Source organism: Schistocerca americana, chromosome 1, assembly GCF_021461395.2.
Source record: "Schistocerca americana isolate TAMUIC-IGC-003095 chromosome 1, iqSchAmer2.1, whole genome shotgun sequence".
Lineage (NCBI taxonomy): Eukaryota > Metazoa > Arthropoda > Insecta > Orthoptera > Acrididae > Schistocerca > Schistocerca americana.
Genome location: NC_060119.1, coordinates 100,324,546 through 100,396,634, shown reverse-complemented (window position 1 = coordinate 100,396,634; position 72,089 = coordinate 100,324,546). Strand labels below are relative to the sequence as shown.

At 42.6% G+C, this 72,089-nt stretch overlaps 1 non-coding gene across 1 annotated transcript; it reads left to right on the top strand.

Moving 5' to 3' along the window:
* Positions 1–35,305: 35,305 nt before the first annotated feature.
* On the top strand, positions 35,306–35,379 carry Trnat-cgu. Its single transcript has one exon. It is a non-coding gene; the product is annotated as a tRNA-Thr (tRNA).
* Positions 35,380–72,089: the final 36,710 nt, after the last annotated feature.

Sequence of the window (72,089 nt, the reverse complement as noted above, 5' to 3'; positions counted from 1 at the left end):
AGTGAAGGTGCTAAATTGTGCTACTGCTAAAGACTCATTTTTTGAATGCTGAAATTTATGACTGCAATTATCTGTCACCTTATTTATGTCACTTCATTGTAGCCATTTTTGTTACTGTTTTTGGTGAATTACAAAAAAAAAAAGCGGTTAGAGCACTGGTCTTGTAAACCAGGGGTCGGGAGTTCGATTCTCCCTGGGGGCTAACAATTTTAATTTAATGTTACGAAAAGTAATCGTAAGCCATTCACGCTGTGATTTGTAAATTGAGTGTATCATAAGAGATTTGACATATAATGTAGAAAGAATGCAAAAACAAAAAACAAAAAATCTGGTCTAGATGTTTACGCCTTGGGGTCGTACGCCAGAGGTCTCGGGTTCGGTTCCTCCTCCGGCACTTTTTTTTCCATCTGTTTCATTTTCTTTTGTTATTGCACCAATTATTTAGAAAGTTTCCCAAACCTACATTATCTTTAACAAATTAGTTACATTATTGAATAAAAATTATTTCCGTTTTGTCCAACAACACAATTCATGGCGGTGGGTTTTCCATTTTTAATTGCAAATTATATGAGGGGAAACATTGGGCTTTTAATCAGAATAACAGAGTCGATTGGGAAACATTTAGTTTTTATACATATAATAATTATAAACAAGAACCGCAGTGGTAATTATCTTAAAAGCAAACAAAGCAATAATTTTTGCGACATCTTGCGCAACATATAAAGGCGGATTTTTTTCAATCACAGGGCGTTTGCAATAAATCTGTACAAAAATATGCCCCATTAAGATTAAAGAAAATGTTTTGTGTTTCTGATAATTTTGAGGCAAACCAGGCATATTGATTCATGTCCTGGAATATTGGTGACGATAATTGACGGTGAATTATAGAATGGATTTTTATAGTCTTCCCGGGAATTAATTTCACGATTCTCCTGTAACAATGCGCTGCGATTTTGCAAGCAACAGAAGGAATAAAACAAGTGCCGGATGAGGAATCGAACCCGAGACCTCTGGCGTAAGGGTCCGAGTGCTAACCGTGTAGGCCAGACGGCGGCACAGCAATGTACTAACATTATACTCATAAGGCACCTAAGATACTCTGGATCGATTTTATCCGGGATTTTCCGAGTAGTGCGTCCTAATATTTTAACCACTTGATGTGTTAGGGGTACTCTTTCACCACACAAAATTTCGGACAAATCCCCGACCCCACGGTCGTGCCGTATTCGTGTAAGTCTTGGGGACGGATGACCTCAGATGTTAAATCCAATAGTCCTTAAAGCCATTTGAACCATTTTTGAACACAAAAATGAAATTTATTTACCGAATATTTTCCATAAAATGTTTGGAAAAGATTGCAGGGCGTGCCCCTCTATTCTGTCATCGCTGACCGGCCGACAGGTGGCAACCACTTGTCGACCTCCACTTCTGAACAAACGAATGAACTCGCCCAAAGCTTTGGACGAAAATTATAGTCACTGCACATCGGCCACTGTAACCCGCACGGATTCTACCATGTACCAATTCGAGGAGCCCAGTTAGCTCGCCTCGCCTAAATATGTATAACAATATGCAGTCTGCTGGGAACACTTAGATCACTTTCCACTGTCCTCGAAGATTCCTAGCGGTCACTTCCTCTGTAATCCCGTTTACCGTCCGCTCTTCTTGCCTTCCTTTTTCCTTTAAACGACACAGAACGGGCGGTGAGCTTCGTGCTGACGCACCGGTCAGAGTGGGATACACGAAGATTACCGGTCACCCTTGAAGCGCTGCAGCTGCGACGGGATACTAAAAAAAAAGGCGTCGCTCGTTGTAGGAGGATAAAAAGGGCACAAAAAAGAAGGAGAACTCGGCTGTCAAGCGGCTTGCGGTGCTGTGCGGTGCCGCGCCGTTAATGAACGCCTGGCGAGTGACGAAGATGGCCGGTGCGGGTGACGGTGGCGGCGGGGGCGGAGGGGCGACGCAACGTGACGAGAGATGAGCACCCAGATAGGCCTCCCGACACGTATACACTACACCGTATGTAACGGCGACGCCTGCGCAAGCCTGGCAGATGCCACCGCTACGTCTGGAGCTGAGGCTGTGACGTTCTCCAATATGCTCCCTACACCCGTCCACAACTGCATCTACATCCACATGCGTACTCCGCAAACCACTTCGAAAAAGTGCCTCCAAAACTCAGGTACGTCTTATTCTCGAAATTAGTATGAAGATCCAGATTGAGATTTTCACTCTGCAGCGGAGTGTGCGCTGATATGAAACTTCCTGGCAGATTAAAACTGTGTGCCGGACCGAGATTCGAGCTTGTGGTGTCACCGCCAGACACCACACTTGCTAGGTGGTAGCCTTTAAATCGGCCGCGGTCCGTTAGTATACGTCGGACCCGCGTGTCGCCACTATCAGTGATTGCAGACCGAGCGCCGCCACACAGCAATTCTAGTCTAGAGAGACTCCCTAGCACTCGCCCCAGTTGTACAGCCGACTTTGGTAGCGATGGTTCACTGTCTACATACGCTCTCATTTGCAGAGACGACAGTTTAGCATAGCCTTCAGCTACGTCATTTGCTAGGACCTAGCAAGGCGCCATATTCAGATACTATAATCTGAACAGATAATATTGTGAATCATGTACCGTCAAGAGCGACGTTCATAATTAATGGATTAAAGTTAAGTATCAAACTAATTACGTCCGCTTTCTGAATTCTACTTCCTTGCCATGTTCCAGACCTCACGTCAGTATAGTTCTTCCCTCCTCACGCCAGCCTGCGTGAGCTAAGACGCTTGCATTTCGGGCTCTACTAGCAACACGGTGCTGGCTCTTCTGCCAACACAACAGAGCTCGGGACCTTTGCCTTTCTCGGGAAAGTGCTCTACCATCTGAGCTACCCGAGCACGACTCACGATCCGTCCTCACAGCTTCAATTCTGCCAGTACCTCTGTTCGAGTTCGAGTCTCGGTCAGGCACACAGTTTTAATCTGCCAGGAAGCTTTAGTGTGAAGATGTCCAGTTTTTTATTTAAAATTACAGCCAGTCCTAAAAATGGTCATGTATTCGATGCGCCCGCAGCTCGTGGTCGTGCGGTAGCGTTCTCGCTTCCCACGCCCGGGTTCCCGGGTTCGATTCCCGTCGGGGTCAGGGGTTTTCTCTGCCTCGTGATGGCTGGGTGTTGTGTGATGTCCTTAGGTTAGTTACGTTTCAGTAGTTCTAAGTTCTAGGGGACTGATGACCATAGATGTTAAGTCCCATAGTGCTCAGAGCCATTTGAACCATTTTTTTGTATTCGATGCCGCGGGTAACCTATCTCACCCTGGCAACGTTCGATTCAAATGGTTGCAGCAGTGCACTGTTGCGACGAACATGAGTTGCGGGGATCCGCAAGCTTGCTATCACTGCCTCCCTCCAACCCCGCCGTCATTTGAATTGAAAGTGTTTCGTGTTATCGACAATATGTTTGTTAGTAGTTTTAATTATGCAGAATAACACGGAAACAGAGCAGCTGAGTGGCATTTCGGTCCTCCACCAACAGAAAAAGCCATTCGCGATTGGCGGGCTAGTAAAGAAGAACTGAGAAAGTGAGGAAGACTAAATGTGCAAATAGAAGACTGAATGCAAAATGGCCAGAACTAGAAGATGACTTTTGAAATGGATTTAAGTACACAGTAAAAATGCCATAGGACTTAATACAAAAATGATTCAAATCACGCTCGTAAGCTAGCGCTACAGGGGAACTTAACAGACTTTAAGGGTGAAGTTGGTTGGCGCTACATCTTTACGAAGCGTCATGGATTTAGCATGCGAACCAAAATCAAAATATCACAGAAAAACGCACAAGAGAATGAAGAAGAAACATTATCTTTCCATCGATTTATTACTCAACATCGAAAGGAAAATAGTGCGGAACTAAGCCAAATTGCGAATGTGGACGAAACTCTGACATCTGACGTGCCGAGTAACAGAATTGTTGCCATGAAAGGTGCTAAAGCTGTAACTATAAAAAGAAGTGGACACGAAAAAATGCGATCACTGTTGTCCTTTCATGTTTTGCTGACAGTACTAAACTCAGTCCAACGATCATTTTCAAGCGCAAAACAGTTCCAAAACTTTCTCAAATACCGCCTGGTGTTGTTATTCACGTACATGACAAGTTGGATGGACGAGGCTGCTACGAAATTATGGATTAACAGAGTGTGGGAGAGAAGGAATGGTTCTTCTGCTAGATCAGTTTAGTAGTCATGGGAATAGTTATTACGGAAAGACTCACTTCACAATTGCAACCGCTAGATATCTCTAAATAATTCATTTAAAGTCTGTATGATAGAAAAATGGAAAAAATGGATGATGGATGAATTTCGACATGAATTCACGCCGAAGGGAGCTTTAAAACGACCTAAAGTCAAACAAGTGTGTCAACGAATAAAACAGTCGTTGTCTAGAATGAGATAAGACATCATAATCAGATCTTTCAATAACTGCGTCATAAGTAACGCTCTTGACACCAACGAGGACCATGATATATATGAAGAGGACAACGATGAAAATAAAGAGGAGGAGGAAGAAGAAGAAGAAGAAGGAAGTTCAGATGACGATTTTCAGGTATTTTGAACGTGAGTTCGGTTTTATAAACTGGGAATCTTCTTTTTTAGTCTGACTTCGCAATCTAATACTAAAAATTGTAAAAATATTGTTTTTTTTTTTAAAAAAAAAAAGGCGCGTCTTATAGACGACACCGTCTTATAGTTCATAAAATACGGTACTCATTCCGTTGCCTGCTCTTTTACCCTCCTTATACAGGGTGTTCCTGTAGAAGCGTACAAAAATTTACCAGGATATACAGGATGCTCCACTGAATAATTTCAAGTAGAAAACCTGGGGTCGGAGAAGCCAGATTACGGAGATAATAGGAACAAAATCACATTACTGTGTGCTTTTCTTATTTACATCAGTTTGTAGCAAATACCATTACTGATACAATGAATGTACATTTGTACTTTATCTTACAAAATTTGCTGAAACTGACGGCCATCCACCTCAATACAAGCATGACATCGGCGAAAAAGATTCTGACGCACCCTGACAATCTCTAGTGTGCTTCGAATCACATCAGAGGCAGCTACAATTCTGGCAACTAATTCCGTCTCCGTATTCAAAAATGGTTCAAATGGCTCTGAGCACTATGGGACTTAACATCTTAAGTCATCAGTCCCCTAGAACTTAGAACTACTTAAACCTAACTAACCTAAGGACATCACACACATCCACGCTCGAGGCAGGATTCGAACCTGCGACCGTAGCAGTCTCGCGGTTCCGGACTGCAGCGCCTAGAACCGCACGGCCACCACGGCCGGCATCTCCGTATTCATCGGGGTCTAATACGCAAGTGAGTTTAGATATCCGCATAGGAAATAATCTTAGGAAATAATGACCTTGCAGGCCATGGAACAGGACCTTCCCTTCCAATCCAGCGAACAGGAAATACTATACCGGTATTGCCCTTCGAATTGTACTGTACGTCTCTGAATAGCGCTGAGGAATGAATGCGCCTGTAGCTGATTTTATTCAATATTCTCCAATGGGACAATATAAATACGATACAACAGAGCCACCTTGTAAACAATTAACGTAAACAGAACCTGGATGATGACTTCCTGGTAATCACACTCGTCCAGGAAATACGGAATGGACAAGTAAATAAACAGCACAGTACATGTAAACTTGTACGCATGTTAATTGTAAATAAGCTGGAAAACAGTAATGCTAGACAAAGCGGTACACAAGTTCACTACCATATCTCCTCAAGCTGGCTTCTCCGACCCCAGGTTCCCTGCCTCAAAATGTTCAGTGGGGCGTTCTCTATGTCCCGTTACATTTTTGCACGCTCTTACGGAAACACCCCTTATAGAGGAGTCACCTGCGCTTTTCCGACTCCCTTTGGACTTTCTACTGAGCGAGAGATTCGCCACGCTTAGCGTGGAGCCAATGCCGGAAAGTACTCTCTGTAAAACCGAACTCTCTATAAAGCAGTATTTGTTTCGTGATCGGGCTTATCAAGCCGATATTTAGTTCACCGAATGGTTTTCCTATCTTATATTTCTCAAATCTACGTTTGGAAGGAGTTCTTTGCATGAATGTGCCGAAGGCATCACATGGTTCATGTAATAGATACCTTGTTGTTCTCTGTAAAACTTTCGTATTCTTGGGATCCAATAATAACTGCAAGTTCTTTATTGACTTTTCATTCGCTCATCAGTTTAGTTAAAAGAAATATATTTTGTTGTGATGGTGACACAGACAAACCTGAGGCCCAACAGAAATGCCTCGAGCATAATTAAGGGAAGAATCTCATGACGTCATCTCGATGTCGTTCAATCAAAACCGCTCCAGCTCCGACTCTGACATGAGTCATTCAGACAGCAAAAAAAAAAAAAAAAAAAAAAAAAAAAAAAAAAAAAAAAAAAAAAAAAGAAAGAACTTCAAGGCAGCAGCTTCTTGAACACATGACAATGCTTTCTGACAACGTTAAGTTAACAGCTCACAACACCGAAGGGCTATAAATGGCAGCACACTTCTCAGAGTAGTTCGTGGTCCCTGGATAACCATAAATTCTAACGCAAATTTGTGACTCAATGTGAACAAAGCGAAACAAAAGAAAACTACACACCCATATTGTTACGCACTGATGCAAACCAGCCAAGCAGCCATATTGCGTTCACGATCAACCGCTGCGATTTGCCCACACACGTTGCAAGGTTACAATCCGTCTGGCTTGCCTCCTTCAATTTGTACTAAATTTATCTTTCCCTTGTCATAAGCGGGGGCAGGCATGACACTTTCGTAGCATCCACTTCTTACGTCGATTTTTTACGAGGAAATGTATTTTATAAAATTTCAGTGTGGCCCAGTAAAGAGGCTAATAGTTCCAGTCTCTGAGTACGTGAGCAATGTACAGCCCTTGCACTGTTCTGAATGCAGCAGGTGTGTCGTGCACTCTCGAAGTTTTGGCTGGCTTGCGCGTGTCAGGTGGCCACCGACAGAAGCTCACGGAACCTAGACGTCCTTTTCACTAAGTTGGGGTTAGCGACCTGTGGCATGACTCGCCCCTTGAGATAGGAGAGGGCATCAGTTTCAAGAGAAGCCTGGGACACCAGAACTTATCGAAGTGCAAGTTTGGGAACGTGGGTTGGCCTCCGGAAATTCAGAATTACTAATCTAAGTTCTGATTCACCCATCGCCGGCTGATGTCATATGGGAGTTTCTAGGACAAACTAGCGAGGAAGATGTGCTCAGATTGGCCCGTGACTGACGAAATTTTGGGATGCGTATATTTTAAACTGGTGCTAGCACGCTGTTGGCGGAAAATAGAAAGATATTTTCTGATTGGCGTTAGCGGCCAGATTAGTTCCAGCTGCCGAGTCGGACCTGGTGGAAGAGGAAGGCTCACTCTTGGTTTGTTGGTGGATGGTGACGGATGACTGGTTCGGGATGTCATGGCGCTTCATGGTGTCCGAGTCCAAGCGAGACAGATTCTGATTCTCCACTACGACTACGGTCGTCCGATTTAACGCCACAGCACACTGGTGGGAGTACACACCAGCATGGCTCACTAGATTTGAAATTTTGTTCAGATGGAAAGCGTACCGTTACCACGCCTACACTAAATCCGACTCAGGTCTTAGTATCGACACTGAATATTCTAAATGAATCGTTGTGTTGCAGTGCGTTAATGATGTAATGTGCAGCTAGAATATGGTAGCCATCCTCTTGCTTGCCTATCTTGTTAGTTGTTGTCAGCAATTTGTTTTTCGTGCAATGTCGATTCCAATATTTTGTAATTATTCAATATAATAAATAATAGTTTTATGATCCATATGCATTTTATATGAAGGAGGACAGATTTCCCTTCAGTTCACTAATTTACTCTATTGGGCCGGCCGCTGTGGCCGAGCGGCTTTAGACGCGTAAGTCCCGAACCGTGCGGCTGCTACGGCCGCAGGTTTGAATCCTACCTCGAACATGGATGTGTGTGATGTCCTTAGGTTTAAGTATGTCCTTAGGTTTAAGTAGTTCTAAAAATAGGGGACTGATGACCACAGATGTTAAGTCCGATAGTGCTTAGAGCCATTTGAACCGTTTTTGAACTCTATTGGTTGCACAACAGGTAAAGCCAGTTCCACAAGAAAGTATATGTCGTTCGTTATCTGTATGAAATAAAAGACACTATCATAAATACAGGTTTACATGAAAATACGTGTTATTGTTAATTGCACAATTATAGATTACAGCTTGGCACCTTTCTGGCAAGCTTTTCACGAGATGTTCTGAATATTCCCTCCGTAACGATCTCCACATCGTCCTGAAGTTATATGACAGGTGCTTCAACGTATACACCGACTTTTCCTTAAGCTTCATCTTAATATAGGACCAAACCTTTCCGATCGGATTTGCATCCGGAGACATTGCAGGCCAATCCATCGTGGACACCCCATTGTCTTGTTATCACGCTGCACAGAGACGGTTACGATGGATCGGATGAATATCGTCTTGAAGCATCCAATTGCATCCGGACACATTGCAGGCCAATCCATCGTGGACACCCCATAGTCTTGTTACCACGCTGCACAGAGACGGCTGCGATGGTTCGGATCAATATCCTCTCGAAGCATCCAATTGCATCCGGACACATTGCAGGCCAATCCATCGTGGACACCCCATAGTCTTGTTACCACGCTGCACGGAGACGGCTGCGATGGTTCGGATCAATATCCTCTTGAGGCATCCAGTTTGCCTCGTTCGAAGCAAATAGCTTCTTAACGGACCTCACAATTCATTATTGATATATATTGAACCTTTTTCCAACTTTTAAATTGGCTGTAAATAAGCGCAGCCGACAAAACAAAACATTCAGCTCTCACGCTGTTCATCCATAGACCGTGCAAAAGCTCGTGGAGTACGGATTCGAGACCACTACCAGAGATGTCACTGAGGACGTTACATTTAACAATGTGGTGTACACTTTCTTGTGGAACTGACGGTGTACGTATATTGCAGTTTCCCACCTTATGATTATGCGAGGGTTGGAATTTAAATAGTAACAACTATTTATTCACAACCCACACAAACGAGTTACATGTTTTGCACCTGTTACTGTCGTTCAAAGTAGTCACGAGCGTTGTGCAGAACTCGTTGTCAGCGATGTGGAAGGCGTAGTATACCGTTAGCAGAGCCTGTTCTGTTGATGGTGCGAATGAAGCTGTCTAAGGTTACGGAGACTCGTGTACGACTGTGACGGTGTTAACCTAACGCATTACGTTCCTCCACGACAGACCGTCAATGCAAAGTATTACTGTTGGTTTTTGGAGCATCACCTGCGACCAGTTTTGCGAAAGCAGCGGCGACACCTTCTGAGCAACCCGTCCTTTTTTTTTGCACGACAATGAGCGGACGCATACAGCGCAAGGTATGGCTGCTCTGTTCGGTCGATAGGACTGGGAAGTACTGTACCATCCACGATACTCCCGGGACTTAAGTCCTTGTGACATTTAATTGATTGTGAAGATGAAGGAACCACTTCATGGCATTCGCTTCAGAACTGTTCCAGAGATTCGACAGGCAGTAGAGCGCTCCATTCGCTCTACGCATTCCACATGGCTGGAAACGGGTTCTACACAACGCTGGTGACTACTTTGAAGGACAGTAACAGGTGCAAACATGTAACTCTTTTGTGTCGGTTGTGAATAAATAGTTGCCACTATTTAAGGTTGCAACCCTCGTATGTTAGGACAGTTCAAGATACCGATTCCGTTGCGTAATCTACAGCTAACACGGAGTCGTAAGCGCAGTGCGACGGAGTCTGGTTAGGCCTATTACTCTGATAGTTTTCAGAGTCTCACTCACCGCGGCACATTGCAACTCTCGATCTAGGAAGCAATCGATCGCCACTGCGACGGATCATTGTGATCCGTCGCTCTTGTGTGGGACCCTCCGAGCCAGCGGGGCGTAGGAATATACGTTTGTGCTCACCGAGGAACCGTGTACGGCTTTTGTTCATGCCATTTATTTTTTTTCATCTTCTATTACGGTACTGCTGCCTCGGTTTCTTATTCCATTTACTGGCGTCACTAACTTCCTGCCTTACTTGTCCGTGAGCGGCAGCAGCAGCGCGAATCGATAAGTGCACTGTCGTACCATCTCTGGAGCGACCGATAGTATTTCTGGGTCATCGTGTGTCAGTTGGAGACGGACCAGCAGTGCAGTCGGGATGGTGCAGCAGTGAAGTCGGGGGGCGGAGCCCCGGTGAGGCGCCGACAGCCAGTGCTCGCCGACCGCTGGCGACACACATGAACTGTCCTGTAGAGGGAGATTGGAGCGGGACGACCGTTCGTTGGTCGCTCGGTTGGTCGTCTCATCAGCCGACTTATACTTGGTCATTTCACCATTTTCGGACCTAGGAGTTAGTCGGTTGGCGTGGAGCAGGGAGGAAGTCTCCGGTGGTGTGTGGTTTGGCCAGGCCCGCTGCCAGCTTCTATGCAGTGTCAGAGTGTGTGGTGCTGTTCCCGTTGCTACGAGGTTCGTGGCTCACCGATCCTGGACATAAAATCTACCAGCAAGTCACGACTGTTCACATTGTGTCGTTTGGAGTTCGTTGTCGGCTGTTGGGATATTCCCGCGATCAACAACGAGTGTTTTCAAGTTGGTACATTTTAGCCACCATCCGGTGGAATTTAACTGTACTTGGTTATTTGAAATGAAGTGCACCAGCGGAATCTTGTGCCTTGTGGCCGTTAACGTTCCGCTTACCTGCCCAGGCCGTTGACGTAAATTCAGGCAGTGTATTTTACTCATCATGTTGTCGCTGTCCAGCATGGTGTATAGTTTGACAGCTCAATGTATAATTGTCTGTGGGCGCCAATAGCTTCTAAGTTGTTCCATTGAACTCCTTGTGGTGTGCTGGTCGGGTGAAGCGGAGGCTGTCTTGTAGGTGGGTCCGTTGACAGTCTGTTGGTTAGTTTGTCGTCGGATCAACAATGGTTGGACCGACTGCCTCTCTCACCTTAGGGAGCGTTAGTGTTTGAACTCTAGGTCGACCCTCGGAACTTCTGAGCGCCCTTGGGTGTACTGCCTTTCTTGTTTGTTCTTTTTGATTGTACTTGTGTGGCTTCTGGCCGATTTATAGGTTAAGGTTGTTTTGCCCTCAAGGCGTCAGATGGTTTGGGACTTCCACCTAATTTAAGAACTGTTTTACGTAAAGCCTTTGGCATTTTTAAAATTAATGTTATTGAGTCTTAAGTGTTGGCTCTTCAGCCGATTTTGAATTTAAGTTGTTTTGCTCTTAAATTGTCAGATTCTTTGGGCCTTCAGCCTAATTAAGGAACTGTTTTAAGGTAAGGCTTTGCCTTTTAAATAAAAGTGGTCATGCCCTTAAGGCATGCGACTGTACGGCGCATTCAGCTGCTAATTAAGTTCCAACTGTTGTGACTTGGCAAGACAGCCAAGCCACTAGGAGATAGCCAAAAGGCACGCGTTTAAGCTCACGCCGGCTGGCGTGAGGTCTGGAACAGTTAAAGGAATTGAGTCTAGTAAAAAAAAGTACGGAGCATCTGGAATACTTAACTTTAATTCATAATTGGTGAACATCGGTCTGACGGTACAGGCATCACAAAATAAATAGCAAATGATAATGGCGCCTTGCTAGGTCGTAGCGAATGACGTAGCTGAAGGCTATGCTAACTATCGTCTCGGCTAATGAGAGCGTAATTTGTCAGTGAACCATCGCTAGCAAAGTCGGCTGTACAACTGGGGCGAGTGCTAGGACGTCTCTCTAGACCTGCCGTGTGGCGGCGCTCGGTCTGCAGTCACTGACAGTGGCGACACGCGGGTCCGACGTATACTACCGGACCGCGGCCGATTTAAAGGCTACCACCTAGCAAGTGTGGTGTCTGGCGGTGACACCACACCAACTAAAGCTTGTAATGGTACTTGAATTACGTAACCATTGCGGCATCTCGCCGCAACCTCTCGATACCAGCGATATTCTACTGTGTTTCTGCAAATTAGTCAACATATTTCTGTGACAACAATCAGATTTGATTTCATTAATGTAGAGGTACTTTGATACATCGATATGTTTATATTGCAATGATATTATTCTTATGTGTATTCTTTCTTTGATCTTTGACGTACTTGTAACTCTGATTTTTGGGCACGTAAGCGGTTACTGGAGAGTTAAGTCTTGGTCGTCGTGTTGAAAAGACGCAAATTGTAGTCAGTTTATGAAATGTGAACTTTAACAGTAAGGAAGATATTTTCAAGTACGTTTTATATTGTGAAGTGATGGTGCAACAAAAGTAATAAAAAAGAAGTGTAACTTAAATTTGGAGTGCTGATTACTTTTTTACATCACCATTGTCTTGCAAAAGTTTAATCTTCAAGAATGGTTTATGAAACACATCCATAAAACTTTTGCATATCGCAGAATAACACCTAGGCCTCTTTGCATCCGAGCTTGGAATCATCACTACCTAGATTTTCGACGATTGAGCCATGAGTTCACAACGAGACCAGCATGAAATGACTTTATTAACTGTGCTCTAATGACACCTGCCACATAATATAACTTTGTTTTTGCCCGAGAACGCAATATTTTGCAGCGTGAGCAACACTACAATCATAATTAATTTTTGACCGTTGTTGTGGTAGGGTTGTTAGAAGCTGTGTTTTCCTTTTTTAAATTTTTCTTGTAATGTTTGATCAAATAAATGGTTGTATGATCGAGTGTAACTGACAGCCGCTTATTTTGGCCCCTTTCCACAACTTAAACTACCTGTTCTGTCCTGCGGGTTCAGTAGGGCGTCTCAGAGCCTGTGCTGTAGTTTCGGCTCTACGAGCCTATACGAAATGTTACATTTTCGTCGTTCCCAACGCTAAGCATCAACAGAACGAAGGACGGGGTGTGTAGTCGGAATTCATTACCTCAATCGACAGCCGGGTAGCGCGCTCTCACCGGCGGAACGCGTTACTCCAAAACAAACGCACGGCTCGGCAGATGAGCTCCCGCGTCGTGCCTTTGCCGGCGCGGTCAGTGTGTCGGACAAAGGGCGTGGCGCGCGCAGTATGCGCGCAGCGGGCGCCGTCGACGCGTGCGCCGCCACGCCAGAGCCGGGACGCGGCCGCGGCGCGCCGGGCCGGGCCGGGCCGGGTCGGGTTGCCGGCCGCTGAGTGGCGCTCGCGCCCGCCGTGTCGTATCGCTTCGTGTTGTGTCGTCCGCTGTCACAAACAGTTAGGCCGCGCGGCTCGCTGACCCCCCACGCAGCACCACTCGGCGCCGCGCGCGCCTGTTGCCGCCGATCCAAGCTGCAGCCGTCCTCTCTCGGGACCTGAAAACGTTCGTGGACGAAGAACTGGTGGCGTCATAGCGTGGAATCCACGTTCCACTATATTGCCAAGCGCTAAAGCAAGAATCTGCCGTGACAGATTTTTCCCTCGTAGAGAGTAACATGACTAGTAAGGTGTAGAATCGTTTTTATGTCACAAGCAGAACATCGGGGACATCATACTGTATTACATTGTGCTCCATATTTGGTATTTCTTGTATTATGGGGGGATATGTGAATAGAAGCTTTTTTCAATCAACACAGTGAGGATCCCCAGAAAACGCGTCGTTTTAGTTATAATTTATCGCAATACACTGGAGAGCCAAAGAAACTGGCACACTGGCCCCTGCGAGCACGCAGAAGTGCCGCAACACGGCGTGACATGACTAGACTATTGTATGAAGTAGTACTGGGGGGACTGAGACCATGAATCCTGCAGGGCTGTCCATAAATCTGTAAGAGGGGATGAAGGTCTCTTCTGAATAGCACGCTGCAAGGTGTTCCAGATATGCTCAATAATGTACATGACTGGGGACTATGGTGGCCAGCGCAAGTGTTTAAACTCGGAAGAGTCTTCCTGGAGCCACACTGTAGCAATTCTGGTCGTCTGGGATGTCGCATTGTCGTGCTGGAATTGCCCAAGCCCGTTGGAATGCAGAATCGACATGAATGGATGCATGTGATAGACAGCATGTTTACGTACGTGTCACCTGTCAGAATCGTACCTACACGTATCAGGGGGCCATATCACTCCAACTGCACACGCCCCACGCCATGGTAGAGCCTCCACCATCTTGAACAGTCCCCTGCTGACATGCAGGGTTCATGAATTCATGAGATTGTCTCCATGCCCGTACACATCCATCCGCTCGATACAATTTGAAACGAGACTCGTCCGACAAGGCAACACGTTTCTAGTCGTCAACAGTCCAGTGTCGGTGTTGATGGGCCCAGGCGAGTAGTAAAGCTTGAAACATCCCCTTAGAAAAATTAAGAATGACTGTGCTGGTAAACTTCTTGCGTTAACTGAACGTACTCAGACATTTCTCTCTTTACTTATTCTGATCAACACTAAACTGACACACAATATTTTTAACGCAACGCAATCTGACTTTCAATAATCCCTACAAAAGAATGGCCCTGACTAACAATGACCTATACCTTTCATGAATCACTTATCTCACAAAAATCTTCGTTACTCAAACTGCTGCAATACAGCGTGCGCCAATACTGTCAGCTAAATAAAAGATTCTAACTACTGAAGGCACTAACTACTGATAGCCATAGTTAGCAAATGAAAGATTTTGATGGAGAACAAACAATGTATTTATCTTAATAGTGTTCAAAAGTCAAATATATATATTCCAGTCTTACAAATTTCCTGTTTCTGACGGACACACGTCCAGATAGTCCGCTCTCAAAACTCTGACATCTCTTTCCCTACATCTACCACTGCTGGCGGCTCAGCTCTATCTGCGCAACGCTACGCACTGTTCACATCCAGCTGCCCAACACTACACAAGTGAATATTCCAACAATGCAAACGAGCCACAGACTGCACAAAGCACAGTCAGTGATTTTCATACAGGGCGCTACGTGGCGTACCCACATAAAAACCTAAACAGCCTACATATAAGCGTTGTGCCGTGCAGTCATCAAGGGTGCACGAGTGGTTCTTTAGCTCCGAAAGCCCACAACGATGATGTTTCGTTGAATGTTTCGCACGCTGTCACTTGTTGGTGATCCAACACTGAAATCTGCAGCAATTTGCGGCAGCGTTGCACTTCTAACACGTTGAACGATTCTCTTCGGTCTTCGTTGGTCCCGTTCTTGCAGGATCCTTTTCTGCATGCAGCGATGTCGGACATTTGATGTTTTACAGGATACCTGATATTCACTCGTGAAATGGTCGTACGGGAAAATGCCCAATTCATCGCTGCCTCGGAGATGCTGTGTCCCATCGCTCGTGCGCCGACTATGACACCACTTTCAAACTTACTTAAATCTTCATAACCTGCCATTGTAGCAGCAGTAACCGATCTAACAACTGTCTTATATAGGCGTTGCCGACCGCAGCGCCATATTCTGCCTGTTTACGTATATCTGTATTTGAATATGCGTGCCTACATCAGTATCTTTGGCGCTTCAGTGTAAAATGAAAGGCAACTGCATATCGGTAGTAAAAGGCTTCTTTATGTGACACTTTTCTCTGTTATAACTTTTGTGCTATGAAGGAAGTCCAATTCGGTACTATGACACAATGATGATTTATCAAAAGAGTGTCGTTTTTGGTACAATTTGTCGTAATTAAATAGCAGATAATGATATTTTTAGTGATCGCCCATGTATATTTGTAGAAACCATAAGTCATTTGCAAATTGTGAAATATTATCATATTTAATTGTGTTGTAAAACGTGGAGAGAAAAGCATCACGGTTGTTTCTACCTACTTGCAGTTTTTTCCACATTCTGTTTTCTGAAATATTCTGGGACTTTCTTATTTATGAACAAGAAATATTATCTGCAGTAGTCGATATTATTGATAATAGATAATACATAGGTTTGAACTTAAATAGTGGCAACACTACTGTGGAGACACTATGCAATGGAATCTACTATTTTCGCTGATAGCACACGTTGTTGACACACCTACCTTACCTCCGAGCAAATGGACTAGCCCGTCCCATGTCACCGGCGTGCGCACAGTCGAGTGAAACACTGTCACTTGTGAGCGAGCGGCCTAACGTAACGGTGTTACTATGTTTTCGAAACAGGATCAACGGAGTTTGATCAAGATTGAATGTGCCAGAGGTCGTATAGCACGACAGTGTCATCACGGTACTCAAGAGGCGTGCGGGGAATCGGCATTGCCGTACAGAACAGGGGCACGCTGGAGAAAAGCCTTCAACGAAGATCGGCAAACTGTGGCAGACATGCATCGGGCAGGTCGTCCTAGCGTCTCTGAAGAAGAAGTGCATGCTGTTACCGCGTTAGTGGACAGTGACTGACGTCATACGATTCGTGAGCTCGCCCACAACCGGATTAGCTCATACGACTGTGCTTCGCATCCTGACGGAACGCCTGGACATGCGAAAAATTGCATCACAATGGGTTCCGCATGACTTGACGGAAATGCAGAAAGCATGCGTTACGACCCTGCTCAGACGCACTTCGAGCGCTATGAGCGCGAAGGAGAGACTTCCTTACACCGTATCGTAACACTGGATGAAACATGGGCGACATACCACGAGCCAAAACTGAAACGTCAGTCCAACTAATGGCGTCATTATGGGTTGCCGTGAAAGTCGAAATTGCGTCAGAGCCCCAGTATGGTGACAGCTATGGTCATGCTCGTGCACGACTGTGATGGTGTTATCCTAACGCATTACGTTCCTCCACGTTAGACCGTCAATGCACAGTATTACTGTTCGTTTTTGGAGCATCACCTGCAACCAACTTGGCGAAAGAAGCGGCGACACTTTCTGCGCAATCCACCCATCATTTTGCACGACAATGCGGGGGCGCATACAGCGATAGATGGGACTGGAAGTACTGTACCATCCACCATACTCGCCGGACTTAATTCCTTATGACTTTGATTTGATTCCGAAGATGAAGGAACCACTTCGTGGCACTCGCTTCAGAGCTGTTCCAGAGATTTGGCAGGCAGTAGACCGCTCCATTCGCACAATCAACGGAACAGGCTCTGCTAACGGTATACTATGCCTTCCACATCGCTGGCAACGGGTTCTACACAACGCTGGTGACCACTTTGAAGGACAGTAACAAGTGCAAACATGTAACTGTTTTGTATCGGTTGTGAACAAATAGTTAGTACTATTTAAATTCCAACCCTCGTATTTTTACCGTAATTATTGTTGCATAGGCCAATCACTGGAGTGTTTCTCCTGTGGCCAGATATTTTATGTCAGACAGTGAACCCGAATCAACCACTAAAACCTTTTGCTACTTCCTGTGAAAGATATCTCATGTTTTTATGGACTGCCTCATGTTTGTATCTTGCCAATAAAAATCATTTCTAGTGATGGTGAGCGGCTTCAAAGAAATCTCCTCTTCCAGCGAATCTTGATACCTATATGATGAAGTGCATTATTTCAGAGTGATGATAGTCAATACAACATAAGAATAAGGATACCGTACATGAAGATATTTGTTACAGCATTGACATCATGTGACTGAAATACTGGAATCCTTTGTCTGATACAGGGTGCTCCAACACTCTTAATTCTATATTGAATTTCTGAATCTACGTGTATTTGCAGTTGATGAGAGGATGCAGCCAAGATAAGGATGGGTGAAAACTATCTGAAGACTGTCGATAGTGACAACGATATTTCTTTGTGCTTCCTAAGATGTTGATTTGTGAAGGAAATGTTATGGTGTGCTGTGGAGAAGGCAGTCAGCATTAACAGTAATTCCTTTTTGGACTCGGTTACAACTACTTTATCATTAGGGTGCTGTAACAAAACCAGTGCTGCAGAAAATGTTAGAGTTCTTGCTTTTTAGACTACTCAGATTAAACACTGTGTAAGTTAAGTATATTCCTGGAGGAAGACTGTCACTGGCTAACAGCACAATGGTGACAACATTCAGGGAAAATTACGTGGGGGCAACCACACATCCTTGCTTGACACCGTTACTGATACAAAGCAGCATATCAACATGGTCGTTACCTGTGACAACAGCTGTTATAATTGCGGAGGCATCCGCGGTCAGGGTCAGACGACATAAAAGTTCTCTGGAAATGGTACCTACATCTACATCTACATAGTTACTCTGCAATTCACACTTAAGTGCCTGGCAGAGGGTTCATTGAACCATTTTCATACTACTTCTCTACCATTTCACTCTCGAATGGCGCGTGGGAAAAAGGAACACCTAAATCTTTCCGTTCGACCTCTGATTTCTCTTATTTCATTATAATGATCATTTCTCCCTATGTAGGTGGGTGTGAACAAAATATTTTCGCATTCGGAAGAGAAAGTTGGTGATTGAAGTTTCGTAACTAGATCCTGTCGCATAGAAAAGGGCCTTTGTTTCAGTGACTGCCACCCCAACTTGCGTATCATATCAGTGACACTCTCACCCCTATTGCGCCATAACACGAAACGAGCTGCCTTTCTTTGCACTTTTTCGGTGTCCTCCGGCAATCCTACCTGGTGAGAATCCCACACCGAGCAGCAATATTCCAGCAGAGGAAGGACAAGCGTAATATAGGCTGACTCTTTAGTGGGTTTGTCGCATCTTCTAAGTGTTCTGCCAAAAAAGCGCAGTCTGCGTTTCCCCTTCCCCACAATATTATCTATGTGGTCTTTCCAATTTAAGTCGCTCGTAATTGTAATTCCTAGGTATTTAGGCGAACTGACAGCCCTTAGATTTGTGCGATTTATCGTATACCCAACATTTATCGGATTTCTTTGTTTGCTGCTAATTGCCACTTTTCGCACCATACAGAAATTCTCTCTAGTTTATTTTGTAATTGGAATTGATCGTCTGATGATTTTACTAGACGGAAAATTACAGCGTCATCTGCAAACAATCTAACTGGGCTGCTCAGATTATCACCTACATCATTTATACAAATCAGGAACAACAGAGGGCCCATGACACTACATTGCGGAACGTCAGATATCACTTCTACATCTACATCTACATCCATACTCCGCAAGCCACCTGACGGTGTGTGGCGGAGGGTACCTTGAGTACCTCTATCGGCTATCCCTTCTATTCGAGTCTCGTTTTATTCGTGGAAAGAAGGATTGTCGGTATGCTTCTGTGTGGGCTCTAATCGCTCTGATTTTATCCTCATGGTCTCTTCGCGAGATATACGTAGGAGGGAGCAATATACTGCTTGACTCCTCGGTGGAGGTATGTTCTCGAAACTTCAACAAAAGCCCGTACCGAGCTACTGAGCGTCTCCCCTGCAGAGTCTTCCACTGGAGTTTATCTATCATCTCCGTAACGCTTTCCGGATTACTAAATGATCCTGTAACGAAACGCGCTGCTCTCCGTTGGATCTTCTCTATCTCTTCTACCAACCCTATCGGGTACGGATCCCACACTGCTCAGCAGTATTCAAGCAGGTACGGATCCCACACTGCTCAGCAGTATTCAAGCAGTGGGCGTACAAGCGTACTGTAACCTACTTCCTTTGTTTTCTGATTGCATTTCCTTAGGATTCTTCCAATGAATCTCATTCTGGCATCTGCTTTACCAACGATTAACTTTTTATGATCATTCCATTTTAAATCACTCCTAATGCGTACTCCCAGATAATTTATGGAATTAACTGCTTCCAGTTGCTGACCTGCTATTTTGTATCTAAATGATAAGGGATCTATCTTTCTATGTATTCGCAGCACATTACACTTGTCTACGTTGAGATTCAATTGCCATTCCCTGCACAATGCGTCAATTCGCTGCAGATCCTCCTGCATTTTAGTACAATTTTCCATTGTTACAACCTCTCGATATACCACAGCATCATCCGCAACAAGCCTCAGTGAACTTCCGATGTCATCCACAAGGTCATTTATGTATATTGTGAACAGCAACGGTCCTACGACACTCCCCTGCAGCACACCTGAAATCACTCTTACTTCGGGAGACTTCTCTCCATTGACAACGACATGCTGCGTTCTGTTATCTAGGAACTCTTCAATCCAATCACACAATTGGTCTGATAGTCCATATGCTCTTACTTTGTTCATTAAACGACTGTGGGGAACTGTATCGAACGCCTTGCGGAAGTCAAGAAACACGGCATCTACCTGGGAACCCGTGTCTATGGCCCTCTGAGTCTCGTGGACGAATAGCGCGAGCTGGGTTTCACACGACCGTCTTTTTCGAAACCCATGCTGATTCCTACAGAGTCGATTTCTAGTCTCCAGAAAAATCATTATACTCGAACATAATACGTGTTCCAAAATTCTACAACTGATCGACGTTAGAGATATAGATCTATAGTTCTGCACACCTGTTAGACATCCCTTCTTGAAAACGGGGATGACCTGTGCCCTTTTCCAATCCTTTACAACACTACGCTCTTCTAGAGACCTACGGTACACCGCTGTAAGAAGGGGGGCAAGTTCCTTAGCGTACCCTGTGTAAAATCGAACTGGTATCCCATCAGGTCCAGCGGCCTCTCCTCTTTTGAGCGATTTTAATTGTTTCTCTATCCCTCTGTCGTGTATTTCGATATCTACCATTTTGTCATCTGTGCGACAATCTAGAGAAGGAACTTAAGTGCAGTCTTCCTCTGTGAAACAGCTCTGAAAAAAGACATTGAGTATTTCGTCCTTTAGTCTGTCACCCTCTGTTTCAGTACTATTTTGGTCACAGAGTGTCTGGACATTTTGATTTGATCCACCTACCGCTTTGACATAAGACCAAAATTTCTTAAGATTTTCTGCCAAGTCAGTACATAGAACTTTACTTTCGAATTCATTGAACGCCTCTCGCATAGCCCTCCTCACACAAAATTTCGCATCGCTTAACTTTTGTTTGTCTGCGAGGCTTTGGCTATGTTTATGTTTGCTGTGAAGTTCCCTTTGCTTCCGCAGCAGTTTTCTAACTCGGTTGTGGTACCACGGTGGCTCTTTTCCATCTCTTACGATCATGCTTGTCACATACTCATCTAACGCATATTGTACGATGGTTTTGAACTTTGTCCACTGATCCTCAACACTATCTGTACTTGAGACAAAACTTTTGTCTTGAGCCATCAGGTACTCAGTAATCTGCTTTTTCTCACTTTTGCTAAACACAAAAATCTTCCTACCTTTCTTAATATCTCCATTTACGACTAAAATCATCGATGCAGTAACCGCTTTATGATCGCTGATTGCCTGTTCTGCGTTAACTGTTTCAAATAGTTCGGATCTGTTTGTCACCAGGAGGTCTAATATGTTATCGCCACGAGTCGGTTCTCAGTTTAACTGCTCAAGATAGTTTTCAGATAAAGCACTTTAAAAAATTATACTGGATTCTTTGTCCCTGCCACCCGTTATGAACGTTTGAGTCTCCCAGTCTATATCCGGCAAATTAAAATCTCCACCCAGAACTATAACATGAAGGGGAAATCTACTCGAAATATTTTCCAAATTATCCTTCAGGTGCTCAGCCACAACAGCTGCTGAGCCAGGGTGCCTATAGAGACATCCAATTACCATGTCTGAGCCTGCTTTAACCGTGACCTTCACCCAAATTATTTCACATTTCGGATCTCCGTCAATTTTCTTCGATACTATTGCACTTCTTATCGCTATAAACACGCCTCCCCCTTCACTGTCCAGCCTGTCTCTGCGGTATACATTCCAATCTGAGTTTAGGATTTCATTACTGTTTACGTCTGGTTTCAGCCAACTTTCTGTCCCCAGCACTATATGGGCATTGTGTCCGTTTATTATGAGAGCAGTTCTGGGACGTTTCTATAGACGCTCCTGCAGCTTACTATTAGCACATTAATATTGTTATTCCCTGTTGCATTTTGCCTACTCCTACCTTGACGCGTCTTGTCGAGCCTAGGGAAGGAATTCTCTAACCTAAAAAACCCACATGAGCACTCCACACGTACTCCACTACCCTTGTAGCCGCTTCCGGCGTGTAGTGAACGCCTGACCTATTCAGGGGGACCCTACGTTTCTCCACCCGATAGCGGAGGTAGAGAAATTTGCACCCCAGATCTCCGCAGAATCGTCCGAGCCTCTGGTTTAAGACTTCTACTCGGCTCCAAACCAGAGGACCGTGATCGGTTCTGGGAACGATACTACAAATAGTTAGCTCTGATTCCACCCCGCGAGCGAGGCTTTCCGCTTTCACCAATTCCGCCAACCGCCTGTACGAGCTGAGGATGACCTCTGAACTCAGACGGCAGGAGTCATTGGTGCCGACATGAGCAACAATCTGCAGTCGGGTGCACCCAGTGCTCTCTATCGCCGCCGGCAGGGCCTCCTCCACATCTCGGATGAGACCCCCCGGTACCCGCGAAGATGTCTCGACAGCAGGGACAGTGGGTGAAGCATGTAACACCTGGGGTGTACCATACGACGCATCAGATTCACCACTGCCACTATACTCCGAGGCAGCAGCCTGAAGACGGCTGACCGCGGCCATCAACACGTTCAGCTGTTCGCGAACAGTGGCCAGCTCCTCCTGCGTCCGTACACAGCAGTCACACATCCTACCCATCCTAAGAAATCAGTTTACTGCATAGAGTTAATCAACTTTTCTCTAGACTGCTAATTCACTAAAGGAGGCTGATAGCTGACTAAACTGTGGTTACTAGACACTTTGCATGGGGGCTTAATTAAATATAATGCAAATAATTTTAATTTTTAGTAGCTGTCTGTCCGGTTACGCAGTCTCGTAAACGGTTGGCCCTGACGAGTATTATTACGCAATCTGACTGCATAGAATAACACCAAAGAATGAAAGACAATTTCCGTTAACACAATTAAATAATTAAGTCCCCAGCAACTACAAAAGCTGCGAAACAAAAACTACGGAACAACAAAGCACAAGTGTAACTTTTCTGTGTGTGGAAGTATGATTCAACGTACACATCTGGCACGGTTCTTCCTCAATAAGACAAGATATTTTAAATACCATTTGCACTGAATTAATTAAATAAAACTGAAATACTATAATTATTTAGGAAATAAAAAAATAAATAAATGTTTTTTACCTTCATATATTATTGACTAAAAATACACTCTGATCATTACAACATCTCCATTCGAACAACATCTGCTGTCTAGCCCATCAAAACAACTGCACACAACATGGCCTCAACTAGTACAGCTATCGACATCCTCTCAGCAAAGCACTAACCACCACAATTTCTGAACAAGCACTGCCAGTGGAGGCGGCGGAATAAAACTCTTTGGCGCGATCTCTGGCGCTGTGACTCAGTGTAGCCACCTTTCATATGCCCCTCCTCCACGGGCTAGAATTTGATGGTATTTTTGCCAGCATTGGTGGTGAAAATACCACCAAATTCGACCAAATAAAAATACAGACAAAAATAAACGATAATATTAATAAGTAAATACACATAACCAGATAAATTTTGGCTTTGCACTGACCCTTCAATAACCTAATATATAAAATACAGTAAGGAATACAAATGTTTGCATACATGTAATTTTATATAATAGTTTACACAAGTATCATTCAATCAACGGCACCAGCAATGACAAATAGGTGTAGATAAGTCTCATAACATTTCCAAAACAGTAAATACACAAAAAAATCAGTTTATACAAATATTCACATAAAATCCTTTCAATAGTTTAATAAACAAGTAGCACTCCTGAGAGTAGTTCACAGTTCCAACAGTAGCACCCAGCAACGTTGAACAGGTGCAGACACCAACAAGTCACATTATGCCAGTAGGAGCAGTTCCATCAGTGGCACCCAGCAATGCTGAAAAGGTGCAGACAGCAAGAAGTAACATCATTTCAGTAGAAGCAGTTCCAACAGTGGCACCCAATAATGTTGAGCAGGTGCAGACACCAACAAGTGACATCATTCAGTAGAAGCAATTCCATCAGCGGCACCCAACAATGTTGAACAGGTGCAGGTAACAGTCCATAATATTCACTATCACTAGTCAGACAGTTCATCAGAGTTCATTAGCAGAAATTAAACATTTCCAAGTGGCACCCATCATGTTGAACAAGTACAGGTAACAGTCCATAATATTCACTATCACTAATCAGACAGTTCAGCAGAGTTTATCAGCAGAAATTAAACATTTCCAAGTGGCACCCACCAATGTTAATACGTATAAGCACAAACAATTGCTTTTACAAAATTATCATCAATGCTCTTACACTAAACATAAAAACAATGATAAACACACAAATGATATCAGATAATTGTCATATTAAATATTACAAATACACAAATATCAGTAAACCTATAATATTTATGGGTGTCAGTGCAAGCCACAACAAACAAGTAAAATAATATTTAGGAGATAGGTCGGTACCAATTATTTGGGATTAGGAAAGGAAAACACACAAAACATACTCACTCATCTTTCATCCACATTAAGTACTACTGTGTAATTGAATAGTGTTAACTGTGTAAATGCAATTCTGTCAAAGATTTGATGTTCGACATGTGTATCAAATAGTAGTGGCAGCAGTGTTTAACAGTCAATAATAGTTAGTCAACGTCATAGTCATCATGTCAAGACCAATGTTTGCCAAGCCAAATCAAATGTACGGTTGCTGAACAACTGTCAGCAAATACTTCCTCTCTCCAAAAAAAAAAAAAAAAAAATTATATACTGCTTATAGATCTAACAAAGTGTGTGTGGACAATCTTCCTTCCACTTGAGTGTTCTAGTCTGCCATCTTCATCCTCCTTGTTCCATATAAACCAACAAAAAAATATGCTCCTCACTTACTTTACCTCTTATCCAACAAAACTCCAATAATCATCAGCATCACATAATCTTAATACTTCAATAATACCTCTTACGTCGATACATATAAACCTTATCATCAATATCATTTACCTTACCTCTTGTCCACCAAAACTCCATTAATCATCAACTCACACAATCTCAATACCTCAATAATACCTCTTCAATACGTCGATACATATGAACCTTATCATCAATATCATTTCACTTCCATAGCATCTCTTTCCTCTAGTCAGTCTCCTCGAACAAGTACAGATAAAATCCTAGTGCAAACTTCAATTAATCATCACATACAATCTGAAGACACAATGTCCACACACAACCTCTGTGTAATCCATCTGACCCAAATCTTCTACTCATTATGAATTATAAAATACATTTTGGTTACCTTGTCCATCATTAAATGAAAGAAATGCATACATGACCTCTAACAGCCTTTAGTTTGAATAACTTTCAGTACGTAAGTACGAGTACGGAATGTGAATGATCGTAATATTTCACAGTGTGTACACCACTTCAAGAATCACGGCAAAACAGAGGCAAACATGTGGAGTATTCCTTGTGTCAAGTGTCACTTTCTCCTTCAATTGCTCATGAAGAATGCAGTGTAATAACTGTCAATGGTCTAAAGCTAGTGTTGGTATGTCATGTCGTTAGCTTCCTTCCTATTAGCATACATTTATACAGCTTCCATAAAACCTCCAGCTCATGTGACTTCAATGAAGTTTCTTGTACCAATGTCGTTCGAAGCATTATAGCAGTTAATTTTCTTATCTTAAAAATATGAGGCACTGAGCGTAAGCAAAACATGCAATAGCGAGTAAATATACCAGTAGAGAACAGAATGTCAACAAATGGATGCAACACAATCCCTACAACGAGGCTCTGCCAAGCAAACAATCTGTAATTAATACCATAGTGTAACCTAAACTCCATGTTCGTACACCGCATATCAGCATTTCTATATACCAAATTAAAGAGTAGTTATGACAACAAACAGAAATGCAAAAATATGCAATCCATACGCAAAGCAGCAAATATACATCTTACATAATAAACAGGTCATTAGCATCATATCAGCATAAGCAAATAAATGTTCATATGTAATCTTAATAAGTAAACATGAAGGGGCAAGCAGATAAATCACAAAGTATAACTTACATACATAACCACAGTCAGCACAATTAATCAGGTGACAATTATAACTTAAATAAATAAGCAGAGCAGGCACATAACAAAAAAATATGACATCAGTGAAAAAGCAGTGCAGCCAAGCGGTGCATAATATACACAAGTAACAACCCTGTTCATTAATCAATCATTGTCAATATCAGTTAACACGAAGTATGAATCACGTAATCGCGAGCAGCAAATTACGTCTAAAGTACGTACCAATTGGAAATATGTTACCTGAAAAATAAACTCAATTAATAGTTACCTTTTTAGTTTATTAGTTTCTTCTTCGAAATTACATTCTTCCTGAAAATTTCTCGATAGCAAGTCCTCTTAACGTCGTACACAAACAGAATTAACCTGAAGTTCTTAAATATTTTATACAACTGTATCCTGAACGTTAATAACATAATTTATCAAGTCACTATAGCTTTATACTGAATTTAATCAGAGAAATTAGACTGTGTATTTGTTACGGCTGTCAGTGCATTCGCACTGAGCGCTCGATCAGCTGTAGGTACGCGTGACGTAGGAAGTAATTGTTTGCGGTCAACGACTGCCTTGTGCGCCGCGCAGACTTGACTTGCTTTGAGTATGTGCCGCCGCCGGAACACGGCGCGGTATCCTTGTTTTCTTTGCGTGTTTACATGTAACTGTTAGTCTCTCAAAAGTATGTCATTCCACAAAAATTTTAACGTTCGATATATGATGTACTCCCTTAGAGCGCCGAGATTTAAGAGTTTCTACTTCGACGGTGTTATCATGAATAACTTTGCGAACTCTATATGGACCGTTACAATGCAGAAAAAATTTGCGACACAAACCCTTTGCTTTGTGAGACAAACAGTGAGACTTAATTAACACCTTTTGACTGACTGACAAGGTTTTTAAACGACCAGGACGTTTAACTTGATTTCTCTCTTCTAGCAGCCGCAGATGCAATATTTTGCAGAGCCAGGTTCACAACTTCAGAATGCCGCAGTTTCCGTGTAGGCGGAAAATGAACGATTTCAGAAATGAAATTTATTGGTGCTTTATTTTTTAATATCAATATAGGCGGTACAGAAGTTGAATCATTAGGGAGTTCATTCAGAATATTTTGAAAAATATGAAGATACTGATCCCTAGTTCTGTGATTCTGATGACAATAAAGTCGACACAATTTATTGCTTTCCTTCATCCATCTCTCTGAAGTGCTAGATTGAGGGTGAAAAAGTGAAATGAAAATTGGTTTAATCTTACGACGCCGTAGAGTACGAAGCCAAATTTTAGAGCGAAACTGCGATCCATTATCTGATATAACCTTATCAACATGTCCCATTTCTTTAAGAAACTGTTTGCTGAATGCATTAGACACTGAACGAGCTGTTGCTTTGCGTAAAGGTGTAAAACACACATATTTTGATGTCAATTCCACTGCTACCAAAATGTACGGAAAACCATTAGTAGAACGAACCACTGGACCGAACAAATCGACTGCAGCCATCTCCTTTAATTTCGCTGGAATGATAGGAAACAACGGTGCTCTGTGAGAAATAGTTGGCGGCTTAACCTTTTGACATAATTTGCGTTTGGCAAGAACAGATCGAATACGTTTTTCCATATTACTGAAGTAGCAATTTTCTCGTAATTTATGAAAGCATTGTCTGGGACCAAAGTGTGCATAACTGAAATGTGTATACCAAATCAATTTATTGACCCACTCATCAGGAATACAAACTAACCAAACAGAGTTGTCGACCGATTTTCGTTTAAAAAGAATATCATTGCGAACTAAATAATACTGTCTAATCGCTACGCTTTCCTTTCTCCTCCACTTCTCCTTAATGTCCTTCCAGATTGGATCCTTATTTTGCTCCTTAGCGATGTCCTGGAGCGAAGACGAAATAAAGTTTTCAAACACAACACCTTGAATATACATCAAACAATAATTGTTTTCTTTGCAGTCCTCCTCAGCACTTTGTTTCAAACCCATAGGTGCACGTGATAAAGCATCAGCAATAATATGTGAAGAACCCTGTATGTAAACAATACTAAAATCAAATTCCTGTAGATACAACGCCCATCGTGACAATCTTCCATGATTTAATTTTGTTCACATAAGAAATTCCAGAGCCCGATGATCGGTGTAAACCTTAGTATGTCTGCCATACAAAAATACGCGAAATTTTGTGAAAGCCCATACAACAGCCAAAGCTTCAAGTTCCGTAATCGAATAATTCTTTTCTGATTTAGAGAGAACACGACTTCCAAATGCAATAGTCTTCTGTACTACAACGCCGTTTTCTTCTATCTCTTGAAATAAATGTGCACCTAGGCCTTTGTATGATGAGTCCGTCGCCAAACAAAAATCTTTAGATAGATCCGGATGTGAAAGAAGTGGAGCAGCAACTAAAGCATCACGAAGCTGTTCAAATTCTGACTGAGCTTCCTCATCCCAACACCAATTAGAATTCTTTCCGGATAGTTCACATAAACGAGGTGTGGCCAAATTGTCCAATCTGACAAAGCGTCTAAGAAAATTGCAGACACCAAGGAAACTACGAACATCACGTTTTGTAGTAGGAACAGCATAATTACGAATAGCGTCTAGTTTCTCTGGATCAGGAAGAATACCTTCTGTGGAAATACTATGACCAAGAAATTTCACCTGAGAACGACCAAATTCAGATTTTTCCAAGTTCACTGTAATGCTAACTCTTGCAAAAATACGTAATAATGAATCCAAAATTTTGTTATGCTCACTCCAAGAACGTTTAGCAATAAGAATATCGTCAACATATAAAGTAATATTGCCACGAAGATAAACAGGTAAAATTTCGTTCAAACCACGAATGAATGCTGCTGAAGATACAGTAAGTCCAATGGTAATTTCCGAAATCACTTATGGGTAAAATAGTCATATCCGGTTATTCTTTACCGACTCTCTAGATAGATTGATAGTCGAAGAGTTGTTTTGATAGATACAAAGAATAGTAAAAGAGTAGGCAGCAGTGCAGAAAACTAAAAGGTAAATAGCACTACTACAGCTCGGGGCCCTGTACACGCTACGGCACATATTCACTCAGTGTAGCGAATCCCTTGGGGACATAAATAGCCGCACATAAATTCCAGTTTGTGACTTATTGGCCAATTTGGTGGAAGTGCGTACATAAATTGATCTAACCATGAACATGGATGTATGTTATTCTTAGAATTGCGAAAGATCTTAAATTTCCGAACAGTTAAAAAGTGTTTGTAGTCAAAGTTTTCGCCTCGTGGCGACAAAGACCTACCGCGTCTGTCCCAGTCCCAATGTCGATTATTGTCAAGTTCGCGCGCCTGGCGCTCTCTTCTTGCATCTCGTAAATGAAATAAATTATTTTCTTCAAAGCCCTATGCTATCTGTGATTCTAAATTTCTTCTGCTGTCTTTTCCTACGATTTCGCCTTCAATTTGTTTGACTTGCTTTCGTAATGCCTCAAAATCCCTTTTAACGCGTTCATTAAATTTTCCCTGATTTTCAACATGCTTATTTATTTTCTGGTACTCTTCTGTTTCTGCAAATGGCAATGGAGCTGTATCATCTGAATCTCTGTCCCCATGTAAACTAAGATTTGTCAATTTATCTGGAATCTCCTCAACCCATTTTTTCTTTCTGTTTATTTACGTCTTCCGTAAGTGTCGCGACTCGGGTTTCAGTATTGACACATTTAGTAGTTAACTGTTCATATTGTTGTGTTAGGTTATTTATTCTGTCATTTGGTACGGATTCCTCGATTCTCTCAAATATTTCTTCCTTATCGTGTGCACGTTGTAAATTTAACTCAGAAAATTTTTGTACTATCACGCGATCTCTTTTTTCCTGTTCTCTATCCTGTTCCTTTTGTCTAATTTCTATTGCAATTAATCTATTATTGTGAGAATTCAAAATCGGTTGTACTTCTTCTCTAATTTCTTTCTTTAATTCATCTTTCATGTTTTTGAAAAATGTCCCTATTTGTGAGTCTAACCGTGTTTCCATTGTTTCCAACTCTGTTTTAATTGTTCCTATTTGTGAGTCTAACCGTGTTTCCATTGTTCCCATCTCAGTTCTAATTGTTCCTATTTGTGATCTCACTGTTTTTAATTCAGATCTTAACTGCGTTTCCATTGTTCCCATATCAGTTTTAATTGTTCCTACTTGTGATCCCACTGTTTTTAATTCAGAGCCCAAATTTAATATTGCACTCATCAACTGCTCCATATTAACTGGTTCGAAATTCTTTTCACCCCTAACACTTCCCGCAAAACGAACTTCTTTCGTCATAGCAGTAAAGCTCTCTGTGTTCGATACTATTCCAGAATCTTCTGTCGTTAGTCTCGTATTCTGAAAATTTTTTGATTGTGAAAAATTTTGAACTGGTTCCGGACTATTTTCCCGACTTATTAAATTGTTTTCAACTTCATTATTCATCATACTGTTCTCCTGTGTTGGCGAGTTGGCCATGTCAACAATTTCGTCATTCTGACTATCCATCATTTTTGCCTTTTTCATCGATAGCGTAATCATTTACAAAACATGTAAAACTCGTCACTATACGAAAATTACACACAATATAACACTTTATCACCAACAATACCATTCACACGAAATGCTTCCCTCAAACACGATTAACAAACAATTGAAATCTTCATAACTGCACAAAACGCATATACAAGACATCAAAAATTAAATTCTGCAAAAATACCATTAGAAGAAAGACAAGACAAGTACAAATGTTCATTACCAAATCTACACATGCAATATAGACTACAATTACTAAACTACAAATTACTACAACAATACTACCGTCTGCTATTTTTACTATCAAAAGAATTCCAAGGAACGATCCTGGCAGGGTCGCCATTGAATATAATGCAAATAATTTTAATTTTTAGCAGCTGTCTGTCCGGTTACGCAGTCTCGTATACGGTTGGCCCTGACGAGTATTAGTACGCAATCTGACTGCATAGAATAACACCAAAGAATGAAAGACAATTTCCGTTAACACAATTAATTAATTAAGTCCCCAGCAACTATAAAAGCTACGAAACAAAAATTACGGAACAACAAAGCACAAGAGTAACTGTTCTGTGTGTGGAAGTGTGATTCAACGTACACATCTGGCACGGTTCTTCCTCAATAAGACAAGATATTTTAAATAAAATGTTTTTTACCTTCATATATATTGACTAAGAATACACTCTGATCATTACAACATCTCCATTCGAACAACATCTGCTGTCTAGCCCATCAAAACAACTGCACACGACATGGCCTCAACTAGTACAGCTATCGACATCCTCTCAGCAAAGCACTAACCACCACAATTTCTGAACAAGCACTGCCAGTGGAGGCGGCGGAATAAAACTCTTTGGCGCTATCTCTGGCGCTGTGACTCAGTGTAGCCACCTTTCAACTTCTTGTTGAAAACAATGAAAATAAGCACTACCTGACTCTGGGCTGTATTCAAAAGAAACGCTAGCACTACTGGCACTACAGCTGACTAAAGGGACCATCTCTGACTGCATTCAAGACAAACACGAAATCTATGGAACACTATTACTAGCACTCGACAATTAAAGCTTCCCATAAGCAAAAACACACGGAAAGAAGTGACAAGTAAGAAAAATACAGTTAATACTTAAATTAACGTAGCTCGCTGCACAGCAGACGTGAAGCAGACGGCAGTTATGACGACATTTCTGTTCTACTCGATGATTTACCGTCTATCACTACGAACTGTGACCTCTCTAGGAGGAAAACACGTATCGAGTCACACAACTAAGACGATACTCCATATGCATGCAATTTGATTAACAGTCGCTTGTGAGAAACGGTACCAAAAGTCTTCTGGAAATCTAAGAATATGGAATCGATCTGAGATCTCTCGTCGACAGCACTCATTATTTCATGGGAATAAAGAGCTAGGGGTGTTGCACAAGAACGGTATATTTTTGAATCTGTTTTGGTTATGTATCAATAAGTCATTTTCTTCAAGGTGATTTATAATGTTTGAGTACAGTATACGCTCCAAAATCCTGCTGCAAATTGATGTCAGTGATATGAGTCTGTAATCCAACGGGATACTCCTATTTCCTTTCTTGAATATTGGTGTGGCCTGTGCAACTTTCCAGTCCTTAGGAACAGACCGCGTCATACGTCTGCAGCAGTAGTGTTATATAATCTACAGACAAAATTTTTATGTCAACGGGTGTTATACCTGTGTAGGGCAATTTCAAAATGACAGTGAATTTCAGTGGAGAACTGTATAGAGTGTTAGATCACTTATGGGTCGTTACCCATGGAGGGTGGATTCAGATGACAGTAGATTTGTTTAATTAACTTCTTCATTGCTGCCCTCGGATGTAGTACATCAGGAACAGCTTGGTGGAGGTGTGCAGTTGCCTCTCATGTGAAATGTAGGTGTCCGGCATTTCTGACAGTGCAAAGAGCGGGGCCGAGCGTGGTGTCACTGAAACGTCGCTGTCAGCAGCGTCTCCGGCTGCATCCGCGGTGTCAGCGCGGCAGCGCAGCTGACAGTTCCACAGAGGCGGCCGTGACCTCCCTCGAGCGAGCGGGCGGCTCTCTTCTCCAAAGGCGGCTGCTTCTGTGACGCAGGGCAGGCTGCCCTGTCACGTGGTTGGACAGCGGACACCGTACTGCATTCCAGGATGTCGCTCCGGGGGTCACAGATCCATGGTGTCGGGTGTGATACTGAGATGAGGCTATCTTAGTAAGCGAATGGCTGAGTATTTACAAGCTCCAGGCTACATTTCTTTGGGGCTTAAGGCACATACTCTAAACACCGTGGTAGCAAGTGAGGAAAGGCTTCTGTCCTGTCATCATCATTTCATCATCGTCATCATCATTCATTACGTTGGCTAGATGGGACTGTGTAAAAATTGGGACCTTGTATGGACGCTGATGTACGCGCAGTTGACCGCCCCACAAATGAAACATCATCTACTGCACCCAACAGTCTCTTCTTGGCAGCGTCTTTTGGTCATGTTTTGCTTCACAGTGCTTAACACTCTTGCCTTGCCTGAAGCTGGCTCTGTTGTAACTCACTTCTGCTCTGGCATACTTTTTGACCAAATACGGTCTATCCGCTACAAGAGCTGAAATCTTCTATAAAGTAAAACTTTGAACATAGCTGCTAAGGTTCAGTGACCGTGTCAGAATTATATTAGAACAAATAACCCCTCGGTCACAAATATTAAGTCAAAATTGTCCAGGTTTCGACGCTACTATGAGCGTCTTCTTCAGAATTAGACTAACTGTTCTAAAACATATTAAGTGTATAATACATGAATAAAATTAAAGTTTGTACTGACTGGAAAAAGATGCAGTACTTACAACTCACATATTAAAAAAGATCTAAGCCGGAAAGCCGACGTCATGAATAGTTGTAGGTAAGATGGCGAGCCGCTAAGGGCTGCTCGTACTTTAGTGAACAAGGGTTGCAACAAGACTGAAGATGACGCTCATAGTAGCGTCGAAACCTGCTCAATTTTGACTTAATATTTGTGACCGAGGGCTTATTTGTTCTAATATCTTCTATAAAGCTTCACGGAATGTCAAGTCAAATGCTTCAGTGAAGTCAATAAATGCAACATAAAGATATCTAGTATGTTCTCTGCATTTTTTCCCAAAGCTGATGAGTAGTGAATATCATACGTATAGTACTTTCTAGAAGCCCTGAATCCATACTCGCTTTCTGGTAGTTGGGGATAGCACGATTGGCGACAATTCGAGTAATTAGCTTTCCCAAGCCAGACAGCAACGATATTATGCAGTAGATATTGCAGCCCGTGCGATATCCTTCCTTAAATACGGTAACCACCAGATAATTTCTGAAACAAGCAGGCCTTTCTTCAGTGTTCCAAATTTTGAGAATGTGTTCTTGAACTATAGTGCGAGTTCCTCACCACTTCCTTTCGCAGCAACCGCTTGTATAAAGTGGTGACTTATGGCCTTGTGTTGCTCTGATTGACAGCATCCTCAACTTCATCCAAAGTCGATCATACGAAAACCGGCTCAGGCCCATCAGTTATATCCCCAGTGTCATGGACAGAATAAACCAAGCTGACTTGACGTTTCTATACTTTTGAAAAGCATTTGGTTCACTGCCACATCGCCATTTTCTACGGAAAAGGCGTTACTGTCGGATATCTAACAAGATCTGCGATTTGATCGTGAAGTCCTGTTAAAGAGGACGCAACATCTTATCATTCGTGACATATCACTTAAAGCTAACCGTAGTCTTGTAACTTTACTTAAATGACAAAACAGAAATTTTGAAATAAATTTTAAACTGATAAATGGTCACCTTTCAGGCAAAACATTGTGATAACACTGTGATTAATTTATATTAGCATGTAAACCTACAGTGGCAACGAACTTGCCGCAGTGGATACACCGGTTCACGTGAGATCACCGAAGCTCAGCGCTGTTGGGGGTGGCCGGCACTTGGATGGATGACCGTCCGGGCCGCCATGCGCTGTTGCCATTTTTCGGGGTGCACTCAGCCTCGTGATGCCAATTGAGGAGCTACTCGACCTAATAGTAGCGGATTCAGTCAAGAATACCATCATAACGACCGGGAGAGCGGTGTGCTGACCCCACGCGCCTCCTATCCGCATCCTCCTCTGAGGATGACACGGCGGTCGGATCGTTCCGGTAGGCCACTCGTGGCCTGAAGACTGAGTGCTTTGTTATGTATATCTACAGTAATATATGAATTAAAATGTAGTAACGGCATATCTTAATACATTTGGATGACTGCAAGGAGCTTCAAGAATAGGTGGTTTTTAATATTCAAGTATAATTAGCCAACAAATAGAGCTGCGCGTATGCACTGTAACTTAGGTGTATTTTGTAGGTCGATTTAAGATTTAAGCCTCTTTCCCGGCTTGATAGATCACAAGTGTGCTATATCAATATGTTCGCTTCGGCCTCCTCTACAGCTCTGTGTTACATTGCAAACAGTTATCGTTTTCATCCTTGCATACTAATCGAAATAATACATGGTCCAGCCACATTAATGTGTCCGCCGTCTGAGATGTCAACGTGCGATAACCACTCACAGACTAGCAGAGCAGACTGCACTAGCAGAGGACCACAGACCGTAAGAGATGGGCGACGGCTGCGCAGATGTGTACAGGTGAACGGCTGTGCAACTATATGAGTAATGAGTATAATGGGCAGGGGCACTATGAATATAATGCGGGACAATAGGTTGGGAATGTGGGTCTCACGGGAGGCGTGCCAGAGATGAGTCCCTGCAATCGCAACTCCCCTCTGTGTCCTCGATGGCTCAGATGGATAGAGCGCCTGCCACGTAAGCAGGAGATCCCGGGTTCGAGTCCCGGTCGGGGCGCACATTTTCAACTGTCCTCGTTGACTTAGATGTGCAACTAGTCAGAAACTGACTGTCCAGATAAACCAAGTGGCTACCAATAGCGTCTCCTCCATGACAATTCAACGAACGGTGCTGCGTATGACTTCCTGCAGCATGTGCATGCAACATTCGTCGGAAAGGTCCAGACCCGAAGAGGGAGCGTTACGATCTGGGCAATATTTTCGTGGCATTTCCTCGATGTAGTCGTCAACCTGAAAGGCACAGAAGATCAACACACACATGCATACATCCTTGGGTACCATGTCTAGTAAACATGCATTCTAAAATGTATACCTTAAGGCAGGCTGTTCCAGCTCGTCGGCTCCGTTGTGAGCAGCGGAGCGCTCCCTGCTCCATGGAGCCGTGTCGCTCGCTGTGAACATTCAAGTGGGCCGGCACGCGGCACGGCTGGCTGAGGCAGGCGACAAGGCAAGCGTTTTGATGTGCCAGCTGCGTCTTACAAAATCGACAACCTCATACTCTTAGCCGCTAAGACGTGGAGACATGCTACACCAGAAAATACGATGTTCAGGAAATAAATAAGAAACAACTGTTTCACAAGAAATTGCATACTAAATTTATTGGACCTCTGTAGCTTGACATTTTCTTTTCATCCCAAGATCGGAAATATCAGGCGTCAAAGTGTTCGCAGCTTTAGTGCGGAGGATAGCCTTCATTGTTGCATCCTGAAGAAACGATCGTCCCTTACTTTTTACTCTTTTTATTGCTGAGAAAAGCTTCTCACAACAATACGTAGATCCAAACATGCACGTGATCTGAGCGGCATTGCTGAGAAGCTTTGGAAACGTTTTTTGCTTTAATGAACGATACCATCGTGATAAATCCAACGTGTTGTAGTACCTCTCATTCAACAAAGTTGAATTTTGCAAATCAATAATTTCCAATTGAAGTAACGATGACAAGTCATCATGGGAAACTGAAAAAGGAGTGCTGAACACATTGTCTGCTTCGACAGGCAAACCCCTTCAATTGCCTGCACCTCCCTTGGAAACAAACATTCTGCAACTGCTACCACGCACGATTTTACGAGTGGTCCCACCGAAAACGGCTTGCCACTCGTCGCAATGATGTGAGCGACCCCGTAGCTTGCCTGAATTGCAGATTCTGTAGTGTTTTCTCCGCTCTCATTCACCTGAAAATAATAAACGCATTACAGAACACGAACTATGTTGCATGTTTTGATACCCTCCGTATAACGAAACCGTTTTTGAACTTACGTCTCCTAGTATGTCGTTCTTAAGCCTGACTACCAGTTCTCTGCGTGCAACACCTTCCACCTGACAGTAGTGCGCTGCGAGAAGACGTGTATAAAGTCGTTGTATATTGTACCTTTTCGCAGAATTAAATACTTTATGACGTACAAGACACTGCGGACGACCATCCGTCTCAATGAATAGAAAGGTATCCTCCAGTAGAGGTACAGGCCTCCCGCGGCTAGTCATAGCTGTCATTGAACACGGATTATTGCGTCAGTTGCGGCTGCATGCGGCCAGGGGGCAGTGAGTTCGCTTTCCCCCTCCACGCGGGCTCCGAGCTGCAGCAGTGAGCGCTCCGGAGCGCTCCGGCTCCCTGGAGCTCGGTTGGAACAGCATGCCTTAAGGGCTATCAGCGCTGATTCAGTAGAGACGTGTTTCACACTAGCGAAGATGAACGAGTGCTCATAGCTCCTCAGGTATGCATTTTATAGTCCAGGTTTACTTTCTTTGGTCCATACTACCAGCTCTGAAAGTCGCATGCCTTACATTCTTAAGAACAACAGTACCAATACACGTTATCCACTGTCAAAGGAATCAGAACGATTTTCTGTTGTAACTTCCGTTCATTTCCGAACCAGGCACCCTTACCTCAAATTGATAAATTTATGCGTCTCCATCATTCTTGAAAGTTTGTAACATCATCACTGAATAATATTATATATACATTCATTTACAGACGATGGCGCCTGTAACCTTCGCGCTCTGTAGCGTCGTTGATGAAATTTCCGGACATGGGTTCCTATCGAAAATATTATGTACTCACCCCCTCTAAAAGTCATAGAAATTTGTAACGGCAATTTCCGAACACCTTGTATACGATAGATTCCAGGTATTAATAAACTTTTTTACAACACACAAAGTTGAGTTACGGACAGAATGCAACATTAAAAGTCTCCATCAACACTAAAACTGGGTCCCAGTTGTAAGCGTATTGTCATATCGCTGGCTTAGTTGTGCAGTTTCTGTGCGGGCAGCCGCGTCTTCAGCGTCGAGCACGGTAAACGGAACTGTTATGTTGTGTTGTGGGTAACTCTGCATGCAAGAAGCATTGTTATTATGGAAGTTAAAGTGTTGCTGCAAGTGCTATTACAGTAAAGTGATAAAATAAGTAAATGATTCAGAGGAAAGTGGGTCAAGAAGTAATTTAAAAATGTGCACTGCCGCCAATCACATACACTCCTGGAAATGGAAAAAAGAACACATTGACACCGGTGTGTCAGACCCACCATACTTGCTCCGGACACTGCGAGAGGGCTGTACAAGCAATGATCACACGCACGGCACAGCGGACACACCAGGAACCGCGGTGTTGGCCGTCGAATGGCGCTAGCTGCGCAGCATTTGTGCACCGCCGCCGTCAGTGTCAGCCAGTTTGCCGTGGCATACGGAGCTCCATCGCAGTCTTTAACACTGGTAGCATGCCGCGACAGCGTGGACGTGAACCGTATGTGCAGTTGACGGACTTTGAGCGAGGGCGTATAGTGGGCATGCGGGAGGCCGGGTGGACGTACCGCCGAATTGCTCAACACGTGGGGCGTGAGGTCTCCACAGTACATCGATGTTGTCGCCAGTGGTCGGCGGAATGTGCACGTGCCCGTCGACCTGGGACCGGACCGCACCGACGCACGGATGCACGCCAAGACCGTAGGATCCTACGCAGTGCCGTAGGGGACCGCACCGCCACTTCCCAGCAAATTAGGGACACTGTTGCTCCTGGGGTATCGGCGAGGACCATTCGCAACCGTCTCCATGAAGCTGGGCTACCGTCCCGCACACCGTTAGGCCGTCTTCTGCTCACGCCCCAACATCGTGCAGCCCGCCTCCAGTGGTGTCGCGACAGGCGTGAATGGAGGGACGAATGGAGACGTGTCGTCTTCAGCGATGAGAGTCGCTTCTGCCTTGGTGCCAATGATGGTCGTATGCGTGTTTGGCGCCGTGCAGGTGAGCGCCACAATCAGGACTGCATACGACCGAGGCACACAGGGCCAACACCCGGCATCATGGTGTGGGGAGCGATCTCCTACACTGGCCGTACACCACTGGTGATCGTCGAGGGGACACTGAATAGTGCACGGTACATCCAAACCGTCATCGAACCCATCGTTCTACCATTCCTAGACCGGCAAGGGAACTTGCTGTTCCAACAGGACAATGCAATTCCGCATGTATCCCGTGCCACCCAACGTGCTCTAGAAGGTGTAAGTCAACTACCCTGGCCAGCAAGATCTCCGGATCTGTCCCCCATTGAGCATGTTTGGGACTGGATGAAGCGTCGTCTCACGCGGTCTGCACATCCAGCACGAACGCTGGTCCAACTGAGGCGCCAGGTGGAAATGGCATGGCAAGCCGTTCCACAGGACTACATCCAGCATCTCTACGATCGTCTCCATGGGAGAATAGCAGCCTGCATTGCTGCGAAAGGTGGATATACACTGTACTAGTGCCGACATTGTGCATGCTCTGTTGTCTGTGTCTATGTGCCTGTGGTTCTGTCAGTGTGATCATGTGATGTATCTGACCCCAGGAATGTGTCAATAAAGTTTCCCCTTCCTGGGACAATGAATTCACGGTGTTCTTATTTCAATTTCCAGGAGTGTATTTGTGTATCATCTCCTTGCGCGTCACACCGTTCATCAATCATCCGCACCTTGTTCGGTCTCCAAGAATGAACTAATGTGAATGACTAATACTATTTACCACAAAAGAGAGCATTTAAGTGCCAGTGTCTTGTAGCGAGCGTGCGAACGTGCCTTCGATCATCGCGTTCCGCATCATCAACAACCAACCGCGCCGCCCGCGACTGTTACTCGCGCGCTCGTACAACTAAGAACTGTGAACTGTAAATTTAACTTCGTGAACAGTGTTAAAATTTATTACTAGTGTCAAGAAGAACTGGTACCAATTATCTGTGTATGCGTGACGACCGTAAGAACTTTCGTGCGATCATTCGGCTTCCGCATCATCAACAATCACCCGCTTCGTGTCGGTTAAGCGTAGGCTCGTCCGAATGATATTGTGGACTGTTAATCATGCATTAATTGGCATAACACTTCTGAACTAGAATGTGAACAGTGCAACCTGCGACTTCCTTTTATCGTCTCAGAATATAGTTGATCATACCAGACATAGAACAGTGTTGTGTTTTGACGTTGAGTGGCTCCCCTAACTCGCTTGCGTATTTCGATAGATAATTTCAGACAAGCCAGCTGTGGAGCAGAATGGTACGACCGCCGCGGGATTATCAGGTACGTGGTGTGGATATGGCGCACGGTCAAGGAACGACAACCACTTTAAGGTACCCCACCGTTTTGTACTCCCGGGCGTGTTACAGTTAAACCAAGTGGAGATATTTTGAAATTCATGCCACTTCTAATGGGAAATTTTCATGGGACGTAAAGGTTATACGTGCCTGCAGACGGCAACATAACAATCCCCGCGGCCCTTGGCTATGGGGTACCCAGCACACCCTTCGTCACAGTCGCTCCATCTTCACTGTCGCTGCCGAAACTTTTCTTACAACCTGCTATATTCAAATCGCTGGAATTTTAATAACAAATCTGAAAGCCCGACAAGTTTTGCGCCCAGTCCCCTTAAATAATGCATAGCTAGGAGAAGTATGCGCGATGTGAATTTGCAGGGAGGTTGAGGGGAGGGGTAGGAGGGGGGGGGGGGTTTAAGCCAAATTGGCGTCGCGGCACCGGGGCTTACGCTGCCGCCGTGACAGCTTCTGACACATACTGCAGAATCTGACAGCTGCGTGGCGGCGCGGCGTTCGGTTGCGGCAACCAATTGGCGGAAGGCTTCCCGCTTTGTGACTGTCGCGGGCTGCGGCACCTCGCGGCCGTAATTGCGATCTGCTGCTTTCCGTCCCCTTGTTACGAGCAGAAGATTTCACTGACTGTGGTTGTCGATTCTAGTGAACACACAGGCATGTGAGCGACAGCTACACCGCTGCCTTCCTAACAACGGTTCGACGGAGATGTAGTCACTTTCGGAAATCTTTTTACATCCTGTACACTATCCGATACAATTCTCAACTGTTTAAAACCGGAGGATTTTTGCTCAGGGCAGCCAAAATTACTTTTGATCCAACATAGCAGACACATTCGGGTACTACACCACTGGTCATTAAAATTGCTACACCACGAAGAGGAGGCGCTACAGACGCGAAATTTAACCGACAGGAAGAAGATGCTGTGTTATGCAAATGATTAGCCTTTCAGAGCATTCACACAAGGTTGGCGCCTGTGGCGACACCTAAAACGTGCTGACATGAGGAAAGTTTCCAACCGATTTCTGATACAGAAACAGCAGTTGACCGGCGTTGCCTGCTGAAACGTCGTTGTGATGCCTCGTGTAGGAAGGAGGAATGCGTACCATCACGTTTCCGACTTTGATAAAGGTCGGATTGTAGCCTATCACGATTGCGGTTTATCGTATCGCGACATTGCTGCTCGCGTTGGTCGAGATCCAATGACTGTTAGCAGAATATCGAATCGGTGGGCTCAGGAGGGTAATACGGAACTGCAGTTGAGATGACAGGCATCTTATCCGCATGGCTGTAACGGATCGTACAGCCACGTCTCGATCCCTGAGTCAGCATATGGGGACGTTTGCAAGACAACAACCATCTGTACGAACAGTTCGACGACGTTTGCAGCAGCATGGACTATCAGCTCGGAGACCATGGCTGCGGTTACCTTTGACGCTGCATCACAGGCAGGAGCGCCTGCGATGTTGTACTCAACGACGAACCACGGTGCACGAATGGTAAAACGTCAGTTTTTCGGATGCATCCAGGTTCTGTTTACAGCATCATGATGGTCGCATCCGTATTTGGTGACATCGCGGTGAACGCACATTGGATGCGTGTATTCGTCATCGCCATACGTGCGTATCACCCGGCGTGATGGTATGGGGTGCCATTGGTTACACGTCTCGGTCACCTCTTGTGAGCATTGACGGCACTTTGAACAGTGGACGTTACATTTCAGATGTGTTACGATCCATGGCTCTACCCGTCATTCGATCCCAGCGAAACCCTACATTTCAGCAGGATAATGCACGACCGCATGTTGCAGGTCCTGTACGGGCCTTTTCTGGATACAGAAAATGTTCGACTGCTGCCCTGGCCAGCACATTCTCCAGATCTCTCACCAATTGAAAACGTCTGGTCAATGGTGGCCGAGCAAAAGGGTCGTCACAATACGCCAGTCACTATTCTTGATGAACTGTGGTATCGTGTTGAAGCTGCATGGGTAGCTGTACCTGTACACGCCATCCAAGCTCTGTTTCACATGCCCAGGCGTATCAGGGCCGTTATTACAGCCAGAGGTGGTTGTTCTGGGTACTGATTTCTCAGGATCTACGCACCCAAATTGAATGAAAATGTAATCACATGTTAGTTCTTGTATAATATATTTGTCCAATGAACACCCGTTCATCATCTGCATTTCTTCTTGGCGTAGCAATTTTAATGGCCAGTAGTGTATGCATAAATTGCTTGAAAACATACATCTCTTTCCATGTCGATGTTTTTACTTATTTATTTTATCACCTACCTTCATGTGATTCAAGTTTTTGTCTTTGATCTCTCTTTTAGAAACTTTCCCCAGCATTAATAATCCAAGTTTTTGAAAACAGTCACAAGTCGCAGTTTATATTTTTTGTTGGCCGGTTTGTTTCTCTCTTCAAATGAACAAGAGCATCGTCAGAGTACACAATTTAAAGTTGACTGATAGCATTAGAGATTGCTTTTAAAGTTGGCTGACAGCTCTAAAGATTAAACTAGTTGTGCTATAGTACTGAAACGTACGTTTAAATTACAGTAGTGAACGATACCATCATCCACTACTGTACTCTAAACGTAAGTTTAAGTACTGTAGAACAGCCAGTTCAGTCTTTAGAGCTGTCTGCGAATTTAACGGCAATCTCTAATGCTGTCAGCCATCTTTCAACTGTGTTTTCTGATGATGCTCTTGCCCATTTGGAGAGTGAAACCGGTCAATAAAAAATACAGAGTTCACTTTGTGGCTGTCTTCAAGTACTTAATTTTAACAGTCGCTACTCCTGTGGGCAATACCTGTGCTTTGTTAATAACCTTTGTTCGAAGGTAGAATCACCTCTTATTCGCAGTGGCACGATGTTTGAAAAACATTCTGAAGCAATTAACGTACCACAGGCAACGAATAATGTGGAAATACATTCTACGGTGGAATTCGTTCTATTTAAAACACGGCGTTTCATTATCATTACATAATATAGCAAAGTGAAAACCGAAGCTTTAAATTTCACGTTTATGAAATCGTTTAAGCAGGAGAAATATACAAATACACCGTCGATTGACCATCGCACAGGGTCCCGTATGGACGACATAGTAATACGCATCTCTGGCGTCGAGAAACAATTGAAACAAATTAGTCACTAAATCCGGATGGAATCCCATTTCAGCTTTACAAAGAGTACTCTACGGCATTGGCCCCCTACTTAACTTGCATTTATCGCGAATCTGCCTCCCAGCGCAAAGTCTCAAGCGGTCAGAAGCAAACGCAAGTCATTCCTACATATATGAACGCTAAAAGAACGGACCTGCGAAATTACAAGCCAATATCCTTAACATTAGTTACCTTTAGAATTCATGCACATATTCTGAGTTAAAATATGATAATTTCCTTTGTGATTGAGAATCAGCGTAGTTTTAGAAAGCATCGCTCGTACGAAACTCAGCTTGCCCTTTTCTCACATGATATACTGCGAACTTTGGTTGAAGGGCAAACAGGCAGATTCCATATTCCTAGATTATCGGAAAGCGTTTGATGCGGTGCCCCATTGCAAGTTCTTAAGGAAGCTGTGAGCATGTGGAATAGGCTCCTATCTATGTGAGTGGCTCGAAGACTTGTTAACTTTTAGAATCCAGTCCATTATCCTCGACGGCGAGCGTTCATCAGAGACAAGGGTGTCGTCAGGGGTGCACCAGGGAAGAGTGACAGGACCATCTGTTGTTCTCTGTATACATAAATGATTCGGCGGGCAAGGTGGGCAGCAATCTGCCCTTGTTTGATGATGACGCTGTGGTGTACAGAAAGATGTCGTTGAGTGTGATGAATGGAAGCTTACCCTAAATGTAGAGAAATTTACGTTAATGAGGATGAGTAGGGTAAAACAACCAGTAATATTCGAATCCAGCGTGAATAGTGTCCCGCTTGATACAGTCACGTCGTTTAATTATCTGGACGTAGCGTTGGACAGCGATACCAAATGGAACGAGCATGTGAAGATTCTGGTAGGGAAGGGGAACGGTCGACTTATCGGGAGGATTTTGGGAATGTGTGGTCCATCTGCAAAGGCGACCGCATGTAGGCCGCGAGAGCGACTTATAGTCGAGTATGCTCGAGTGTCCGGGAAGCCCACAGGGGTCATTCTAAAGGAGGACATCGACTGAGTTCAGAGGCGGGCTGCCACATTTTGTTACGGGTAGTTTCGAACAACAAGTATTACGTAGACGCTTCGGGAGCTCAAATGGGAATGCCTGGAGGGAAGACACGTTCTTTTCGCAGAACGCTGTTGAGAAAATTTAGATAAACCTCACTGGAAACTGGCCGCGGAACGATTCTACTGCTACCAATGTACATTTCGCGTAAGGACTATGAAGGACAAGAGACATCAGTGCTCATACGGTGCGATATAGATAGTCATTTTCCCCTCGCTCTGCGAATGGAACAGGAAGGGAAATGACTAGTAGTGGTGCAGAGTACAGTCCGCCACGCACCGTACCGTGCTTGCGGAGCATCTATGTAGATGTAGAATATAAACGTATATGCAAAACCCTCGAAAATTTACGTATAACTGAGCCCTGGCCAAATTAGATGCTACATCTGTAATACGTCTCAAAGCCAGTCTTTTGATGTGTTCACTAATGAGTCCCAACTTGATGACCACCACACAAAGCGAGAATGAATACTGGTTCAGAGCACCGAGGGCGTTAACACAATGGACTCGCATTCTGGAGGACGACAGTTCAGATTCCCATCCAGCCATCCATACTCAGGTTTTTCCGTAATTTCCCCAAACCGCATCAGGCAACTGGCGGGATGGTTCTTTTGAAAAGAGTGTGGCGTTCCTGCCACATTTTTCGTCCACATTACATTTTGATTTTACTTCCGCTTGCCATCAGTCGGACAAGAACATTCAGTAGAAGCAAGGCAGGGAGGCAGCACAGTACATTGAATTTTGCGACAAATGGTTTCAGAGCGTGGCAACGCTCCTGCTAGCGGTGACCGTATCATGCTGCAGTACACCATGAACAGCCGGGAATCACATACTGAGCGTGGCGCGAAGCAGTACGATGCTGTTAATTAATATTTATTTTTTGAACAATGATACGTCCCTTCAGCCACTCCGTCAACGATAGGTACACAGAAAGAAGGTTAACAACAATTTCATAAAGTCATTAGCTAAAGTAAAAGTGTAGATGAGAAGAAAGTTTTAACTTAGTCTTTATTGGTGGATATCGAGGGGCAAGTCAGAACCGCGCACTGAATAAGCAGGTGCCAAAATGTTACTGACACTCAGTACGAGTGTTCTAGCGGATACGAACGAGGCAATACGCATCGAGCGGTCAGGAGGAATACAATGCTGACAGACGGCCGGGGTGGCCGAGCGGTTCTAGGCGCTACAGTCTCGAACCGCGCGACCACTACGGTCGCAGGTTCGAATCCTGCCTCGGGCATGGATGTGTGTGATGTCCTTAGGTTGAGTAGGGTAAAACAACCAGTAATATTCGAATCCGGCTTGAATAGTGTCCCGCTTGATACAGTCACGTCGTTTAATTATCTGGACGTAGCGTTGGACAGCGATACCAAATGGAACGAGCATGTGAAGATTCTGGTAGGGAAGGGGAACGGTCGACTTATGTCAGTGGATTTCCAATTCGCGGTCTGTCTCGCCGCTAGAACGATGCTTCATTCGTCTCTGCTCCTCTTAAAAACGTCCCTTACCACTAACGTGCCTCCAGCGTCCTTCAACGGAAGGAAGGAAGATTAGAGTTAACGTCCCGTCGATAACGAAGCCATTACGTACAGAGCACAAGGTCGCATTGTGATAGAGAACTGGGTGGAAAATGGGCCGTGTTCTTGTAACGTTTTAACTTTTCACTTTTCTAACATCATTGACTTTGGTTTGCTTTCCTCGCGTCTACGAAAGCTGTCTCGTAGATCTCGTTCTCATTACATTAAATATATTCGCAATTGCTAATATGGACAACCGTCATCTGTAGAATGGAGTGGCAACACTGAAAATTCGTAACCGACTGGGATTCGAACCCGGATTTCCCACTTATCACGAACGGTCGCTTTACTATTTGACTATCCGTGCATGACGTGAGGTCACCTCCAAACTTCCATATGTCGTAAACCATGAGTATACAAACTGTACTCTTACATCCATCGAGTATATTCCCGTATAGGTGAGACATTTTATTTCAAAATCACGGGTTCGAGTCCAGATCCGTCATTCCATTTTACACCTGATATATTCGCAATTGCGAACACATTTAAAGTATTTCATAACAACTGTAGACTCCGCAGTGTCTGTTCCTTTGGACTTTTCATCGTAATTCAGGGAGCGCAATGTTTTATTTATCCGCCGACAGCGGGCAAGCGACTTTCAAGTAAAATGTCCCTCTTGTACGGGAATATACATAATGGATTTACGAGTACAATTTGTAGACGGCTTGTTGACGACATACGGAAGTTTGGGTATGGCCGTGACTCGTGCATGGACAGCCAAATGATAAGGCGACCGGTCGCGACAACCGGGAAATTCGGGTTCGAGTCCCGGTGCTCCACAAATTTTCACTGTCGCCACTTCGTTCTACAGTTGATGGTCGCCGCAGTGGACACACGTCCAAAGGAACTTTACCTCGTAACACAGAATAAGCAAGGCACTGCAGTAAAGAAGTCGTTCTGATAGTCTTCTTCTCCGTATAGGCGTAGGATTCGAAGGGTTGATTGTTATATATATATAAAGAGAATTTAAATAAAAAGAAATAAATCAGTTTATGTTTGGAAATTTATTTTAACATTGATCATTGAAATTTCAGCATATTAAACTTCATAACTAAACTGGTGCCTTATTTAGGATTGTGAAAATGTGAGATTGTAATCTTGCGGAACACATCAAATATGGAGCCAAGATTGGGAGACTGCATACAACACTGCATTCATAAAATAACACACGAAGAACGTTGAAACATATGCAAGAGGAAATTAACCACAACCAACCGATTCAATTTTCACCCAAAGAAGTTACGTTCGTAGCACAATCCTGTCCGTCATGTAATTACCACATACTGGTATACTAAATTCATACTAACTCCCTGTGAAATCTTTCCGAAAAGAATAGCTGAGGGCTACTTTGATGATTACATCACACGCTTCACGTGGTCAACTTGGTTTACACAAAGAGTGTAACTCCACAATAATTTTGATAATTAAAATAAATTAGATCGAAAAGCAATTTACAAAAGAAAAACCTCGAACTGGTTACTAACGTCATACTATTAACCTGATGGGTCAAACAATTGTATAAGCACATGGCACTGGTCTCACAAAATACACCCCACGTGGGTTGAACATAAAGAAAAGTTGCTATATTGAAAAATATTGTCAAGACGAGACGTTATAATCTCACGCACATTCGCATTTAAGATTGATGATCTTAGTTAGAGTTACTGATCAACACGTGGTTCCACTTTACTCACAAAGTAGTGACAAAGCAACTACCGGAAGATATTCTGAACTTCACACTCGAAATACACTGTGTTGCAATTTAAGATAACATTAGATATTTTAGAGCTAAACCTGAAATAAAGGTGATTAAATTTTCAGTTAGGCTGAACTTAAGAAATCCATTGTCCTACAGACTTAGCAGACACGCGCTTAGCCGGAGATCTTACCACTTCAGACGCTCGCCGCAGACAGACTGACCTGCTGGGCTCCTACCGAGCGTGCTTCACAAATACCAACGGAAGTGACCAGAGAGGCAGCTCCCTATACCAACATGACAAGGGACTGACAGGACCATACTAAGAATAGAAACCTCTTTGCTTCTAGAAAGCGTAGCTACCTGTTCCGACGTTGGTCCTACTGTTCTCTAGCAGACAGGCTTGTCTGCTACCATCAAGCATGCAACTGGAAATACATTTGCTCATTCATTCTTTCACACAGAAGGGAAGGGGGATGACAGTATCTCATCATATACAGTATATAAAAGAAAGCGGATGTAGGTTCCGTATAAGACTTGTGTGACATGAATTACATATAAACTGTGTTTTAAAGTGTAGTAGTGTGACAGATCGTTCTTGTTTATGTGTAAAAGTAACACGTTTCACTACTCAGTCTCCTCCCAGATAGTCAGAAACACCACAGTAAATTTAGAAGAGGAATTTATGCCGTAAATGACTACAGATTTAAGAAATTAACATGAAAGGAATCCAACAGAGACCTTTCAACTGGATCATCGAAATTCGACTTTGGGTTAACGGAAATGTGTGCCTGCTCGTGTGAATCACGTTTCTTGTTTCACCATGCCGATGGTTCTGTCAGGATACGCCTTCATCGAGGCGAACGGCTCCTCGAAACATGCACCGCGTCACTGACGCACCCCGATGGAGACAGTCTTATATTGTAGGGAGCATGTGTAACGTCTTCGAAAATGTTATTGTTATTGAGAAACTGTTTTGATCATTATTGATTATTACTTTTGGTTATTATTTACCTTTATAGGTTTTCCGTAGTTAAAGTTGGTTGGTTGGTTGATTTGGGGGAGAGGACCAAACAGCGCGGTCATCGGTTCCAGCTGTTTAGGGAGGGAAGGGGAAGTGAGTTGGTCGTGCCCTTTCAAAGGAACGACACCGGCATTTGCTTGAAGCGATTTAGGGAAATCACGGAAAACACAAATCAGGATGGCCGGACGTGGGTTTGAACCGTCGGCCTCCCAAATGCTAGTCCAGTGCGCTAACCTCTGCGCCAACTCGCTCGGTTGTTAAAGTTCATTGATAGAAATTTCAGCTGATGTGTTTTCGTTGGGTTCGAGCCTATATACGTAACGTGTCGTTTACTAGATTGCCATTGGATTATTTTTGTAATGAATTATTGCAATTAATAATACTTTCTGACATAGCTAGCATAAAGCGCATGATTTTAAAATCGGGTGATAACTCACATGTGTGGTTATTCCTAATACACTACGTCGTAGATCAGACATTATAATACAAAATTCGATGTGAAATCTCTCACCGAAATTAAATAGCAAACAGTTTGGTTTAACTTCAGTTCTCATACTATTTAACTGGGAAAGTAATTGTATTGGCTCTTCGTTACACGTAGCCAGGCCAGCAACACAAAAAAATATTTAAAGTCCGCCTACGTGGAAGAAATCATAAAATATTGGCTGCACCAGGTCCGCCTCTTCCTTTGAAAGAAAGTGTTAGTATATGTCGCTTTGATATTAGCGCTGCTGGAAAGAAAAAGGTTTAAATTAAATTTTGTCGCTTGATGGCGGTGATCGGTTCGACCAGGCGCTGCTACATTGTTTTGCCATCGGCCTGCCATAAGTGGTGCAATAACGCAGATATTCGACACAGGGCACACGAAACTATGCAATTAAGTCATGAAGTAACCAGTTTTAAACCGTTATCTATTTTAATAGTTAATTAATTGCACATACGGTTACAGACCTGATATGACAACGTAAGCAGTTATTACATCTACGAGAACTAGAGAGACGACGAACAAGAAAATGGTAGCGTACATTGCCTCCTCCATATATAGAAAAATCATAAATAATAATTCTCATTAATACAACTGCCATAATATATCTATTAGACGCGCATAGTCTGTGATTCAGTACATCAATAAGTTTTACAAAATTAATTATTTTTTATGACAGGTTTGCCATGCAGCCACATGAAGTGTTCAACTAATTTCATGCAGTCCCATATATTTCGTCGAATTGCATTTTATGACAATATATGGAGATCCAGCAGGATAACCGCTCTATCGCGAAGACCAGAATCGCACTACAGTGATTTGAGCAACATGATAGTGAACTGACAATGACGTCTTGGACACTCAGTTCGCCTGCTCCAAACCCGATGGATAAGGCACGGTATCGACCGCTAGTTCCGCCTTCACTAACCACCGGCCCCTAGTTTATGGGAATTGCCTGACCTAAGAATAGACATCTGGTTCCACATACCTCTGGAAACCTATCAAAGGCTTGCTAAGTCCACGGAACGCAGAATAGCTGCTGTATTGTGTTCCGAAGGCGGACGAAAACACTCTTAAGAAGATGATAATGTTTTGGCTCATCAGTGTGTGCCACAAGGTATTTGACAATAAATGTGACTTGGTTTGTGACTTGGAATGCGAGTATCCATGTGACGCTCGCATGGCTATTATTCTGAAGAACTTCTTAACTGATTCAGAGCTGGTTAATTTTTTTAAATTTGTAATGGTGCCACGTTGTGTTTATATCTGTTGATTTCTTTCTGCTTTGAAAACAGGACACGTCACTGTACAAATATTCTAAACTCGAGACTTGATCGTAGTTTGTACTGTGCAGTGAGTTTGTAGATCTAATTGAACCGTCGCCATGGAATGCCATTACTTTTATTTCTGCAATAGGGATCATACTCTGTTTCAATAACGGAGACCATCTACAACAACATTTGGATCTCATATTCATTGTTGACTGTTTCCAATGATTAACAGGAAATCATGTAATAACTGTAACAGTGCTGGGAACATCATTCTCCCTACGCCCTGTACATTCATTCATTTATGATGAGGGTCAAGTTTAAGTCTTTGCAACAGCATCTACAGGTCTTCCTACACTTTTCCCCAGCTTTGTGGAGATAATACTTTCCCATAAACAAGAGTTTTATTCGTAAAAACCGTCATGGAGCTCCCAGCGTAGTCATCTAGCCCCTTTACATAAATCTTTATCATTAACGGTATATTTAAATCTTTCTTGGAGTCCAGCAGACTCCTCAATCAAAACTGATTTCTTCTCGTCCTTTTTTATAAAGATATACTTCGAAACACGAAGCTGGTACGACTTTTCGCAGACTTAGAAAATGGCAGTACTTCGTTAAATAACACAGCTATGGCTGTTGACAATACACAAGTAATCACAATTTTACACTTACCCAGTAGCCTGTTTCATTGTCTTATACTTTACGAATCTTCTGCCATGGTCATGTTACATGGATCACCCCGTACAGTCTTATGATTCATCTTTTCTCCCATAATTTCCATAGTTCGTACATTTTTAATCTCATTCAGCGTCCCAAATCGACTTCCTACAATCCCTACAAAAAAATGGCCCTAACTAACAAAAACCTATACCTTTCATGAATCACTTACCTCACAAAAATCTTCGTTACTCGAACTACTGCAATACAGCGAGCGCCACTACTGCCAGCTAAATAAAAGATTCTAACTACTGAAGGCACTAACTACTGATAGGCATAGTTGCAAAATAAAAGATTTTGATAGAGAACAAACAATGTATTTACCTTAATAGTGTTTAAAAACTCATTATATATATATATATCAGTTCATGACATCCAGTATTACAAATTTACTCTCTCTGATGGGCACACGTCCAGATCATCTGCTCTCAAAACTCCGCCATCTCTCTCCCCACATCCACAACTGCTCGCGGCTCACCTCCAACTGCGCAACGCTATGCGCTGTTAACAGCCAACTGCCCAACACTACAATAGCGACTATTCCAACAATGCCACCCAGCCACAAACTGCACACAGCACAGCCAGTGATTTTCACACAGAGCGCTACGTGGCGTTACCAATATAAAAACCTAAACAGCCTACTTAGATAGCCCCCATGCTCCCCACAAAAAATTTTACGAATTGTTTTGGGCAGTGGCCAATACAGATTTGAAAAATTTTTTCATAGTTGCAATAACAAAGATATCAAATGCACATACTTATTGATACACTGTTGGTCAAAAGCAAAACTTGTTCTCATTAAAACAATCCTGATCATTAATCACAATAGTAATTACAGTTTTTTTTACGAAGTCTCATTAGTAAAAGAAAATGCGCACAGAAGTAGTGGATTTCCATGCAGTCTTGAAGAAGTAGTGTTGTCCTTCCAACCGAAAGACAGTGCTCTTGACACGCAGACAGGTAATGGGCCACAACAGAGCAAACCCACAGCAGAGTCAGTTGAAGTTGAAGAATATTGCTAGGTAGGTCATCACAGAGCATGCCACTGTAGCCCTGTTAGAGATTACGGTATTGGTGGGCCACCAGTGGTGCAGAACCACTGCAGTCCTTGTAGAAATAATGGTATTGGTGGGCCATCAAAGATGCAGACCCACTGTAGTCCTTGTAGAAATAATGGTATTGGTGGGCCATCAAAGATGCAGGCCCACTGTAGTCCTTGTAAGGATGGCCAGCAGCCATCTGTTGCGACTCTGCAGGTGCATAATCACCATCGAAGAGTCTTGCGGAGAATACAGCAAGTACCGAGCGAGGTGGCGCAGTGGTTAGCACATTGGACTCGCATTCGGGAGGACGACGGTTCAATCCCGCGTCCGGCCATCCTGATTTAGGTTTTCCGTGATTTCCCTAAATCGCTCCAGGCAAATGCCGGGATGGTTCCTTTGAAAGGGCACGGCCGACTTCCTTCCCCGTCCTTCCCTAAAACCTATGAGACCGATTACCTCGCAGTTTGGTCTCTTCCCTCAAAACAACCCAACCAAAAGAATACAGCAAGTCCATAAACCACCATTTGTGCACTCACAAAATTTTTGGAATTGTCCTTAGAACCAGCAATGCTGTTAATCAGTCCCTTGCTGAATTATTAACACACGTCCAAACACTAACAGTCCTCTTTTTTTTCACATATTGTGCATATACTATGACCAACAGAAATGTGTGCAGTGAAATGAATGCTTACAAGTTACTTAATTTGATGAACTGGTGTCAATTACAATTTTAAACTTACAACATGGGAATACAATTACAAAGGTACAAAATACATCGTTAAAGAACATAACAATACAGATAACATTTGTGGTAATACAGGCTTTACAAAAGAATAGAAATAGACATATATATCAGTGTTACAGGAATTATGACATAAGCAAATTCATAAAATAATGAGAATAGTTTTTGAAACACTAATTGCACACATGAGCATTAAAACAGAACAGAATAAATTATGTCTAAACATCTTTACAAAGTAGATAACATATTATAAATGCAAATTATATTTGAGGATAACAGTATTCCTCGTCATAGTGAATGTAGCTGAGTATTAGAAAAATTCTACAACATAAATCTTATTAGCTAAACACATAAAGACAGGAAAAAAACAAATACACAAGGGTACACAAACACATAGCGGAATAACACAAAAGGAAAGGACAGGGTTTTCTTTTACTGCAGTATTTTGCAAACAAAACTTTCTTTACTTCTTGGAGATCTCCCTTCGTTCTTCATTATTTCCAGGAAGTCCTCTCTATACCTACTTTCTGTACTTTTTTCGTATAACTTCTCAATGCATTTCTTCCAATTCATCGCAACTCATTCTCTTATATAGCCTTCCCCCTCTTAAGCTAACTTAAATCTATTGAGTTCAGATATATATATATATATATATATATATATATATATATACTAAGGGACGAGGCAATGCAACAGCACAAAACAATTAACACAGACAGCAATGACAAAAAATGCAAATTGGCAAAGCAAGCAGCAGTATATCTAAATTAGCAAAGCAAGTGCAATATTACAACAAATATAAGGCAATGTGCAGCAAACAAGAAAAATTAATCAGTAATAAAACTGGCTTAACACAAGGTAAAATTCAGTAGAACTATGCCTGGCAAACAGCAGCAACAAATGCAGTAACTTATACCTAAATATGATAAAGCTCAAGCAGAAAAAATATGACAGTAAAGATATGAAATGTCTATTACCTATGTCAGATCTTAACACTAAAGTGATGCATCACCTTAGCTTACAGAACTAAAAAGTTACCAAATAGTTGAAAAATATCTGTATTAGTACGTCTATTAAATTTTATTTTAACCAATGCCACAGTGCAGCTAGAAACTTGATATTAAACAAAGTGAGCAATCTCTCAACTAGAAAGACAATAGTTGTAAATGTTTCTCATCATTTCATTTGGCATTTTAGTAAATATCATATGTTTTCAAGTTTGAGCGTGTCGTATTTGCGATGCTTTCTACAAAGGAATGTCAAGAGTCTTTTTCCTTCACCTAATGGCTTTTTCTCGAGGGAAGGTGGCACAACTGGGCGCCCACGACGCATTACGTGAAGGTCACTTAACTTTCTTACCGAAATATTTACGACAGCAGTGACAGTCTCATATAAAAAAGTTTCACAGGTTGAGAATTTGCGTTACAAATGTGTAGAAACAAAATCCTAAGAATATAACAGTGTCCAAAAAATTTTCGCCAGCATTATGATACATTCATGCATATTCACACATTTCATAACTCTTAAAGTACGATTCTTGGTTTCCAACATCCTTTTTCACAAATCAGAGTCCCCAACCACTACTCATTATTCCTTACCTTATTACGCATATACATGTTCGTCGACACTTCAATATCTCATCATAATAAATACATAGCATAATCAAATTCCTCATATAGCATCAGCTTATTCATCATAAACATACCTCAACAGCATAATACACATCATCGTCATAATAATAACATCATAAAAACTCAGCCAAATCTCAAAAACGTTGTAGCTTTCTGCAATAATTTCAAAACCTAAAAAAAATTCTCTGCTCATTTCAATAATATCACCTACCTCAAACGTACTTGAAAAATCATGATCCCATACCAAATTTATCATTCAAAGCTCTCATAGTATCACAATGGTTCCGAAGAAAATATGAACAGTTCAAAAAGTACAGAAAAAATTCAATTTCATAAGTGTGAAGTTATCCAACTGTGTAATTACGTAAACATCTGTCACTGATGTAGTAAAAAAATGTTTGTCTCTCTCAGTTAAATGATCAGACAGCTGGTACCGATGTGTAAAGTTGTATAAGCAAATACCATATTAGCTACGGCTCCTTGTGCTTACCAGACACATGGTACACAAAGTAAGCGTGTACCCCTCTGAGGATTAATGTAATTATACCCTCAGGTGTTACAGATTACAGCAATGGAATGAAATGTATCACAGAAAACCTTTGTATCTTTGTATTTCAAAAATCTTTAAAAATAAATGTTTTAAGTACAAAATTAATCACTCAAATACGTGTACTGCAGCGCTTAACTGTGCGTCTTGTTGTAAGATAATCTCTGTCATTACTTAACAGTAAAAATGTGCCAACTGTAGTAATTATCGTCGTCCGTAAGCAAAGTTCTGTAGAAGTCAATGTACTTACCTCGTAATAAACAAAAGTGAAATGCTATGCATATAGATATCGTAGTTATTACATACAGCACCGTGATCAAGAAAGTACTATACTGTAATGTATTACTGTGCTACAAAAAAGGCTGTCTCATTGTAGCTATACCACAAAAGTTACTACTAAAACATGTTTACTTTCCAGAAGAATTCAGAAAAACTGTGCAGATATAAAACAGATACACCACAAAAGCAACAATGTAAATTGTGTCACACATTAGTAGCGTCGTGATATAATCGTGTAGCTGTCAAACAAACCAAATACTAAGTCATCTTTAATCTCACAGAAAGTGCTTCAAATACAGAATGTCTTTTCAAGTAAACCAAAATGTTACATTAAAATCTCATTAGCAGTATATGTTCTAAGTATGTAAGCCTTATAGTCGTTACGTAATCGTGCAACTAACAAGCAAGAATGTACACACACAATAACACTGTGTCGTCTGTTCACTATAACAATGCATTTGTAATTACTGTCTAAATATGTCCCCTAGGTTCTAGACTGGATAGTTAATTTTAAAACATAGTTGCTTGTTAACAGTTTCTAAGTGTGACAAAGAGTACTAGTAACGTGAAATGAAAAATTTTATAGCAAAGACTAAGTTAAAAAGCAGATTATCTCTCAATAAGCGGTTTTACATGTGAAATGTGGTGCAATCCTTTACACTTCATAGTACTTAGTTTCAACTTGAACGCAATTATCATGTGGTAAACGTCGGTAAAGAATACTGGAATTTTTCTCAAGGTTAGCGTCTATGTTATGTTTCTCTGAGCCATCCGGCGCACATGGCTGCCTGCGGCGCGAGTCATTGTCTGTCTCTTTAGGAGACCCAACTTCTACAAATTCACCTTGACGAGAAGGCCGTGCCCTGTTCGAATCTCGCCAGTTCTGATGAAATTCAGGTCTGTCGTTATGATTATATCCTGTGTCGTCATGTCGGTAATTTCTGTAATTAATTTCTTGTCGGTCACGTGGTGGAGAACTTCTCCCTGAGTCGTAACTGCGCGGTGGACCGTTGTGTTTGAAGTTACTCTGTCTCCTTTGATAATAATTGTTTTGGTTCCCATATTGTCTGTTTCTATGGTTGTCTCTGTCACATTCATTACTATGGAAATGCGATCTTTCTCTGTAATTATTACTACTCTGCCAACGATTGTCATACAGGTGGCGTCTGTTTTGGTCACGATTTGCGTTGTAATAATAGCCTTGTCGTGTCCAGTTATTATTTCTGTCATCGCGAAATTGTGACGGATGTGACCTGTAATTGCTGTGTTCCTGTTTTCGCGTTCCGCGATTGTCAGTGTCAATTTCCAATTCTTGTAACAGTCCCTGAAAAGCTTCAATGTCGTCTTCACAACGTCCCGCCAAAATAATATGTCGTAAATGTTCAGGCATTTTGATTAAGCAAATGCGAATGAGTCCTGAGGGGCTGTATGGGTTTGAAAGATACTGATTCTTATGTAACATGTCTTCGAAATATTTGACAAGACTGTAAAATTCAGATTGTTCGAAATGTTTCATCATTATGATGCTATGTGTTACTCGGTCTAGTGTAGCTTGAGACCAATATGCTGAGAGAAAGGCATAATAAAATTCTCCTTCGCTGTGACAATCGTGAATGACCGATCGCATTCTTACAGCTGGTTCATTCTCTAAGTAGCCACACATAAATTCTAACCTGTGCTCCAATGACCAGTTGGGAGGAAAACAATGAGAGAATTAATGGAGCCATGCTTGTGGATGAATGTCGTTACCGGAATTCTTAAATGTTTTGAATTTACGTGTATTAATAAACAGCTTATAGTCAAAATCATCATGTCGGCGAGTCGCATGTCGGTCATTGTTACGTCGTTTCGGCGGCTCCATCTCAAAATTCGGTGTACCTTGACAATTTCTTTCATAATTTCCGAAGAGCCCTGTGTTCTTATTTTGTGGCTGTTCCGTATTTTTAAGTCCCTCTTCCCGTAGTGGAGCGCGAGTGTCCTCTGAAATATGTAATTTTTGTATTACTTGTGCTAACTGATCTTGTACTTCCCGGATTTCTCTTTTGTACTGTGTATTGATTTGATTCTGATTTAGTTTGAATTTTCTAATTTGTTCATACTCTTCTGTATCATTAAAGACTACCGGTCTTGTGTGATTCAGATTATCATCTACCTTCGTAGTTAAATTATTTAGCTAATCCGAAAGTTCGACTACTTTATCTGATAATGAACTAATTTACTCCATGTGTCTTTCTGAAACAATTTTCGGAGTATCTACTGTGTTCTTTAAGTTTTCCTGAGTTTTTGCAAGTTGCGTAACTGAATTGGTAGATGCAACTGAGTCAATTTTAGCCCGCAAGGTCTCGTAATTTTCATGAACAATAGTTTGCAGTTCTTTTATGACTGCTTCGTGATTCTGTAATGCATTTTCAAATGGCTCTGAGCACTATGGGACTCAACTTCTGAGGTCATTAGTCCCCTAGAACTTAGAACTAGTTAAACCTAACTAACCTAAGGACATCACACACATCCATCCCCGAGGCGGGATTCGAACCTGCGACCGTAGCGGTCGTGCGGTTCCAGATTGAAGCGCCTAGAACCGCACGGCCACTTCGGCCGGCAATGAATTTTCATGCCGCAAAAAATAGGTTGAAAATGCTCACAAATTTGTGTTTTTACGTCATTACAGACTTTCACATTTCAATTCGATGTTATGTAACTCAGTAGTTAAATCTTCACGTGTTTGTTGAAGTGTTTCTTTAATTTGTTTCTGATTGTGTTCCATTTTTTGCTGTGACTCTTTTTGATTTTGTTCCATTTGTTTCTGATTTTGTTCAAGCATTGTGTCTAACTTCTGTAGCCTTTGTCCCATTTGTTGCATTAACTGTAATAACAATGCACTGGTGTCTGAAACATGTTCCTCAGTGATATTCGGCAGTGCATTTGAACCGGCAATATTCGCATTTTGAAAAGTAGAAAATGTGTCTTGACTTATATGAGAAAACGGTGAGGACCCAAAACCTGAATCTACGGTATTTGCAAGATTGTGTCCTGTCATTTCGGATTCCTGAGGTGAGCTGTTGCCGACCGATCGATCGATAATGCTTCTCTCTTCACTAATTGTTTCACTGTTTACACCATTATTTGTTGCCTGGTCCATTTCCCTATGCACAATTACCAAATTACTAATTTGAACATTAGTTAATTCATTACACGGTGGCGCTAACACACTGCTTTCGTCTTCACTGTCATTTCTCACTTTACTTTGGAGCCTAGTATAACGTGTTGCACACGCTATTATTGACACAATATTTCACACGATTACACAGAAAAGCACAATTTGAAGAGCAAAATAAGAAAACACATTAACGTAGCATTGAAAATGATATCTCGTTAATTGCAAGCGCACCTGCGAAATACTTGGTGCAAATCTACATGCATGCCACAACCGTTTTCTGTACAACGATGAAAAACTACAACTACAAAGGAAATTCTCTCTATAATTACGTGTTAGCAATAAACAATAGCTACACTAATTACACAAACTAGAAGAAAAAATCAGAAGATTCCGGTGAGGTATCCTCGATTAAGGGTCGACATATGAAACGTCCCCTTAGAAAAATTATAAATGACTGTGCTTAAACTGACACACAATATTTTTAGCGCAACGGAATCTGACTTTCTAAAATCCCTACAAAAGAATGGCCCTGACTAACATTAACCTATAACTTTCATGAGTCACTTACCTCACAAAAATCTTCGTTACTCGAACTACTGCAATACAGCGAGCGCCACTAGTGCGAGCTAAATAAAAGATTCTAACTTCTGAAGGCACTAACTACTGATAGGCATAGTTAGCAAATGAAAGATTTTGATAGAGAACAAGTCATAATATATATATATATATATCAGTTCATGATATCCAGTATTACAAATTTACTCTCTCTGATGGACACACGTCCAGATCATCCGCTCTCAAAACTCCGCCATCTCTCTCCCCACATCCACCACTGCTCGCGGCTCACCTCCAACTGCGCAACGCTACGCGATGTTAACAGCCAACTGCCCAACACTACAATAGTGACTATTCCAACAATGCGACCCAGCCACAAACTGCACACAGCACAGCCAGTGATTTTCATACAGAGCGCTACGTGGCGTTACCAATATAAAAACCTAAATAGCCTACTTACAATTGTAGCGCCTAGAACCGCTCGGCCACCGGCCGGCAGTAAGAAATCCATCAAAGACATATCAACCCATCTAAAGCTGCCCAGTTCATCTGTTGTTGATGTGATTACGAAGTGGAAACTCTAATGAACAACTGCACATAAAGCAAGACCACGCTCACTTCATTTAGTAAACTGCCGAGCATTGCGAACAGCGGTTAAAAAATCGCTTAAAATCAGCGAAAGCAATCACCTTGAGCAGTCCAGTTAGGAAAATGATTGTGCTCGGGGATTTATAATTGAGCATCTCCTCGTGAGCTACATGTCTGCATTCATTTTTCAGCGGTGCTCCACTGGACAATGGATGACTGGAAACGAGTGATTTCAAGTGACTAATCACGCCGTACCCTGTGGCAATCCTATGGATGGGTTTGGGTTTATCGTATGCTTGGAGAATGTTACCTGCCATTATGTGTAGTGCCAAAGGAGAAGTACGGATGATGATGATGACGATGATGTTTAGTTTGTGGAGCGCTCAACGACGGGGATATCAGCGTCCGTACAACTACCCGATCTTTACACTGTCCAGTCTCGCCATTTTCCCGAATGATGATGGAATGATGAGCACAACACGAACACCCAAACCCCGGACGGAGAAAATCTCCGATCCGGCGGGGAATCGAACCTGGGACACCGCGAGCCACAGACACTAACGGCTAGACCACGAGCTGCAGCAAGAACGACGAGGAGGTGGTGTTGTGGTATTGAGGCGTTTTTCGTGGTTACAGTTACTCATCACGCTTAAGAAAATGCTAAATCCCCACGGATATGAACACATTTTACGCTATCGTATTCTTTATACACTAGAGGAACAGGTCGGAGACGATGATCACATGTATGTACATGACAGTGCACGCTTTCATAAAGCAGAATCTATGAGGCAACGATCTGTGCATAGTAACTTCTGAAATGGACTGACCTGCACGGACTCCAGGCCAGAATGAAACAGAACACCTCTGGGGTGAGTTAGGACATCTACAGTCACTAATTCCTCTGATTTCGGCTCTTGAGGAAGAATTGGGTGCTGTCACTCCACAGACGTTCAAATATCTCACTGAAAGAGTCCCTAGACAAGTTCATGTCGCCATAAATGCGTGGGTGGACACACCCCACGTTGATGTCCACTAACAGCTGTCATGATGCAGTTGATCAGATGTTTTATGTCGCATCCTTATCATTTCCTTTAGCTTTTCAGTTACTTTTTGATTCTTTGATCTAATTATTTTATGCATTATTCTCCACAAATCAAAATAGAAAACTATACAAGCGTTTACCCTCCTTCCTTTCGACAGTCTACGATTCACAGTCAGTATTCTGCTCTCAAGGTAAAGCATTTCGCTTATAACTCTCTTACTTCTACCAGAATTCTTTTTTCTCTCAACTAACACATGTTCTGCTTCTTTTTTCCTTTATTCAGCTTCCACCTTGTCTTACCAAACTTTATAACCACCTAAAAGATTTGACTTGTTCCAAAGGTTTTACTTCCACAGAAACTTCGAACGAACCATTTCGAACTCTTGCCTCACTTATGCTACACTCTCCTTCACAAATCGTTTTTCTCTGTCGATTCCGTCAACACTTCTTGATCGTCTATATACATCAAATGCCCTATTCTTTCTTCTCCCCTTTTAGCCTTTCCACTCATTCACTTACGTTTTCTCCGCAGTCACCGATTTTGCTACGAAGTTGTCTTCCTGCATAGTAAAGTAACTCCGCTTATGTGGTTAGAGTACAGAGCAGTGACTTTCTTTCTGGGTTAAGTTTCACGCTTTGGAGGCTGCCAAGTGCTAGGTAAGCTGCTGCCCACTCTCGTGTTTAATGTCGTTCTCAGGACAGCTACTCTGGCGGACAAGCGCCCTCTTGAACGGCTCGGAACACGGCGACCGTCCATTAGGTAATGCCCAGCCTACTCATGCGTTTCAATTAGCGCCTAATTGGACGGAATGGGTTTCGGTACAAGGCGTCACGCGCTGCGAGAGCACCGTGGGTTGAACGTAAACCATCAAGCGTAGGCCTCCGCAAATCACGGAGCACCATCCACGGCCCGAGAGGCTGCGAGGTCGCTAGGGGTCACTACAGCGCACCACAAACGAATCGAGGTCATACGAGGGCTGCTCGGAAAGTAAGGTCCGATCGGTCGCGAAATGGAAATCACAGCGAAAACCAAAGCTGTTTTATTTTTAAACCGTTAGTCACACCTTCCAACTACTTCACTACACAGTCGCTGCTCTGACTGAGGCATTTGTACCAACTTTCCAATGACCTCGTCACAGAAGGCAGCCGCCTGTGCTTGCTACCAATTATCTACGCTGATCTGCAGCTTGTTGTCTTATATCTAGCAGTTCTTGTGAGCAGAGAAGAAACTCAGAGGGAGTCAAGTGAGGGCTGTACGGTGGGTGATAAACACTTCACATCGAAAACGCTGCAAGAGCATCGTTATTGCCTCTGCACTGTGCGCGGAGAACTGTCACGAAGAAGGAAATGCATGACAGTTACGTTTGTGAGGGGTGTATGAAATCAGGCGAAATCCCTCACAGGCACTCGTACTTGGCGGGAGACACTATTTTTCAGGCTCCTTTACATGCTCACTGTGCACCCGGAATTGAAAAGAACCACGTGACACTGCCTAGCGTATCTGTGCAGAGCTTCATCGGATTTTCACTATGGTTTCCATTTCACCATCGATCGGACCTTAATTTTTGAATAACCCTTGTAAGTCGATGTTTTCCGAAACTGATTCTACGGGGAGCGACACTTGATTTTATTACATCGTTAGGGCAACTGCATCTTGTATTAGCCGAGATGCTGAAGTACATCTTTAATAGAACAGTGTGCCTTGCATACGGAATTAGAAAGCTCTTGAAGAGACAGATAGACTGCCATAAGCTTTTTACTGTTGGTGTTGAAACTTTTCGGAAAACTATTTTAGAAACGACTTAAAATTCAGGAACAAGAAGTCAAATAAGGCTCTCATGCCAACTGTGTGGTTATATGCAGCAAGAAGATATGCAGAAGTTACTAATGTAAAGCGTATTTCTTCTTGGTTCTGCTTCTTTAAATACAAACCACGGAATCGCCAGTCAAGATCGTATTTTATTTTGTTTGAATACAGAACTTATTTAAGCTTTACATTCGTCGTCAGATGTTTTGGGGGGAAATAATAATAAAGGTATTTCAGAATTTGTGAAACATTAACATGAACCTCTCTTATGTAGTTGTGATCTTCAGTTCGAGACTGGTTTGATGCAGCTCTCCGTACTAATCTGTTTTTTGCAAGCGTCTTTATCTCTACGTAACTGCGGAAAATTATATACATTTGATCCTCGTCATTGTATTTAAGTCTTACATTCATTCTCAATAATTTTTATTCCTTATTCTTTCATTATTAAATTGACGAGTCTCTGATGCCTCTCAAGGTGGCCTGTCAACTGATTTCTTGTTTTAGATATGTTGTGCCACAAATTTGCTATCATCCCGATTCGACCCAGTGCGTTCTCGTTAGCTATTCTGTCTACAAATCTAACATTCAGCATTCTTCTGCATCATCACATTCAAAAGCTCCTATTCTCTTCTTATCTGAAATGCCTATCGTCCACGTTTCACTTCCTTAGAAGGCTGTACGCCTACCTTCAGGAAAGACTTTCTAATACTTAAATTTATACCCGATGTTTACAATCGTATTCTTTGTAGAAACTCTATTCGTTCGATTGCTAGTCCGTATTTCATGTCCACTCTACTTCAGCCATCGTCATTAATGTTGCAGATAGCAAAACCCGTCGACTACTTCTAGTGTCTCATTTCCTAAAGTAATTCCATAAGCATCAGTTGTTTTAATTCGATTGCAGCTCATTACCTTTGCTTTACTTTTGTTATTGCTCACCTTATAACCTCCTTTCAAGGTACTGTCCATACCATTCAGCTGGCATTACAAGTCTTTTGCAGTCTCTAACAGAATTACAATATCCTTGTCAAACCTCTTCCAACTTTCTCTTTGGTTTCCATTACTGCTCACTCAATGTACAGATTGAATACGTTGGAGGCAGGCTGCAATCCTGTCTCACCCGCTCCTGAACAACTGCTTCCCTGTTATGTCCTTCGACTAATATAATTGTTTTTCCAAAAACTTGGATGATTGACTCAAGAGAAAGAGCTTCAAAAGTTGAGCAAGTCAACAACATGTTCGTCCACTGTTGGCCCTTATGCAAGCAATTATTCGGCTTGCGTTTGATTGATAGTTGCTGAATGTCCTGAGAGATATTGCGCTAAATTCTGCCCAATTGGCGTTTTGATCGTCAAAATTCCGAAATGATTGAAGAGCTCTGCCCATAATGCTCCAAACGTTCTCAGTTCGGGAATTATATTGTTGAAATGTAAGCCCAAGAAGGCTTGCCATGAGGGGCAACAAAACGGGGCGCAGGATATGGTCAAAGTACCGCTTTGCCGTAAGGGGTGACTCGGATAACAACCAAAAACTCATCACTCCAAGTTCTCGGACCGAATGGTTGGCGGCAGTCAGGTTTTTACTCCACGACTGTCCAAGGCTTCTTCAGACACATCTTCGGAATGGATTCTCATTGACTGGAGTAGTCAGTTATGAGTCCTGCTTCGAGCTAAGCCCCGATTACGGGCGAAAACGTGTCTGGAGACCCCCTGGATGGCGGTGGGATACCAATTTCACTGTCGCCCGCCGTACGGCCAGAGAACCAGGCATGATGGTCTGGGGTGCAATTTTTTTGGTTGTAATACTCGGCAACTCTACACACAGCGGTATTTCGTCGACATCCTACGTCTCGTTTTGTGTTGCCCTTCATGGCAAACCATCACGGGGTTAAACTTCAGGAAGATAAAACCCGCCCGCAAACGGGGAGAGTTTCTACTGTTTGTCTTCCTTCTCGCAAAACCTTACCATGCCCTGCAAGGTCGCCAGAAGTTCAGTAATTTAGAAAGTTTGGAGTATTATGGACAGCACTCTCTAAACATCTCGTGATTTTGAGGATATGACGCAACACATGGACAGAATTTTGCACGTTATCTCTCAAGAGGACAAATAATAGCTCTCTCAGTCAGTGTCAAGCTGAATAACTGCTTGCACAAGCGTCAGAGGTGGATGAATATGTGTTGACTTGTTAAAATTTGTGACGCTCTCTGCTCTTGAATAAATCATCCAATTTTTCTGAAATCATTTGTTTATCTGTACATGTACATCACAACTACCGATTTCCGCCCCATTCGGATAATTTCTCGAGGTGTGTTCTCTTTTTTTTTATTTTGTCCTAGACTGTATTTGTAACATCGTCCATTATCTGAGTGTCCCGTGCAGGCGATTCTCGCATTTTCTGACCACCGTTGTTCCGGGATCTGTCTTCATAGCTCTCAACATCATCTGTCCAAAAGTGAAAGCAGTGCGAAGTTGCGTTGAACTTTGTATCCTAAGATAATATTAGACGTTTGTGACATCGTGCATCGACGCAAAGCACAGTTTCAGGAGTATATTGCAGTATGAGGACGCTACACAAAACTGCGAACACGTCGTCGAAGGAATCTCTCCCAACAAATACTTCTCAAAGTTTTCCCGATCATTTACAAAGTGCAACCTCTATAACAGGCAAATAAATAAATCACTGAAGCCATTGCTTCAGGGTCTTCAGTCTTTCTTTTTTTCTTTGGATTAGAGGAGGAGAAGAAGGAAGTAATGTTTTAGAAAAGCTAGCTTTGTAACCCCGGCGTTTTAGCTGATACTTGACTTTTAGACAGCAGAGTCCACAATCTCCTGTTGTAAAGGGTAAGTAGATGTGCCTACAAACAGAAGATAATCGTCTCTTCATCAGCTGTATACCAGACGAGCTATGATGTATGAATAGATCCATTTCTTCATGTACCCACAAGATGGTAACTGCGATGACGATCGAAAGTCATGATTGAAGAACAGTAAGGAGGGCTAAAGATTAAATTTTCATAGACTTCACTGCCATAAATGACTGAGTGAGCGTTGTAATAGGCAAGAAAACCTGGATGATATACAGAAATCGCAGAAAACTTAAATCTGTTTTTCCACATTCAGGCTCCAGTATTAACAACTACAGTGAGCTCCTAGACTGCACCTCATCTCCATATCAATCTTTCAACTTAAACCGCGCACTTCTCCAGTCACTGGCTTTAATGAAATTTGGTCTCTTATTGCCTTTTGTTCTTATGGTAATGCTGGAAACGTTGCGTTTCTGCATTCCATAAACGCTGCAACATGTTCTCCGCACAGGAAATAGCCCAGTGCCACCGACGGGAAATAATGTTCCGTACCGCTGCATCAGCCACCGGCAATTTAATGTGGCTCCCCTATTTCATCCAGTACGTGCCGCATTACTATAATCAACGCATTTCTATTCACGAGGGAAATGAGAAGTAAATTAAAAGAGAATTGCTGAAAATTCCTTTCTTTGCGACGGAACTAATTGCTAGAAACGAGAGCACTCGTAAAGGGTCTGACGTTCCATCTGTCTGATTTATATGTGAAAAAAAACTTTCTGACTGTGAAAGCAAACTGTATTTTGCTGTTCAAGTATACCGGTTGAAGGAATTTTTCGTTCTACATCTCATACTCCAAATCTCAGTCATACGAGTGTTTCTGCATGTTTAATATGAAGAAAAGCCGTGCAGTGCGTAACGAGTTGGACATATACAGGGTGAATGATCTAAAATTTACTCCTCTCTTATTTCGTGAACTATTAATGATACTGGAACGAGATTTTCAAGCATATGACAGTATCCGGAGGACCTCAAAGTTTACAGATTGAACTTTCACTTTTCAGTGAAGTCTGCATTGATTTGAAACTACGAATACCTAGCAGATTAAAACTGTGTAGCGGACCGGGCTCGAAACTTGGACATTCACCTTCTTGGGCGAGTGCTCTGCCGAACGGGGTACTCAAGGACGACTCACGACTTTGATTTGAGTCCCAGTCCGGTACACCGTTTGAATCTGCACACGGTTTTAACTTTCGACAGCTAATTTTATTGGATGTTTAATCCATTTAACTCTTGTTTACTTCATATATTGGAACAAATAGTTTTCTTTTCTTCCACTGGATCCATACAGTTTTTTGAACGCCTCGAAAACTGCTGAAAACATAGATACAGTGGTGTAAAGATTTTTAATGTTGGCTTGAAAATTCTCAGAAAAATATCACAGAAATCAGATAAAGTTGAAAGACCAGGATACGACGATCGGCCTTTCGGTCTAAACAGGGTCTGTTGAGTCAGACCACGTCTTGGAATCAAGCCTTTCGATTGCGAATTTGTTTCCTCAATAGCCATTCACGTGAGCTAGAGTACACACACACATTTGAAATGATTTTCCTAAGCCCCCTTTTGACACACTAGAAGTTAGTATTTAGTTCCAGCTACAGCAATTGTAACTGACCCTGTATCTTTCTCGTATAAAGTAAGACAAAAAAGAATTACTCTTTATCTTGGTATGGTATACACTTATAGCAACGGAACCTGGAATTACAGCTCTACTTGGCTGTTTGTATCCCCACAAAAATGGTTCAAATGGCTCTGAGCACTATGGGACTTAACTTCTGAGGTCATCAGTCCCCTAGAACATAGAACTACTTAAACCGAACTAACCTAAGAACATCACACACATCCATGCCCCAGGCAGGATTCGAACCTGGGACCGTAGCAGCCGCGCGGTTCCGGACTTAAGCGCCTAGAACCGCTCGGCCACCGCGACCGGCTTGTATCCCACAACTGCCGCCTCTGGACACATTGATTTCCAATTTTACTACATTTCTCGGATTCTTTTGCGAATGGTTGCAACGTCAATATTTTCAAGCGCTATATCATTGTAATTATTTTTCCAAGAGCTATGAATGCAGCTATGAAAAGTACATGATTCCATTTAAAAACCGTTCTTCTTTCAATATGTCGGTTGGCACCAGAGTTCAGAGCATTATCCATACAAAAGATTGTGTGTTGCTCAGAATTTTCCACTCGCCGAAAACATCGTTTCGGTATCTGGAACCGTTCACGAAATAGATGTTACGTCATAATTCATGCTCTGTGTGGTGTGTGTGTGTGTGTGTGTGTGTGTGTGTGTGTGTGTGTGTGTGTGTGTGTGTGTGCGCGTGCTGTGTGCCGACTGAGATGCTCATGTTTGTGTGTGCGTGCGTGCGTGTGTGTGTGTGTGTGTGTGTGTGTGTGTGTGTGTGTGTGTGTGTTTGTGTTTGTGTGTGTGTGCTGTGTGCCGACTGAGATGCACACACACACACACACACACACACAAACCAACAACGACACGGACAGAACTTTATGTGTGTTGACCTGTAAGAGAACGGTTAAAAGTTTCATGTTTACTTCTCAGCTGATGTAAATAGTAGATACATCACGGTCAGTGATTAGAATTCTAGAAATACTGACACTTCGGAGAAGAATTGTGCAAACCATACCGTTTAATGTCACATGAAGCGAATTCCGATCGGAAAGCCGCCGGCCAAATATTTGTCAGATAGCGTGAAAATAAATTCTACCGTAATATTTTCCATCTCTCTGTTGCGTGCACACAACGCTGAAATACGGTGACATTCTAACTAGACAGAAATTCTGATTTCTGCTTTACGCCGAAGAGTCGTGACATCGCGCTTTCCAAGTACATCCTCTGCTTCACTAGGTCTTTCGCCCAAGTGCTCATATACACTCAGTATTTTTTTTAATTAATTTTTGTTAAAGTGAAGTGAAGACGTAAACGTCGTTTGGCATTGTTGACTGATATATCACTTGGGGGATGGGTTCGGACGCCTAGCGAAAAGGATGTTGTGTGTTCTTCCGCATTGCACGCTGAGCTTTGTCCTTGCGGATATAAAGTTGCGTTTTTTGTATTTGTGGAGTGTGAGTGTGTGTAACGGGTGCTGCTTATGAAGGGTGAATCCCCTAAAACTTGCCCCGCGTACACTGAGCAAGTACAAAGCGTTACTGATGTGCAGTTTTCACAGAAGAGATTGGTAGTCAGGGGTTCATATTGTAAGCCAATCGACAGATTGTAATTATATTTATAAAATGTATTTTTGTGTAAACATACACTTTTTAAGTGAAAAAATGCCTGTTGACATCAACGAACTGAAAGTAGACTAAATTAGAAAGTCAGTGGGTGTTTTTTACAGGATTCTAGTGCGACTCGTTTACAAGTATTTTGAAAAGTTAACGCATCGACACTTGTTTGTGCCATTCAACCTGCGTAGTTGCTAGGTACGACGTTGTCATGTTTGCTTATAGTGTGGCTGTGTGTTCCTTGAGTGCGTTGCGACTTGCTAGACAGTGTGTGATAGTCCAAGCAGTGGATTGTGATTGGACGATGGGATTTATCAATGCAGAAAAATCCGACATCCTCATGTTATATGCGGCAGTCTGTTGCTTTGCCAACGGACCACTTCTTTTCGTTTCGGGTTCATGTTGGAACACAGCAGCGAATGGCTCTCGCATTAAACGCTGACTGAAAATAAAAGTATTCGGCCAACTTACGAGTTACCATTCCTTCAACGGCAACAAATGAGGGGAGAAATGTCAAACATTTTAGGGGTATATTTTTTCGGAAAAACGCGTTTTTAATGTTGTTGTGTTCTCGGTACTCCCATGCCAGACTTGTTCCAAGTGTCAAACCACGGAGAAAATGTTTAAACATTCATAACAATATGATGCTTGGTTTTCTGGAGTTTCAAGAGCCATGGCTCCAGGTCTCTTCCATTTACCTGATTCACAGTTTGTATGGTAAGGAGCGTACATTTAAGCATTGTCCTGCATCAATAAAGACTCTTTCTAGCAGAGTGTGATAATTTCTGTGTCAAACATAGCAGAAGTGATCAGAGAAAACAATGTACGTCTGTAAAGTGGTATGAGAAGATAAAATGAATAGAAATAGCGCTGTTGTATTTTTAATGCTGTTTCTGATATTCCTGGGATGGTCTGAAGGGAGACACTGGAGTTTTTGGTGAGCGGCCACATCTTATTGATGTACGACAGACATTTTGTAATTATTGAGAAGCCAAGAAAAGTAATCAAGACCTTTGTTCCGCGAGATATACATAAGATTGTTAAGCCAACTGAAGTTACCAATCGATACCACGTAACTGCAGTGAATACAACTGAGTACTTAAAGATACTGCTAAAACACTGTTGCTAATGCAGACGTTTAACATCTCCAAAAACATTATGATCGAAGTGTCTCACATTCATGCATCTCAAAAAGCTATCAAAAATTTCTACTCTGAAGCAAAATAATGCCGAAATGTCATTGAATTCGAACGAAGATAGACCCTTGTTGATGTATACTGTACCGCACATTTGAAATACCAGCCTTGCATTCGAACGAAGATAGACCCTTGTTGATGTATATCGTACCGCACATTTGAAGTACCAGCCATGTTTTTCAGTTATAAAACAGAAAGACCTGTTGAAAACATTGCTCGCCGGCCGCGGTGGTCTCGCGGTTCTAGGCGCGCAGTCCGGAACCGCGCAACTGCTACGGTCGCAGGTTCGAATCCTGCCTCGGACATTGATGTGTGTGATGTCCTTAGGGTCGTTAGGTTTAAGTAGTTCTAAGTTCTAGGAGACTGATGACCACAGATGTTAAGTCCCATAGTGAAAAAAAAAAACATTGCTCGCTAGCACATGGAGTTCTACAGTAAATTTTGAAACATTTTATCCCAAGAATGGAGCAGAGTAAGAAACAGAAGTCAATAGTGGACGATTTTTTCCCTGGACTTGATTTTGTTATTGTCTTGTATATAATTTAAAAGATATGAGAAACTGCTTTTGTTACCTAGAATTCCACTACTTACAGCATTGCTCTGCTGTATTTCTGTACTTGTATTACCAAACATAAAACGTAGTGCCTCAGTATTAATGGCACTTGAAACAAAAATTTTCGTATTGGTTCTTAGAACTGGTCAGTTTTCTGTCGTGGCATCCAGAAAATGTATTTTTTTTAATTTTTTTATTTTTGATTTGTCAGTCTTCTGACTGGTCTGATACGTCCCGCCAGGAATTCCTGTCCCATGCCAACCTTCTCATCTCAGAGTAGCAACTGAGCAATTGCACCGTACATCCTCAATTGTTTGTTGGATGTATTCGAATCTTTGTTTTCCTCTACAGTTTCCACCCTGTACAGCTCTCTGGTGTCTTTACAGATGTCTTACTATACTGCGCCCTCTTCGTGCCTGTGTTTTCCATATTCTCCTATTCCTTTCTTCGCCGATCCTGCAAAGAGCCTCCTGATTCCTCACCTTGCCAGTTCACCTAATTTCCAACATTCTTCTGTAGCGCCACACCTCAAATGCCTCGAGTGTCTTCTGTTCTGCTTTTCCCACAGTCCTTGCTTCAGTGCCATAAAATGCTGTGCTCCAGACGAACATTTCTCAAATTAAGGTCTGTGTTCGGTACTAGCATGCTTGTCTCGGCCAGGGACGCCCATTTTACTGATGCTTTTCATGTACTCTTTGATCCGTCCATCATGGGTTATTTGGCAGCGTAGGTAGCAAAATCTTCTACTTTGTGAACCCCAATTCTGATGTTAAGTTTCTCGCTGTTCTCATTTCTGCTGCTTCTCAATACTTACGTCTTTCTTCGATTTACTCTAGAAGTATTTGAAGCCATTTTGACTATTTTTCGACCGTGACTGTCTCAAGAAATATGTAAAGGTCTTTTTAAATTACCGCTACCAGTCACAAACTTTGTCAACTATTGTATTACTTATTTATTTAGCGACATGGTTCAAATGGCTCTGAGCACTACGCGACTTAACATCTGTGGTCATCAGTCCCCTAGAACTTCGAACTAGTTAAACCTAACTAACCTAAGGACATCACACACATCCATGCCCGAGGCAGGATTCGAACCTGCGACCGTAGCAGTCGTGCTGTTCCGGACTGAAGCGCCTAGAACCGCTTGGCCACCACGGCCGGCTTTACCGACATGTTTCGAGGTAAATCTCATCTTCAGGCTAAATGACATTACAAAAACCACTTTAAAATAAGGCCATACTGATGTTACATAGTCTTTTCGCAAATGAAAGAAAAGAAAAAGATGACCACAGCATTTACGAAAAGACTATGTAACATCAATATGGCCTTATTTTAAAGTGATTTTTGTTATGCCATTTAGCCTGAAGATGAGATTTACCTCGAAACATGTCGCTAAATAAATAAGTAATACAATAGCTGACAAAGTTTGTGACTGGTAGCTGTAACTTAAAAAAAACCTTTACATTGTCTAGAAATTCTTAACAATGTTCAAAAGTTCTTTTTTATTATTTAATGTGCTTTTTGCAATCTTGAGGTGAGCAGCATAATTCTGTGATATGGCAGTATTTATTACATTTTTTGTGTACAAATAAGTTATGTTCAGAAATCTAAAAGTTAAGAGTTTGCATACAGAACGGTTGGGGTTTCCGGTCTTCAGACAACAAATTTTTAGTACTGTAGTAATGTCACATGTCAGCAGGGCCAAATACAGCTTGCCTTACCACGTTTTCTGTTGGCACAGCCCGTGTGCAGCAGCTGTTAGGCAAGTGCTGCGCGCCGTGTCTGCCGCGGCACCTGCTCCGCCTCGCCAGAAAGGAACCACGCCGTGCTGTTCGGCGGTCCCCGCGGGCGAGCCGAGCCGGCAGACAATGCCAGGCAATCCACGCCCACCACTCTGCGTGTCAACCGCAAAGCC